General features: G+C 37.9%; 3 protein-coding genes and 1 long non-coding RNA gene across 4 annotated transcripts; 3 read left to right on the plus strand and 1 right to left on the minus strand.

Annotated features, from left to right (window-relative positions):
• Positions 1-29,733: 29,733 nt before the first annotated feature.
• Positions 29,734-38,918, plus strand: LOC107770976 (pentatricopeptide repeat-containing protein At1g26460, mitochondrial-like). Its single transcript, XM_016590302.2, has 6 exons — positions 29,734-30,404; positions 36,441-36,672; positions 36,769-37,248; positions 37,583-37,789; positions 38,011-38,148; positions 38,249-38,918. The coding sequence occupies exons 1-6, from the start codon at positions 29,800-29,802 to the stop codon at positions 38,435-38,437; spliced, it is 1,851 nt and encodes a 616-aa protein (XP_016445788.1). The 5' UTR covers positions 29,734-29,799; the 3' UTR covers positions 38,438-38,918.
• A 1,836-nt stretch (positions 38,919-40,754) lies between these two features.
• On the plus strand, positions 40,755-44,750 carry LOC107770978 (uncharacterized). The gene is made up of 5 exons (XM_075248299.1): positions 40,755-41,102; positions 41,405-41,477; positions 43,333-43,384; positions 43,635-43,704; positions 44,447-44,750. The coding sequence occupies exons 1-5, from the start codon at positions 40,926-40,928 to the stop codon at positions 44,531-44,533; spliced, it is 459 nt and encodes a 152-aa protein (XP_075104400.1). The 5' UTR covers positions 40,755-40,925; the 3' UTR covers positions 44,534-44,750.
• A 1,202-nt stretch (positions 44,751-45,952) lies between these two features.
• On the minus strand, positions 45,953-50,118 carry LOC107770977 (14-3-3-like protein GF14 iota). The gene is made up of 7 exons (XM_016590303.2): positions 49,926-50,118; positions 48,897-49,203; positions 48,023-48,110; positions 47,804-47,913; positions 47,384-47,532; positions 46,429-46,505; positions 45,953-46,337 (listed from the first exon to the last, which is right to left on the minus strand). The coding sequence occupies exons 1-7, from the start codon at positions 49,996-49,998 to the stop codon at positions 46,314-46,316; spliced, it is 828 nt and encodes a 275-aa protein (XP_016445789.1). The 5' UTR covers positions 49,999-50,118; the 3' UTR covers positions 45,953-46,313.
• Positions 50,119-56,832: 6,714 nt separating this feature from the next.
• LOC107770980 (uncharacterized) lies at positions 56,833-59,510 on the plus strand. Its single transcript, XR_012706876.1, has 2 exons — positions 56,833-56,954; positions 59,150-59,510. It is a non-coding gene; the product is annotated as an uncharacterized LOC107770980 (long non-coding RNA).
• The last annotated feature ends 12,579 nt before the right edge of the window (positions 59,511-72,089 follow it).

Raw genomic sequence — 72,089 nt, forward strand, 5'->3', positions numbered from 1 at the left:
GCCACACATTGATGACCTATTTGATCAGCTTCAGGGTGCCAGAGTGTTTTCTAAGATTGATTTGCGTTCATGCTATCATCAGTTGAAGATTCGGGAGCCAGATATCCCGAAGACTGCTTTTAGGACTCGGTATGGTCATTATGAGTTCCTTGTAATGTCATTTGGGCTAACCAACGCCCCAGCATCATTTATGCACTTAATGAATAATGTATTTCAACCCTATCTTGATTCTTTCGTCATTGTATTTATTGACAACATTCTGGTGTATTCTCGGAGTCGGGAAGATCATGAACAGTACCTGAGGACTCTACTTCAGACTTTGAGAGAAAAGAAGTTATATGCAAAATTTTCAAAGTGTGAATTCTGGCTTGATTCAGTGGGATTTTTGGGTCATGTAGTTTCGTGCGAGGGAATCAAGGTAGATCCGAAGAAGATTGAAGCAGTACAGAGTTGGTCCAGACCGTCCTCAGTTATGGAAATCCGGAGTTTCCTTGGTTTGACAGGGTATTATCATCGATTTGTAAAGGATTTCTCTTCTATTGCTGCACATATGACCAAATTGACCAGAAGGGTGTTCCATTCAGGTGGACCAAGGAATGTGAGGAGAGCTTCCAAAAGCTCAAGACAACTTTGACTACAGCCCCAGTATTGGTATTACCTATAGGTTTAGGGTCTTATACTGTGTATTATGATGCATCGCGTATTGGTCTCGGTGTAGTGTTGATGCAAGACGGTAGGGTGATTGCCTACGCATCCAGGCAGTTAAAGGTGCACGAGAAAAATTATCCTGTACATGACCTAGAGTTAGCCGCTATTGTTCATGCCTTAAAAATTTGGCGGCATTATTTGTACGGTGTCCATTATGAGATCTACATTGATCACCGGAGTCTACAGCATCTGTTTAAACAGAAGGATCTTAATTTGCGGCAGCGGAGATGGTTGGAGTTGCTTAAGGATTATGATATCACCATTCTCTATCATCCTGGGAAGGCCAATGTAGTGGCCGATGCCTTGAGTCATAAGGCGAAGAGTTTGGGCAGCTTAGCATATTTACCGGTAGCAGAAAGGCCTTTAGCCTTGGATGTTCAGGCCTTGGCTAACCAGTATGTTAGATTGGATATTTCCAAGCCGAGCCGAGTTTTGGCTTGTGTGGTTTCTCAGTCTTCTCTTTATGATCGTATCAAGGAGCGTCAGTACGATGACCCTCATCTGCTTGTCCTTAAGGATACAGTTCAGCACGGTGACACCAAGGAAGTCATTATTGGAGATGACGGTGTATTATGGATGCATGGCAGGCTATGTATGCCCAATGTAGATGGCTTGCGTGAGTTGATTCTCCAGGAGGCTTATAGTTCGCGATACTCCATTCATCCGGGTTATGCGAAGATGTATCAGGACGTAAGACATCACTATTGGTGTAGGTGAATGAAGAAAGACATAGTGGAATATGTAGCTCGGTGTCTAAATTTCCAACAAGTGAAATATGGGCATCAGCGACCGGGTGGATTGCTTCAGAAGTTAGATATTCTAGAATAGAAATGGGAGCGGATCACTATGGATTTCGTTGTTGGACTTCCACGAACTCAGCGGATGTTCGATGCAGTTTGGGTGATTGTGGATAGGTTGACCAAGTCAACTCATTTCATTCCTGTGATGACTACCTATTCTTCCGAGCAGTTGGCTCAAGTCTATATTCGCGAGATTGTCAGACTTCACGGCATACCGGTATCTATCATCTCTGACCGGGGTACACAGTTTACCTCACCATTTTGGAGGGGTGTACAGCGAGAGTTGGGTACTTGTGTGGAGTTGAGTACAACATTTCACCCTCAGACAGATGGGCAGTCCGAATGCACTATTCAGATACTGGAGGATATGCTTCATGCGTGTGCGATAGATTTTGGGGGTGCTTGGGACCAGTTCTTACCACTTGCTGAGTTTTATTAGAATAACAGTTATTAATCGATCATTCATATGGCTCCGTATGAGGCCTTGTATCGAGCCCAGGATCGACGGCCGGGGTCGAAGCCAGAGATGAGGCTCAGGATCAATGCCATGATCGAGGTCATTATTGAAGGCTCGGGCTTGATGCCATGATCGAGGCCATGATCGAAGGCCCAGGCTTGATGCCAGGATCGAGGCCATGGTCGAAGGACCAGGCTCGATGCCATAATTGAGGCCATGACCGAGGTCCAGGCTCGAGCCTATGATCGAAGCCACGATCGAGGCCCAGTTCCGAAGGCTGCCTGGGTAAATTTTAAAAAGAGGGCATTCGTCCCATTCGCCATTTTTAACAAATTGGAGCTTGAGAAGAGGCGATTATTTATAGATTTTCAAGGAAAGACATTGGGGTAAGTGATTCTAACTCGGATTTGGTATATATACACAAATATATCATTGTTTTCACCATTTAATTAGTGTTTTGAAATTGAAATTTGGAAAATTTTTGAAATCTCATAGAAATGAATTTTCGAGATTTCGGTATCGATTCGGAGTCGGATTTGATTCATTTGCATTGTCATTTTATTTTATTATATTATTAAACATTTTACCATGCAATTATTATTTTTCAGTAGGGCCTGACCTGACCTCGTCACTACTTTACCGAGGTTAGGCTTGGCACTTACTGGGTACCGCTGTGGTGTACTCATATTACGCTTCTGCACATCTTTTTGTGCTGATCCAGGTACTCCTTACCAACCCCGACATCAGTGAGTTACCTGTACACGGAGACTTCGAGGTATATGTGCCAGCGTCCGCAGACTCCGGAGTCCCCTTCTATCATTATTATGTTGCTTCCTTATTTTCTTTAGACCTTGATATATATAGAGACATTGAGGATAAAATTCTTAGAAGCTTGTGACTTATTTCTACCAGATTTTGGGAGTTCCAATTATTTAAAGTTTCAGATTTCTATTTTAATTTCGCATTGATAGGCTTACCTAGTCTTAGAGACTTGGTGCCATCACGACATCCTACGGAGGAAATTTGGGGTTGTGACAAGTATCAATATCTAGATCCGCACGGATAACTCACGTGTTATAATAAGCCAATCTGGCCTGCTGCGGCGTGCATCCTGATCCCATAATAATAAAGTATATGAAGCCAATATAGTCTGCTACGGCGTGCAGCCCGATCCCATAAGTATCCTCACAATCAGGCCCTCGACCTCACTCAATCATCAATCTCTCCAGTCTCTTGGGCTCACAATGTCATGAAACTAGTCCAAAATGATGATATGAAGAATCTATAAATAGCAACAGAGACTGAGAGATGATATGAAATGAATGAACATGACTAAATATGAAATTCCATTTTAAACAAATATTTCACAGCTATATGACCTCCGTGGGTCTCAATAATAGTGGCACATAGCCTCAACATGATTTTTAATATGATTCTCAGCTCAATTTCTTTAACACATAAAATTACATAAAAAATGCCAAGATTATTTGACTACAAAATTTCACGAAACTAATTACATCACAATTTCTATAGTGCACGCACACACGCCCGTCACCTAGTATGTGCGTCACCTCCAAACAATTCACATAATACGTATATTCAGGATTCATACCCTCACCTCCAAGATTAGAAAAGTTACTTACCTTAAGCCGTGTAATTATTTATTCTGCAATATCTTTTCCTCGTGAATTGGCCTCCAAATGCCTCGAATCTAGCCACAAATAATTCGATTCAGTCAATAAAATTTATTGAAATTAATTCTATAAGAAAATACTAATTTTTCAACAAAATCCTAAATTTAGCTCAAAAATTCTCCGTGGGGCCCACATCTCGGAACCCGACAAAAGTTATAAAACCCAAAAACCCATTCACTCACGAGTCTAACCATACTAATTTTATTCAAATCCGATTACAAAATCCCATTCAAAACCTCAAAATTCTAGTCCAAGAACTCTTTCTCATTTTCCCCAAATTTACATCTCAAAATACTAATTAAATGATGAAAACAATGATATATTCGTGTATATTGACCAAATCCGAGTTAAAATCACTTACCTCGATGTTTTTCCTTAAGAATCTCTCAAAAATCGCCTCTCTCCAAGTTCCAATTTGTCAAAAATGAAAAAATGGGACGAAATCTCCTATTTTATAACTTAAAGTTTCTGCCCATTTTAATGACCTCGATTTTTCTCCAGCCTCGATTTTTATGACCTCAATTTTCTCCAGCCTCGATTTTTATGACCTCGATTTTCTCCAGCCTCGATTTTTCTGACCTCGATTTTCTCCAGCCTCGATTTTTATGACCTCTATTTTTCATGACCTTGATTTTAATGAATTCGATTTTCTCCAACCTTGATTTTTATGACCTCGATTTTCTCCAGTCTCGATTTTTATGACCTCGATTTTCATGACCTCGATTTTCTCCAGCCTCGATTTTTATGAACTAGATTTTTCATGACCTCGATTTTCTCCAGCCTCGATTTTTTATGACCTCGATTTTTATGACCCCGATTTTCATGACCCCGTTTTTCATGACCTCAATTTTTCCAGCAGCAAAAATTTCCAGCAGCTGTTTAAATCCAAATTTTGATCCGTTAATCATCCGAAACTCACCCGAAACCTCCCGAACACAAACCATATATGAATTTCAATCATAAAACTCGCTACGGACCTGCTCGCGCACTCAAAACACTGAAAAGAGGTCGTCTTTACACGATATTGACCATGGTCAAACTCCCAAATTTCTTAACTTTACTAGTCTCTCAACCAATAATCCAAAAATACACCCAAGCTCCTCGGGACCCGTCAAATCATACCAACAAGTCCTAAAACATCATACGAACTTAGTCGAAACTTCAAATCACGCCAAATAACGCTAGAACCACGAATCATACATCAATTCAAGCCTAATAAACTTTGAAATTTTAAGTTTTCCACAAATGACGTCGGAACCTATCAAATCAAGTCCGATTGACCTCAAATTTTACACACAATTCATAAATGACATAACGGACCTATTAAAATTTTCAGAATCAGATTTCGAACCCGATATCAAAAGTCAACCCCCCGGTCAAACTTTTCAAAATTTTGACTTTCGTCATTTCAAGCCAAATTCCACTACGGACCTGCAAATAATTTTCCGGATACGCTCCTAAGTCCAAAATCACCATACAGAGCTATTGGAATCATCAAAACTCTATTCCGGGGTCGTTTACACATAATTCGCCATCCGGTCAAATATTTCAACTTAAGCCTTAATTCTTAGAACTAAGTATTCCAATTCATTCTGAAACCCTCCCGATAAGTCTCATAATTATACTTGAACATATAATAAGCAGTAAATGGGAAAACGGGATTGTAATACTCAAAACGACCGGTCGGATTGTTACATTCTCCCCCACTTATACATACGTTCGTCCTCGAACGTGCTAAGAGTTGTTTCCAAGCCATCACATCACTATTCCATCTTACCACGCATATACCCGGGGGTGATCCCATGCCACCCTATTCCATGGACCTGATAACACAACACAATTGAAGATCATTACGTTAACCTTAGTACGTAAACTTAGAACACAATTTCCAACATCCAGAATTTCTTACAAAACTCGAGTCTGACATCTACACATTGTATATGTTTGAACAACCTGTATCAAGCCATAACCATAACCCCAGATATAATCACATAACATACTACACAATTTGCATACTTGCAGCACTATTCTTGATCACCGTACCTACTCAAAACCAACCCGGTAATGATATTAAAACCCGTATCAAACAAAACCTCATTCCAAAACCTCCGTACACTGCTGATAATGAAAGAAACATGCGAAAATCTCATGACCCCTTATCAGATCAACAAGTCATGGAGCTCTCTCGCCCCAACTATAACCATAATCACTCCCTAAGCCGACTTTCAATATTATACTCTCGAATATACCGTAATCAAACCTGATATTATCCAGTCTAGGTCCAATGACCTTATATTATTAAACACAACTATCCTACAGACACGCCAAATCAATATAACTCCAGCCACCACTGCGCAATCCGTGTACCCAATATGGGAGATGTCTCAAGGAAGAGAACCATATTGCAAGTTCAACAAGCACCCCTACAACTACAATGTTACAACCAACTCCTCAAATTTCGTGAAGAGGATAACCGTAGGCGCATGTGCACAATTGTAGATGAAGGAAATTAATGAATCAGATAAATTATCATAGAAATAAAATTCCCACATACGGCACTGACAACTCACGTGCTAATAATATGAATTGCCCGGCATGGTCACAAGCCTCTAGTCCCAGTATATCATACAGGAGAAATTAAACAAGTACACTTGTAAATGATAATGAAATAAGATTCTCATGCTCCTGGACTGGTATAAATAACACGTTTCCCACACTAGTAGAAAATATCGAGTTCAAACCATGGTAGAAACTATCAAGAACACTTTGAAATCCATCTGCACATAACTAAGTTATTAGAACTAAATTCCTCTAACTCGACCAAACCACGTAGGTCATCAAAACCCAAGAATATTGCCACCAAAACATCTGTAGAGTCTCACCACATCATAATTACCCTTATAAATACCGTAACCGAAACACCCACTCTGAAAATACCTTATTTGAGTCTAAGGCCATTTCATTCACCTTCCTGATACTGAAATATAAAATCCATAATGATATACAAAAAATGCCACAAGTCTCGACACCATCCAACTTAAATCTCAGATTTTAGCCATAAACAAATCCGCCAAAAATTCTCAGTTGTTACATATTAATCTCGAATCCATTAGAACTTTCTCGAAAGTCATCCCCTTTGTTCAAATCCACATTACACTGCCCAAATGGGCCAAAAGACACGTGCCCCATTAGCACAACAACACTCAAAGAAGTAACTCTACTTTAATACCACCAATCAAATTCATATTCTGTGCGCACTACATCATTCACAAATAACAACTCACTCATCCCACGATTTTCTTATACTCATAAAGTGCAATATAACCCGTATCCAGAAATTTCCTTACTCGAGTCATTCTCGAACTCCACCTCTGCAAGTCATCATTGATTCCCAAGTATACTTCAGACCAAAACAAAAAATAATTGACGCATAACCATGAATTGAATTGTCAATAGCATGCTCCCCCACTTGGCTCAAAGCCATCAATTAAAACACTCGATAATTCGTAGTACCCATACTCTATTACTGCCTTAATACCGCAGTCAGTTCAACGAAAATTCTTCTAAGGCCCATGCAATACCAACCATAAAATACCTAAATCATCCGCTAATCTCACATTCATTCTCTTAACACTCAAGTCAACTTTCTCAACCAGCTTCAAATTCAAGTCTCAACACATATGCCCCGCTGGCAGAAAAGAAACTCTCTACTCACATCATAACGAACACACCTACGTAGATTACTCCGCAGGAGATAACCCACTTGCTTAGTCTCAAATTGGCATCTTGTTATACCCTTTCGCAGCCACAATTACTATGAAATCACTTAATCTTTCTGAGTCCAAACTCATTAACCAGACACGAGAATTTAATTTGTCCCAAAATTTAACAACATGAAAGATCTTTCAAACATTCATACTCAAGACTGTACGTCACATCAAAACAAAAATCAAGCACCCAATGGCCTTCTTTTACATTTTAAGGAAACACTTCTCGCCACATTCACATCATCTTAACACATCCCGCAGTTACATCATACTCATCACAAAGCCATTTCACCGCTCATCGAGCCACAAATTCCACTCGTAGGGACATTACCGAACATATGAGTCCAAATGTATAGGTTACAACTGAAGCTACCAAGCTTAAGCTGCGGGTCAACCATGGCCTCAAGTCCTCCAAACTGGCCCATCACCAAAACACAGAATACATATCTCGCACATCATCCCCGAAATCACAAACCGGCGATACACAACTGATACCGAGCGCTCACATGCGCACACAAATACGTGGAAGGAATTCAAAGAGTTTTGTTTCAAGCTGAATCAATTCCGCATGATAAAGAAAGAAAGGTGGGAAATTATCCTAAATGCCTTGTAGCCTCTCGAAGATAAGTATGGACGTCATCATACTGATCCGCAAGACTCTACTAGACACTTGCTCATGACTCGTAGAACCTATGAACCTAGGGTACTGATACGACCTTGTCACGACTCGAAATCTGACTAGTCGTGATGGCACCTAACCCAACCCGCTAGGTAAGCCAATTATCAACTATTCAATTATAATGAATTTAATAAGGCAATTAATTAAAATAAAATATATGAAACCAATACATTTTCCCAAGAACTGGTAGTACAAATCATGAGCTTCTAAGAATAGAGTTTACAAAGCTGGTATGAAATAAATACATCACTGTTTGAAAAGTTCATAAACAGAGTTTTATGAATCTAAGGCAACCATGAATAAGAGGCAGCTACAACCGGAACGCAGGTACACTTTGAGATCCAGCTCCCGACGAACGCAGCAACATCAGCAGCCAACATGTGCACGGAAGGTGCAGAAGTGTAGTATGAGTACAACCGACCCCATGTACTCAATAAGTAGCAAACCTAACCTTAGGTTGAAAGTGGTGACGAGATTTTACCAAGGTCGGGTCCCATCTTCAATAACCACAATAGTTCATAACAACATAAAATAAGTAATACCAGAAGTAACTCAACAATCAAATGCTCAACAAAAACATGATTTCTGAAAATAGTTCTGCCTTTCAAGTACATCAACGAAAACCCAAATCGTTTACCGGAGTTGCCAAAAAAATGAATAAGTTTGAAAACAATAATTTTTCCCCAAAATCCTTTCAACAATGATAAGATATTTTATTTTCTTTCTAGATAACCAGTGGAAAAATGCATCACTATGCCCGTAGGCCAATATGTGTGAGAAGTCATGAATGACATGATGTCGTACAACATGAGAAAAATGCATCTCTATGCCTGTATATCAAATGTGCATGTCAATGCGATGCAACTCAATGATAAGATTATATGCATACTCTTAGAGTATCATTCCACTCAGTCCTCACAATTACTCAGTCTTCACAGTCACTTAGTCCTCCCAATTGCTCGGCACTCGCACTCAGTAGGTACATGCACTCACTAGGGGTGTGTACAGACTCCGGAGGGGCTCCTTCAGCCCAAGCGCTATAATCTGCACGGACAACTCACGTGCTGCAAGGACAACTCACGTGTTGCATGGACAGCTCACGTGCTGCACGGATAACTCACGTGCTATAGTATCAATATTTGGATCCGCACGGATAACTCACGTGTTATAATAAGCCAATCTGGCTTGCTGTGGCGTGCAACCCGATCCCATAATAATAAAGTATATAAAGCCAATATGTCTTGCTGCGGCGTACAACCCGATCCCATAAGTATCCTCAAAATCAAGCCCTCGGCCTCACTCAGTCATCAATCTCTCCAATCTCTCGGACTCACAATGTCATGAAACTAGCCCAAAATGATGATATGATGAATCAATAAATAGCAACAGAGACTAAGAGATGATATGAAATGAATGAACATGACTGAGTATGAAATTTCATTTTAAACAAATAATTCACAGTAATATGACCTCCGTGGGACTCAATAATACTGGCGCATAGCCTCAACATGATTTTTAATATGATTCTCAGCTCAATTTATTTAACACATAAAACTACATAGAAAATGCCAAGTTTATTTGATTACAAAATTTCACGGAACCAATTACGTCACAATTTCTATAGTGCATGGTCGCTCGCCCGTAATCTAGCATGTGCGTCACCTCCAAACAATTAACATAATACGTATATTCAGGATTCATACCCTCAGCTCCAAGATTAGAAGAGTTACTTACCTTAAGTTGTGTAATTCTTTATTCTGCAATGTCTTTTCCTCGTGAATTGGCCTCCAAACGCCTTAAATCTACCCACATATAATTCGATTTAGTCAATAAAATTTATTAGAATTAATTCCATAAGAAAATACTAATTTCCCAACAAAATCTGAAATTTAGCTCAAAAATCGTCCGTGGGGCCCACATCTCGGAACCCGACAAAATTTACAAAACTCGAAAGCCCATTCACTCACGAGTCTAACCATACTAATTTTACTCAAATCCGATTACAAAATCCCATTCAAAACCTCAAAATTTTAGTCCAAGAACTCTTTCTCATTTTCCCCAAATTTATATCTCAAAACACTCATTAAATGATGAAAACAATGATATATTCGTGTATATTGATCAAATCCGAGTTAAAATCACGTACCCTGATATTTTTCCTTAAGAATCTCTCAAAAATCGCCTCTCCCCAAGTTCCAATTTGTCAAAAGTGGAAAAATGGGACGAAATCCCCTATTTTATAACTTAAAGTTTCTGCCCATTTTAATGACCTTGATTTTCATGACCTCGATTTTTCTCCAGCCTCAATTTTTTTTCAGCCTCGATTTTTATGACCTCGATTTTCTCCAGCCTTGATTTTCATGACCTCAATTTTCTCCAGCCTCGATTTTCATGACCTCGACTTTCTCCATCCTCGATTTTTATGACCTCGATTTTCATAGCCTCGATTTTCTCCAGCCTCGAATTTTATGACCTCGATTTTCACAACCTCGAATTTCTCAGCCTCAATTTTTTTGACCTCGATTTTTCATGACCTCAATTTTCTCCAGCCTCGATTTTTTATGACCTCGATTTTCATGACCTCGATTTTTATGACCCCGATTTTCATGACCTCAATTTTTCCAGCAACAGAAGTTTTCAGCAGCTATTTAACTCCAAATTTTGATCTGTTAACCATCCGAAACTCACCCGAAACCTCCCGGACACAAACTATATATGAATTTCAATCATAAAATACGCTAAGGACCTGGTGAATTTCCGGTTGTAATGGGGTTACACCAAGGTTCTGCGCTCAGTCCGTTCTTATTCGCCCTGGTGATGGACGCGTTAACACACCATATTCAAGGGGATGTGCCGTGGTGCTTGCTATTCGTCGATGACATAGTTCTGATTGATGAGTCGCGAGCCGGTGTTAACGAGAGGCTGGAGGTTTGGAGACAGGCTCTTGAGTCTAAGGGTTTCAAGCTGAGCAGGACGAAGACGAAATACCCGGAGTGTAAGTTCAGCGCTGAACCAGGGGAAGTGGGCATGGATGTGAGGCTTGATTCGCAGGTCATCCCGAGTAGAGGCAGCTTCAAGTACCTTGGTTCGGTTATCCAGGGGGGAGGGGAGATCGACGAGGATGTCACCCACCGTATTGGGGTAGGATGGATAAAGTGGAGGTTAGCATCTGGAGTCCTGTGTGACAAGAGAGTGCCACCGATACTCAAAGGTAAGTTCTATAAAGCGGTGGTTAGACCAACCATGATGTATGGGGCTCAGTCTTGGCCCGTTAAAAACTCACATATCCAGAAGATGAAAGTAGCAGAAATGAGGATGTTGTGGTGGATGTGCGGGCATACCATGATAGATAAGATTAGGAATGATGATATTCGGGAGAAGGTACACGTGGCTCCCATTGATGACAAGATGTGGGAAGCGAGGCTTAGATGGTTCGGACATGTTCAGAGGAGAAGCCCAGATGCTCCGGTACGGAGGTGTGAGCGGCTGATTGTAGAGGGCACGAGAAGAGGTAGAGGGCCGCCTAAGAAGTATTTGGGGAGAGGTGATCAAGCAGGATATGGCGAGGCTCCAGATTTTCGAGGACATGACACTTGATAGGAAGATGTAGAGGTCTAGTATTAGGGCTATAGGTTAGGAGATAGTTGAGTCGTGCCTTACTTCATACTATTGTGGGACTAGCCATGTAGGGTTTTTGTCTAAGATAACTAGTGGCAATGTTGTGTCTTACTATTTCGCTTTTCAGTGCAGGTCCTATTTACTAGCTATCGCTTTTTCTTTGCATCTTTCTTCTAGATTTTATGGTGTTCTTATTTTTCTTATGATTGTTGTGGTGATACTAATATTGTCTTCCTTTGCTTTGCATCTTTCTTCTGGATTTCATGGTGTTCCTATTTTTCATATGATTGCTGTTGTGATACTAATATTGTCTCCTTTTTGTCCTTTTGTCTTTTTGTTTTTTTAGCCAAGGGTCTTTCGAAAATAGCCTCTCTACTCCTTCAGGGTAGGGGTAAGGTCTGCGTATACACTACCCTCCCTAGACCCCATTAATGGGATTTTACTAGGTTGTTGTTGTTGTAATCATAAAATATGCTAAGGACCTACTCGCGCACTCAAAACACTGAAAAGAGGTCGTCTTGACCCGATATTGACCATGTTCAAACTCCTAAATTCTTAACTTTACTAGTCTCTCAACCAATGATCCAAAAATACACCCAAGCCCCTTGGGATCTGTCAAATCATACCAACAAGTCCTAAAATATCATACGAACTTAGTCGAAACTTCAAATCACGCCAAACAACGCTAGAACCACGAATCATACGTCTATTCAAGCCTAATGAACTTTGAAATTTCAAGTTTTCCACAAATGACGCCGGAACCTATCAAATCAAGTCTGATTAACCTCAAATTTTGCACACAAGTCATAAATAATATAACAGACCTATTAAAATTTTTAGAATCGGATTTCGACCCCGATATAAAAAAGTCAACCCCCCCGGTCATACTTTCCAAAAATTTGACTTTCGCCATTTCAAGCCAAATTCTACTACGGACCTCCAAATAATTTTTCGGACATACTCCTAAGTCCAAAATCACCATACAGAGCTATTGGAATCATCAAAACTCTATTCCAGGGTCGTTTACACATAACTCGCCATCCGGTCAAATATTTCAACTTAAGCCTTAATTCTTGGAACTAAGTGTTCCAATTCATTCTGAAACCTCACCGATAAGTCTCATAATTATACTTGAACATATAATAAGAAGTAAATGGGAAAATGGGGTTGTAATACTCAAAACAACTAGTCGGGTTGTTACACGTTAGTGCCATGGTATTCACACCATAAATTGGGATCCCTCTGGTTGGGATCAGATCTCAGAGATCTCGAGAATCATGCCTCTTTGATATTTCTCATGGTTGACACCAACTCCACTATACTGACGTTGAAGTTATACTCTGATAACTTTGGGTAAGAAGAATCTCGTGACCCCGAGATTTCTTTATCCTACAGCGATCTGTTGTTCCGGTCATGATCGATCCTTCTATTAACGGTGAACTTGTCTGTTGTCCGGAAGCTCCTGCCACGACCTTCTATCCGCTCGTAGGGCAAAAACCCGCCCTTTGAAGTCCGTCTATCCGTGTCAATATCATCTTTCATTTTTTCTCTATTTTTTTCCGTCTTTTGGTCAACGATGGAAAGCCAACCTAATCATCTTCGATCCTTATTTTCGACTCGTACTGGTTGTGGACATCTGCCCAAGTCGTCGCTTGAAACTCGAGCAGACTTTTCTTCAACTTTCGGGAAGCGTTCGATCTTCTCAGATTTAAATATTTGGCGAACGCTTCAGCTGCCCTTTCATCCGGGACTGCCGGTAGTAACATCCTTTCCTTCTGGAATCGGGTAACGAACTCTCGTAATAACTCAGATTCTCCCTGCGCGATCCTGAATATGTCGGCCTTTCGGGCTTGTACCTTTCTGGCACCAGCATAGGTGTCACGACCCAAATCTCCCTCCGTAGGATGTCGTGATGGCACCTAGTCTTAGGGACTAGGTAAGCCTAACATTTACTGAAATAATAACAATATTAATTAACGACTGACAAATGCGAAGTAGAAATCTCTATACAATACTTACAATCCCAAAATCGGTAGTACAAGTCATAAGCTCTACTAAGTTACTAGAAAGCCTATAAGTACAACTGTTTTGAAGTAGAGATAAAACAGTGCAAGTACAATATCACAAGGTAACTCCGAAGCCTGTGAACGCAATAATATGTTTTCCTTGAGTCTCCACAGCAAGATCCGTATAGCTAGCTAACAGTCAACCGACTCCAAATTTACCTGGCTCTACACAAAAATGTGCAGAAGTGTAGTATGAGTACACCACAGTCAGTACCCAGTAAGTATCAAGACTAACCTCGGTGGAGTAGTGACGAGGTACAGTCAAGATACTTACTAGTCAAATAGCCTATGCAATATAGCATACAAAAATAATCGAAAATAAATAGTAGTGATAGCAACAATAATCAACTAGTGATATAAACAGTAAGGCAGCAAAAATACCATAATCATTAATCAGACGAATAAGAAACACAATTACAACCAATCAAACAAGTCTTTCAAATATAAATCTTTCACATATAATTCTTTCGAATAAACACCCTCCAAATATATTTCTTCAAATAAGTATCCTTTGAATATAAAACTCTTTCAAATAAATAAATCATATCATAATCATAAAATAAGGTTCTCAACTCCCTTTCATATTTTCACGGCACCTCGTGCCCATATCTCTATCACAACTGTATGGACAACTCTCGTGCCAAATATGTCAATACATAAAATTCGCACGATTAATTTATTTTCAATAAAGTAAGGTTTCAATTTTTAAATCAAGTAAGAATTTAACAAAGAAATGAGTTTATTTTAGAATTAGTATGAGTGAAAAAAATGATATTTCAATTTAAATAAAACATCAGATAAGCTACTGATTTGGATGTAAAACTTATCATATTAAAACATAATAGTAATTTCTTTTATTAAAATCAAATCAATCATCAAGAATAAGTACAAACCAGAAATATAATCCTCAAAAGTCTCGTACGAAAAAGTCAAAGCCAGCACAACACTACAAGCAATGCAAAACACTTAATATTAAGTTAAATAATACATCAAGGAAAACACATGAAATTACATATTACGGAAAAATAAAATAACTAAAGACAAGTGCAACCATAGAGAAATATCAACAAAAAGGGCACTCCCGAGGTACCGCCTCGTAGTCCCAAATGATAAATAAATTTCAACAAACAACAAATGTCCCCAGGCCATCACAAGTCATCACAAATATATCCCCGACATAGCCCACCTTATCTCGCCACGTGCGCAATAATAAAGTAAATGCCCGCCTTGTCTCGCCGCATGCATAATAATATTCCCACCTTGTCTCGCCACATGCGCAAACCCACATATATAGCCTGCCTTATCATGTCGCATGTGCATATATCAACAGTAACAATAGCACGGTAGAAACCTGTAAAGCCCCGTAAAAATAATTTCTAATGATTTAAGGATTTAAAGTGCGCCAACGGTATTTGAGTATTAAAAGAGACCTATGGGATAGAGTCACATCATGTTGAATTTATAATGTATGTTTAAGGTGTGTTGGAACATACTAAGAAGTTTTGGGAATGGCAAGAACTTGTGTGGAACAAGTTGGACACATTAAGTGGAAAGGATGTTTTAATTGGCACAAGACCCAATTTCAAATGAATATAACTCCCTAAATATAATGACTTAGGTGGTTGTCTACCTATCAAATTAAAGCTCTTTGAATCTAGTTTCCAACGCATCTAACCGTTTGTCATTTGAATATGGATACAGAAAGGTATGACCATTTTACTAGACATGTGTCATATGCGCGCCCAGATGCGCGGCCGCGCATATTTGAGAGTTTCTACCTCATGTGCACGGCCAGATACGCGGCCACTTGCCCAGGTGCACGGCCGCGCACATAGGAACTCATTAAATAACCCCAAGGCCGGTATAGAGAGGGGTTATTTTACATGAGAGTTTGGGCATGAGAGTTGTTTATTTTACATGCATGTGTTATCAAAGGGTGTCAGAAGATTGTTGAGCTAAAATTAAAAAGATTGAGTTATGGGATGATGGAATCCTCCATAAAAGGACCTTGAAACCTTAATGCACATCTAGTGTTTGATAAAATATTCAAATGAGCTAAAACCATGTTCATCTTCCTAATCTTGGTCCAACTTGTTATATTTCTAAATTAGGTCGAAGTTGCTAAGAATTCCGAAATATTTTAGAGATTAAGGAAGCTCAATTGAGGTATGTATGGCTAAACCCCCTTTTTCTTATAATCGAATTCCACGGTGTTCATATAATTGAAGTAAGACCTTGATCATTATTGAATTGGCTATTCCTAATGTGGTTGTGTCGAAGGATATATGTTAAATACTTATTCTAAATGTTTTATCATGTCATTTTGCCATTTGAGGATATGTTCAAAATGTGGAATATGTGTTAGAAATGTTAAGACTTCATGTCAAGATCGAAATAAGGGTTGTTATGCAAAATTGTATGAAAAGCCTCTATCTGCCTAAGATTCCCAAATTGTTGTGTTATGTGAACTTAATGTCTTGAACGGGAAGCCTTATTGTTGTTGATAGTGATTATAATAATGATATTTGAATGTGGAAAAAGGGGACTGGAATTATGAAATACGGCCAAGTGCCAAGAATGATTTTGTAATTGTGATCACTAGTGCCAATGAATCAAAAGAATATGAAAGAATTATGATGTGAGATAATTGAAATTGTGGTTATGGTTGATGTCTCAAGTGAGATGGCCTAGCCGATCGGGCCGTGATCGGATGCCATGCCGCACACATGGTGGTAACTGTGCTGGAAATGATAATTGAAAATTAGACATGGTTGATGTCTCAAATGAGATGACCTAGCCGATCGGGTCAAGATCGGACTCCGTGTAAGAACACGATGGTATTGTGGATTGTGGCATATGACACTAAAGATTACCTAACCTAATAAGATGTAAATTGACTTGAGAACTTATGTGATCCTTACTTGATGTTTTAGTATTGTTTTGAAGCTCTTATTGAACTCATGACAGTTTCCCCCTTGTATTATTGTCCATTCTATTGAGATGGGATTTTAGCTTTACATACTAGTACTATTCGACGGTACTAACGTCCCTTTTGCCGGGGGCGCTGCATCTTTAAATGGATGCAGGTAGTTACATAACAGACAATGTTGATCGCAGTTAGTGGTACATCATCATCTTCTCAGCAGACTCGGTGAGCCCCATTTCATTCCTGGGTCATGTATTGTACTTTTTGTTTATATTGTGGTCACTTTTTTAGGTATAGCCGGGGCCTTATTGCTGGCACCATCTTTACTCTCTTTTGTATCTTTAGAGGCTTCGTAGACACTATGTGGGTTGTATATGGGTGTTGGAAATGTTAAATCAGTTATGTTGTGTTTGATCACTTGTTCCATTCGAACTATAAAAAATATGTATTTTGAGACTTAAAGGCGCAATGGCTAATCAAATGATTTAGCATTGTATGTATGAACTTCCGGCTGTAAATTTATGTAATCATGTCTTTTCTTGATCATGGGTGAATTGGATTGAAAGAATCTAATAGGTTTGCTCGGTCGGGTTTACTCGGCTGAGCGCCAGTCGCGCTCCTCAATTTTGGGGCGTGACAAAACCTCGTGCAAACATCCAAACAAACCTCTCAACAATATCACGCACCAATATCATAACATCTCATGAATTGCACCTCAAGTGCTCAATTATCACAATATATCAAAAGTTGCACATCAAGTGCTTAAATATTACAACTTGCCACATAAATCAACAATACATTAATTTCCACAATAAGGAGTCCATGGCTCGACCATAATGTGCACAAATCTTAACAAGTCATAAATGACATAACAGACCTTCCAGAATCGGATTCCGACCCTAATATCAAAAAGTCAACTCCCTGGTCAAACTTCCAAACCTTAAATTTCTTATTTTCGCCATTTAGAGCCAAATTCAACTACCGACTTCAAAATAAGTACCCAGACACACTCCTAAGTCTGAAATCACCATACGAAGCTATTGGAATCATCGAAATTCCATTCCGTAGTCGTTTGCTCAAAAGTCAAACTACGGTCAACTCTTTTCATTTAGGCTTCAAAAATGAGAATTATTCTCTTAATTTAATTCCGAATCTTTCGAAAATCAAACTCGACCGTACACACAAGTCATAATACGTATTATGAAGTTGCTCAGAATCTTAAGTCACTGAATGGGGCGTTAATTCTTAAAACGACAAGTCGGGTCGTTACATTCTCCCCCTCTTAAAACATACGTTCGTCCTCGAACGTGCCAAGAATCTTTCTGCAGACATTAAATTACAGAGTGTATCATTACACACATACCCGCGGGTGATTCTACTTCACCGCAAATGTAACATGTATCCCACAATGCCATCTCAGTTGAGATTATTTCTTTAATCCTCATTTATAATCTTTGAAGCCAATTTCTAACACTCCAATAAATTTCAAAAAGACCTGATTTTTATATTAACACTTTGTGTTAATCTCAACCGGTTGTAGTAATTTCATGCCTACACATATATTATACGTATGCCCATAACCACATCTCTAGTCATAATAGTTGTTCATAATTAATTACAACATCGTCAATTAACCTCGTGTTAACAAAAATCTCATTTCAAACCTTCACCTTACTAACAATGAGACACGAGGCATGAAGACCTCATAATTATTTACCCGAGTTAACGAGTCACATTTAGCGCCACTTGGGCACTCACCTCGTAGGCTAAAACTCAATATTCACAGCACGAATATGGCTAAATATGCACAGAAAATACATACAAGAATTCATCAAATAAGCCTCACAGGCATGACTCCCTATAAGTACTACAGTACAAATTTAATTTCACAAAGGGAGAATTTAAACTCATAAATTTTTCACCACAAGGACCTCGTCATTATATAACTTCCACCGCGGCTTGTAGCCTAGTTTAAATATTTCACATCATATAAAAATGTGAGGATTTCGTCCTCAACTCCGAATCGCAAGTATTTTGCACATTGTGCCAACTGAAATTTTCAATTTTCTTTCTTTATTCTTTTCAATAAATGTCGTAGACAATTTTCTCAACACATAATGAACCCCTCATTCTAATAGGGCATAAAATTCATAAAATTGAAATCAATTATTCCGAAATCACATCAAAAACCCACTGTAGTGAGTAATATAAAGTCATTTTTGGACTTATAGCCCTCAGTAGTGTACAAAATAAAAATGATAGACACGGGCTAACATCTTCAAATCTCCCAACAGGGATAAGCATATAAATAGGTCAAAAAATTACGAAGCTCACCCATAAGCGGAACATAATAGAAGGACTCGCCTCAATATTCATAACCGAATCAAATTAAGAAAAAATATCATTTTATAAAAAATCGGGATCGTACCTGTAACGACAGCATATGTTTAGTGGCCTGAGCCACACTATAGCAAATATCAACGGGCTAACCCTCCCCCTTTAGGGCGCCCTCTACCCGCCTGTCCTGCACCTCTAACTGGCTGTGCATGTGAAATATTAATTGGAATAAAGCATGTAGCCTGAGCATTTTGATAAAATTCGCCTCTCCCAAGTATGGGACAATCTCTCATGATGTGCATAGTATCACTACCCACATAATAACCTATTTGAGGTCGCGACTGCTCGTGCTGAGTCCATGCCGGATAACTGAAATAACCACTTTAAGAACCTCGTGTCGGTGGTGCAATAAAAGCATTAACTGGAGCACTACTAGTACTCTGAATTGCGGAATAGGCTGACCGACTGCCCGATCCTCCGCCATGATGAGTCATAGCTGCAGAGTAAAATTCACTGAATCCTCTAGAGTTCCGAGACCCTTTTGACCTCCTTAGACCCCCTTTTCCTCACTTCGAACACGTTCTAACATTCTGGAAATCTCTACTACTTGCTGAAATGGAATGTCGGTCTACAACTCTCAAGCCATATATATTTTAAAATCATAATCGAGCCCTTCATTGAATCTGGGGACTCGCTCTCTAACTGAAGGAACCAAGATAGGTGCATGGCGGGCTAACTCACTGAACTTGATAGCATAGTCTGACACCGTCATGGTGCCGTGACACAACCATTCAAACTTTGTGTGCCACGCATCCCGGAGAGTACGGGGAACAAACTCTTTCAAAAACATCCCTGAAAACTAAGCCCAAGTGGGTGGTACTGCACCAGCCGGTCTACCTCATTTATAAACTTGCCACTACTAATACGCTGCTCCCGACAGCTAAAACATAGTAAAGGAAACTCCACCCACTTTTACAATACCCATGGTGTGGAGAATACAGTGACATTTTTCTAAAATCAGTGGGCATCCTCAGCAGTTGTGCCACTAAAATAGGTGCACTATATCTCTTAAACCTCTCAAGTCTCTTTTGTTCTTATTCTGATGCCTCTGGCCTGACCTCAAGCTGAACCAGAATAACATGTTGTACCAGTACTATACCTGGAACCTGACCAATGTGAACCTGCTACTCTGGAGTATGGGTGGTAGGAGTCTGAACCCCTCCCCCAATCTGTGAAATATTTGGCAAAACGAAGATCGATCCCGCCTGAGTTAATATACTAAACATGTTTAGGGACTGTGTTAAAGTCTCCTGAAGTTCGGGGGTAACAACAGGTGCTTCCGGTACCTGTCCCCCAACCGGAGCTACTGGCGGCTCCTCAATTGTTACTCTGACAGGTGCTCTAGCTGCGACACGTGCCCTTCCTCGGTCTCTATCTCGGCTTCTACCTCGGCCCCGGCCTCTTGCGGACCGAGCAGTATGCGCGGGTGTTTGCTCGGCTGAACCGGTAGCACGTGTCCTCACCATTTGTGAGAGAATAGAGATACAAAGGCTCATATTCCAAAATCAATAAATTTCGCACGACAGGAATGAAAGAAGTGAAAATTTTCTAACAGTTTTGTAGCCTCTCGAAGATAAGTACCGACGTCTCCGTACCGATCCGCAAGACTCTACTAAACTCGCTTATGACTCGTAGCACCTATGAACCTAGAGCTCTGATACCAACTTGTCACTACCCAAATCTCTCTCCGTAGGATGTCGTGATGACACCTAGTCGTAGGCACTAGGTAAGCCTAACATTTATTGAAACAATAATAATATTAATTAACGATAGACAAATACGAAATAGAAATCTTTATACAATACTTACAATCCCCAAAACCGGCAGTACAAGTCATAAGCTCTACTAAGTTACTAGAAAGCCTATAAGTACAATTGTTTTGAAGTAGAGATAAAACAGTGAAAGTACAATATCAGAAGGTGACTCCGAAGCCTGCGAACGCAACAACAGCTTTCCCTTGAGTCTCCACAGCAAGATCCGTACAGCTAGCTAGCAGTCAACCGACTCCAAATTTACCTGGATCTGCACAAAAATATGCAGAAGTGTAGTATGAGTACAGCACAGTCGGTACCCAGTAAGTATCAAGACTAACCTCGGTGGAGTAGTGATGAGGTACAGTCAAGACACTTACTAGTCAAATAGCCTGTGCAATATAGCATACAAAAATAATCAAAAATAAATAGTAGTGATAGCAACAATAATCAACTAGTGATATAAATAGTAAGGCAGCAAAAATACCATAATCATTACTCAGACGAATAAGAAACACAAATATAACCAATTAAACAAGTCCTTCAAATATAAATCTTTCACATATAATTCTTTCGAATAAACACCCTCCAAATATATTTCTTCAAATAAGTATCCTTCGAATATAAAACTCTTTCAAAAAAATATCTCATATCAACTCCCTTTCATATTCTCACGGCACCTCATGCCCATATCTCTATCACAACTGCACGGACAACTCTCGTGCCAAATATGTCAATACATAAAATCCGCACGATTAATTTATTTTCAATAAAGTAAGGTTTCAAATTTTAAACCAAGTAAGAATTCAACAAAGAAATGAGTTTATTTTAGAATTAGTTTGAGTGAACAAAAATGACATCTCAATTTAAATAAAACATCAGATAAGCTACTGATTTGGATGTAAAACTTATCATATTAAAATATAATAGTAATTTCTTTTATCAAAATCAAATCAATCATCAAGAATAAGTACAAACCAGAAATACAAATCCTCAAAAGTCTCGTACGAAAAAGCCAAAACCAACACAAAACTATAAGCAATACAAAATACTTAATATTAAGTCAAATAATACATCACGGAAAACACATAAAATTACATATTATAGAAAAGTAAAATAACTAAAGGCAAGTGCAACCATAGAGAAATATCAACAAAAAGGGCACTCTCGAAGTACCGCCTCGTAGTCTCAAATGATAAATAAATTTCAACAAACAACAAATGCCCCTAGGCCATCACAAGTCATCACAAATATATCCCCGACATAGCCCACCTTATCTTGCCACATGCGCAATAATAAAGTAAATGCCCGTCTTGTCTCGCCGCACGCGCATAATAATATTCTCACCCTGTCTCGCCACATGTGTAAACCCACATATATAGCCTGCCTTGTCACGCCGCATGTGCATATATCAATAGTAATAATAGCACGGCAGAAACCTCGTGCAAACATCCGAACAAACCTCTCAACAATATCACGCACCAATATCACAACATCTCATGAATTGCACCTCAAGTGCTCAGTTATCACAATATATCACAAATTGCACATCAAGTGCTCAAATATTATAACTTGCCATAGAAATCAACAATACATTAATTTCCACAATAAGGAGCCCATGGCTCGACCATAATGTGCACAAATCTTTACAAAAATGTTAGAGAGTGAACGACTCAACAGAATAATATTTCGTAATTTAATACTTCACCTCAATATGATTTTACGGCCTTTATAACTCAGTACCAATTTCCACAACATGAATTGGAAAATAATTCATCAAGGAACAATGCCTTTTTTAATCTAAATTTTTGGCAAATAGATTAATACCTCCTTTTAAACTTACATAATAAGTTATTTGCAAATGAATAATCTATAATAAAATTATCTCCAGGAAATATCAACTCAACAAAAATACGGGATTCACATAATAAATCAAGGTGGCAATCACACCAAATCATCATATAAAAACAAATTCAACAATCAAAGATTTAGGCATGACAAATAGAGGATTTAATAAGTGTCAATAATTTCCAATTTAGTACATAAGGGCGTCTAAGAATTTTAGCCGATATAATTTGCACATATAAACTAAGTACGTACTCGTCACTTCGCGTATATGATTTTCAATTACACAGTTTGCCACATAAGACTTAATGCCTAAGGGGTAATCCCCCCACACAAGGTTAGGCAAGATACTTACCTGAAACCGTGAAATTCTTTACTCCGCTGTGCCTTTGCCTCGCGGATTGGCCTCCGAAAGTCTCTTATCCAGTCACAATTAATTCGATATACTCAATACAAATCGATAGGAGTTAATTCCATATGAATTTACTAATTTTCCGTATTAAAATCCGAAATTCATCTAAAAAATCAATAGTGTGGCCCACGTCTCGAATCTCGAAAAAACTTACAAAATCCAAACACCCGTTCTAAGACGAGTCCAACCATACAAAAACTATCAAATTTTGATGACAAATGGACCTTCAAATCTCAAATTTTCGTTTTTAGAAAGTTTTACAAAAATTCCAATTTCTTCCATCTAAATCCGAAATAAATGATGAATATAACCATAGGATCATGAAGTATAATCACTTTCGGATATAGAACACTTACCCCAATCCATATGGTGAAAATCACCTCAAAAATCGCTTCAATTTGAGCTCCATAGGTCCAAATATGTTAAAAATGGCCGAAACCTCAAAATATAACTAAGAACAAGTGCCCACCTCTTCCAGATAGCCTCTAGTATAATTGTCATAACTTTTCTGACAAAACTCCAAATTGTAGATGGTTTAACTTTCTTAAAACTAGACACCAAGGGCTACAACTTTTATTTTTAGATCATCTCCAAATTCCTTATAGATTATGAGATATAAGCTTCCAAAGTCGGGTCAGTACAGGAGAAAGTTTCCTCTACACGATCGCGAATCACTGGCCAATTTTTCCTATTTTACTCATCGCGATCGCGGCCAATTCCACGCGATCGCATAGCACACTGCTGTAGCCAAAAACCAGCAGCTACAAATGGCCTAGAAATGGTCCGTAACCACTCCGAAACTCACCTGAACCCCTCGGGACTCCATCCGAACACACCAACAAGTCTCAAAATATATTATGGACTTAGTTGAGGCCTCAAATCACATCAAGCAATGCTAAAAATACGAATCATACCTTAATTCAAACTTAATGAAACTAAAAAATTCCAACTTCTATATTCGATACCGAAACCTATCAAATCAAGTCTGATTGACTTCAAATTTTGCACACAAGTCATAAATGACATAACAAACCTATTTTAATTTCCAGAATCGGATTCCGACCCCGATATCAAAAAGTCAATTCTCCGGTGAAACATCCAAATCTTAAATTTCTTATTTTTGCCATTTCAAGCTAAATTCAACTACGGACTTCAAAATAAGTACCCCGACACACTCCTAAATCCGAAATCACCATACAAAGCTATTGGAATCATTGAAATTCTATTCCGGAGTAGTTTGCTCAAAAGTCAAACCCCGGTCAACTCTTTTTATTTAAGCTTCAAAAATGAGAATTGTTCTCTCAATTTAATTCTGAATCTTTCGAAAATCAAACTCGACCGCACACGCAAGTCATAATACATATTACGAAGTCGCTCGGGATCTTAAGTCGCTGAATGGGGCGTTAATTCTTAAAACGACAAGTTAGGTCGTTACATTGGTCCTTAATTAAAGAATCCGTGAGCATCTCTAAGAAATCTATGGAATGCTCGGGCAATAACGAATACCACATTAAAGCTCCCCCCGTGAGAGTCTCACCAAATTTCTTTAGCAACACAGACTCAATTTCGTGAGGAGCCAAATCATTTCCTTTCACCGCTGTTGTGTAGGTGATAATGTGCTTCTGTGGATCTGAAGTTCCGTCATACTTCGGCACTTCGAGCATTTTGAACCGCTTCGGGATTAATTCTGGGGCCGCACTTAGCTTGTACGGTAATTGAATATATTTCTTCGAGTTCGGACCTTTCAATACTGGCAGCGCGCCCGGGATTTAATCCATGCGGGAGTTTATTTCCTTCATGAATCGAAAATGTTCATCCTTGAACAGATTATTACCGTTGTTGAGGCCGGCTCTACTCCCCCCGGCCCCGTCGGAGCCAACTTCGCCCCTAGGAGTGCTATTATTAACTCTTTGCATCGTTTGGTTCGAGAGAACATCAGGAGGAACTGGATCTCACATGTTGCATTATTTAAGGCACCCGATAACACCTACTTCAGCTCCATCATAACCTGATCCTGCCGCGTGAGATGGCCTAGAATGATTGCTTGTTGCTCTTGCAGGACCCTTACTGCATCCGCTACATGCTCCTCATCAGCATCATCAGGAGTTGCCTCCCGAACCTGTCGAGGGTACCGCTTGCCATGTACCGGTGTGGCTTCGTTCCCCTCATTGCGAGTGTCACTGATTGAATCCTCAAAATGAGGCTGTTCCCCTTGGATTTCAGGGCCACGTGTGCCATTAAAAGTGTTATCTGCCTTTTTTTGTGATTTTTTGCTAAGACAAAGTAATCAAAACACATTAGTAAAAACGACAAGGATCAATTTAATTGCACGGCTGTCTAGGCCCCATGGTGGGCGCCAAACTGTTTATCTATAAAACGGTACAGTTAAATTTGCTCGTGCTTTCTAGACAAGTGAATTAATTTGATCCAAAAAGTAATGAAATAACTGGTGAAATATAAAATACTCAGCCTTAAAATGTAGATAAAATGACAGAGCTTACGAGTCCAGGAACAGGGTTTCTGGGCACGATAATGATGAGATCAAAGAGCGAGAAAGCAAAATTGTATTAAAATTCTGAATTGAATGTAGTATAAGTTAGCCAGAAAATTCCTGTCCATTACAATTATCATTGAGCTTATTATTTATAGCAATGAAGAAGGTACTAGGGTCGTGCCCTTCTTTAATGTCAATTATGAGGAGCATTGATGAAGACGTAACGGTGAACATAATGTCACAACCCAAACCACAGGGCCGCGACGGGTACCCGGTGCCTTACTCAACCGAGTACCAACGTAACATATCTTTCTTATCATACCATTATGGGTAAATGGGCCAGAAAGGGCGTCATAAGATAACCAGAACAAAACAAAAGGGAATACTCGACATAGGACGACCCAACATGTAATACAAACTTATACATGTGATATACGGGCCTATAAGGCTAACATGATCATTTGTAAACTCAAAACATAGGCCGACAAGGCCATAAAAGTATCCATATACCTGACATCTATCTACAAGCCTCTAAGAGTATATAAACATCATAAAGATCGGGACAGAGCCCCGCCATACCAGTCAATACATGTCCAAATCATACTGACTAAATAGGCAACTCCGGAGCAACTGGAGTGCACTAACACCTTCTGCTGAGTTGATAGCCTACTAGGAGGACTGTCAACCTGTCTATCGGGCCATGCGAGCATGAAACGCAGCATTCTAAGGCAAAAAGAGACGTCAGTACAAATAAAGTACCGAGTATAAAAGGCATGAAAAGTAGTATATAATAGACATGAAAGAAACATGGAGTGAAAGACTCAACCTATAAGTCTGAATAGCTCTGTGAATCATGAGATATTTATAATGTCATTCACATGTGTATAAATGGCATACCATGCATAGATATATGCGTACATAACATCATCAAGTCTCTGAGGGCATCCCATCATATCATCTCGGCCACTGTGGGCGAAATCATCAACGTATACTAGCTGATCAAGTGGTGGTGCGTATATAACACCATAACCTTTCCCCATATCCCATATACATATAATATACGCATATATAACGCGATCTGCTCATGTGTTAATGTACATATATAAATAAATGCAATGCATAATGAAATAAGTCAATAAGATCTCTCAGAATGTCATGAGACCCATGAATAAACGATATGATATTAGGACACATGGGGAATCAAGAACATAAGCATCCCTAGTACTTCTAAGAATAGAATCATTTGTGAAAATTGCGTGCTTGCTTGTTTCGTTGTATCATATGGATCATGCCAAAAGAAAGAAGGAATAGCCTTAACATACCTTATCACAATCTGTCTAATAACCACGTTGAACTCGCCACGTTGCACCTTAATCTATAACAATGATAATAATACTATCATTACATTACGGAAGGTTCAGCTATCGCATAACGAACGACAAGCTTATTTTATAATAAAACGGACAACATCTCCCCTATAATCTTTACTTCCCCCTAATTCGACATAACACCAACAACAACAAGAACACAATAATAACAACATGTATACATTATTTTACAACCTTATCTCCATCACAATATACCACAAAATAACCTACACACCCTAATCACTTCATACATGAAACGACAACCGTAGTAGTGTCAAACAACCTAAAAATATAACGACGAACGACCAACCCACCATCCCGTAATTATGTGGTGTTTCTCCACACATTTTCTCCTCCAAAGCTCCATAATACAGCAGCAAATCATACAACCCAACAGAAACACAAAACAACCCACAAAACAGTCTACTACAAGTTGAACAACTCAAACTCACGGCTTCTGATCACTATCCCGTAAGTTCTTACAATTAGGAAATAAAATTATCAACCTTCCTTGAGATTTAAAAAGCTTAAATACAGAAAGTAATTATTTTTTTAACCATGAAGTACCTTCCAAAACTCAAACTACAAAGAAAACGAGAGACGGTATAATGATACTTACGTCGTAGGGATCGTTCTAATGTTATCGCTTCTTGATTTCGTGAAAGGGATGTTGATCTTGCTTGGGATTTCTTGGACCAGTTCTTGGAGAGCTTGAGAGTGTTTTGATAAGTATTCTCTGTATTTTTGACAAGATATAAGGGGATAAGACCACTTATAAGTCCACTGCCTCAATTCTCCAAGCAGGTGGGTAAGCTGCCTGCTTGGCAGCTTGAGCAGTGCAACTTCGGACACTTGTATCTCTCTACTCCGATATCGTATTGACAAACGGTTTTCAGCGTTAGAAACTAGACACATATGGATTTAATTTCATATAAAGATCTCCCTGTAACTCTCAATATATTGGGAGAAAACGGCCTCACAACCTGGCCTATAAACTTGCCAGTTTCTCCGAAGTGCGACGACGTGACTTGGCGACTCTACTTTAAATATCCATAGTTCTCTACCCCGATGTCGTATGAATAAATGGTTTGGACCGTTGGAAAATAGGTTCTAAGACCTTCATTTTGGTATGATGCTATATCCCAAAATGACATCATAAAACTTACGAATTTAATTTCTCAAAACGGCTCGTTACAAGGCAATTCTTAACTCAAATTTTCCATAATTTAAATTTAATTTTCCCCAAACTTTATATTTTATATCCAAACATCATATATAGTTATATTATCACTTTATACTCATTTAAATCATGATTAACAAGTCTCATTCATCCTAACTTACTTAACACTTCGATATACTTTCCTCAGCCCTGTAGAAGGATTTCATCCTTTTTGAGCTTATATCAATTGACTTACAACGTACTTTCACGTACATAAATATGGGGTGTAACACATAAATGCTAAATTCTCTGTAACAGACCGTTGCTCTTTAATATTGTGGAATATTCCTCATTGAATATTACCGGGCGCAGAGTATTCAATGCCTTCACGAACATTATCTTTTTCGGTGACACACGGGATATCTGCGTCCGATTTTTCGTCCTCCCGGCTTAGGTTCAACGTGTCCCCTTCTTGGGTGGCCACATGGCATAACATATTTTACATAATACAATAGGGTAAGAAGATTGGATCATGGGAGGGTCATTGGATTTGAACTTTCTACACTGCAAAAGCATGAAGATAAAAGGATTAACCACTAAGAAGTAATAATTTTTGCTGAAATAATATATTTGTGTTAAGAAATTATTAAATTTATGCACATATTAAATTTAGAATTCAATTATTAGCACTTGAAGTTAGAATAAATAAAGATAGTCACTCAACTTTTATTTTATTGGTTTATGATCATTAAACTACTTTATATAATGAAAAAGTTACTCAACTTTGTCGAAGTATCACAAAAAATCATTAAACAATTCTTTGTAAGTAAGAATTCAAACTTTCCCTAAGTATCATAGAAAATCTCTTTTGTTTTCTCCTAGCGGCTTCATGTAATACTTATGCAAAATTGAATGACTTTGGTTGTTTTTGGTATGAAAAAAAAATATTTGAAAAATATTTGTTTAATTTTCTCATGTTTAATTAGTTGGCTTAAAGGTTCTGAAAAATATTTTCTTTATGAACTTATTTTTCTCTAATTGGAGGAAAATAATTTCCCTACCAAGAGGAGGTTACACCTTCCCCATTCCCACCCGTACCCCCGCCCACACCCCCTACACCCCCTACACCCCCTATACCCTACCCTTACCCTAACCCTTCCCTTGCCCTCGCCTTAGCCTCACCACCGCCACCCCGGCCTCTAGACCCCAACTCCTCCTCCCTACTTATCTATTTCGTCTCTATCGTGTTTGTCTAAATTTTATATTTTTTAAAAATATTTTCTTCTACCTAATCAAACACTAAAAAATAAGTAGAAAACCACTTATTTTCAAATATTTTCCTTCACACCACTCACATCCTTTACATAACTTTATTCTCCAATCTCTTCATTCAGTTGCATATGCCTTTTTGAAGCCCATAAGTCATTTCATATCTTATCGGTCCAATAGTTTGAAACCCAGACACGCCCAATTTGCAACAAAACCAGCCCAAAACAATTCGAATATGCAATAAACCCATAGATCTATGTTACACAAAATTACCCCTCAACTTTTAGATAATAACAACAACACCCCTTATAACCTTTCTCTCTTCCTCAACAACATTTCCCAGTAACATCCTTAAACCCTAGCAAATATTCCCCAAAACTAACACTTACAATGACACTCCTCACTCGATCACGACCGTTGATCAGAACTTTAACAAACTACAGATCAATCACCACCGTTCCTTTCCTCTCACAAGAACCTCAACTCGCCGGAACTCCGCCGGAAGTCAACACTACCCCATTACCCCCAAACCCATCCTCCGGCAGCCCACTTTACAATGAAAACTGGCGGTCCCCATTTGCATCCACCACACCCTCCTCCTCCTCAGTCGTCCCACTACCATTCCTTCGCCAATCACCAGCTGCACGCATTCAGGCAATTTCACAAACACTTGATGTGCAAGGTTTAATGAACCTTTTTGCTGATTGGATGACGACACAACGGTGGGAGGATATGAAGCAGCTGTTTGAGCTTTGGATTAGATCTTTGGATCGAAATGGGAAGCCCAATAAGCCTGATGCTAATCTATTTAATCATTATTTGAGGGCTAACTTGATGATGGGTGCTACTGCTGATGATTTGTTGGGATTAGCTAGTCAAATGGAGGAATATGGGCTTGTTGCTAATACCGCATCGCATAATTTGATCTTGAAAGCTATGTATCAATCTGGGGAACCATTGTCTTGGGTTGATAAAGCTGTCAAATTGCTCGAAAGGTTCGTATTTAATAGAATTTTTTATCTTTGAATTGTTGAAAATGATTCAACATAACCATTTACAATTTGAATAGATGAAAAAGAAAAAAAGACCGGTAAAGATATGATGTGTTTCATTTTAAAATCTATTACATGTAAAAATAAAGATCTTTTGGGAGATTTGACATAAACCTAAAATGAAGTTATAATGAGCCACAAAACCAATTGACCCATATTTAAGCTGCATGTACTAAAGTGTAGTTTTTTACTAATGTTATTGGCATTTGAAGTAGTTGACTTTTGTTGTAGCAGGTTACTTCCCTCATTTTCTGAGTTTATTATTTACCTTTTAAAAAATTATCTAATTTTACAATCCACGCATATAATAACCTGAGTTTATAAAGATTAAACCTTTGTTGTAATTGTGGAGATCCCTTTTTCTTTTTTTAGTGTTCATTTATTTTAAATTGCAATCTCAGCCTTTGTTATATTTTTCAAAGGCGGGGATTAGGAAGTTGAAACTTTTGGTACCTGTATATTCACAGATGGAAAAGATGTGGAATTTATGAGTCGTAAATATTTTGCAGAGAACAACTTCTTTTATAAGTATATTTTGCAGAGAAGAGTTGTGACCCTTTTAGCTCAGTGATAGGCACTGTTATCAAAGGCGAAAAACGCAAAAAAACTCTAAGGTTCGTTGGGGCTTTAAGCATAAAGCGCAAATAAAGCACGAGCTTTAATGAAAAAAGGTGCAAATGGAGAAAAAAATACAAATATGTTTGTGTAGTCCAAGACTAATATTATAAGCAGTGTTTTAAAAAGCGTGGGCGTAAAGCGAGGCGTTTTACATATGCCTCAGCGAGACGTAAGCCCCGAGGCACGAAGCGTAAGCCCCATGGTATTTAATTTTTAATATTTTATAAAATAATATAATTATAGTAAATATTTATAAATAGGTAAAATTGCATAAAAATTGATAAAAACTATAAATATGTGAAAAATATATATAGATGTGCTCCATCCCCACAAAACATTAGTCAAAATAATCTATTATACGCTACTTACAAGCACAAGTAACTTGAGTCGAAAAGAATAAAGTTTTCTACATGGAGGAATAGAAAGGATGACTAACCTGCAATTTGAACTTTGAACTTGCTGCCATGAAGGAGAATGGAGTTCACTTTGTATTTGTAATTGTTTTTTACTATTTGTTGCTTTTGGGAAATAGAAGCAGACTAGCGGACAAGATAAAGAATTGGGAAAGACCATAAATTAGGGCTTCAATCAATAAAAAAGGTCTTGACTTTTAAATTTAATACATTTCAGTTTCTTTTTTAAACTTTTGAGTAATTACAAGCTGACTTTTGAGAATTTAGGTATTATATGAAGAACTTATTCAACAAAATTTGTTTTAATTTGAAAAAGTCTCTGGGGGCTTATGCCTCACTACAAAAAATGCGCCTCAAACGCCCGAGCGTACATCCCGAATTGCTGGGCGTACGCCTCTTGAGCCTTTCGCCCCACACCATTGCCTCGGGGCATTTTTGGTGCGCCTCGCCTCAAGGATCGCCCTGGGGCTCGCCTTGAAAACGCCTTTTAAAACACTGATTAGAAGCATGAAACCAAATATATGGACAAAGAAATTAAAAAAAATTATGATAAAGTGAAATATCAAGTGTTTAGTGTTGCATCTTCAGGATTATGCTCATTGACAAGGAAAAGTATGCCTTAGCGACTTAATGAAGACAATGAAGTGTCCGCCAATCAAGGCGAAGTGCTCAACATGTTTTGCGCTTCGTTTCTAGGCTTAAGCGATGAAGACAGTTGTGACCATATCACTTGAGCCAAGACTGTTATGGTAATTTGCTTTTAGGTTTTCATAGTAAAGGTATTTGCCTATGGGATTAGCTTTTGTGATCGTAATTTTTGTTCATTGGATGAAGGATAGAGACGTAAGTTAGTCTAGTGCAAAATAATATCTTTATGCAATTGATAGGAGTCATGACGGTACTCGAAAGGGTCTCACACAACAATAAGTTGAGATAAGATACATGTTAACTCTTTTGGTCGATATTTTCACACATGGTGTGAAACATGTGCTACAACATTCTCTCCGTTTTCCCATGGAGCGTATGTCTTTATCTCATAGGATAATGTTGTACGAATGATATTCAGACACCATAGGCATTTGAATTGAGTCCCTTGATCTACGTAATAAAAAGTGTACAAAAGTATGTACAAAAATTGCACAAAACTCGAATTATTGAATTTTTAGGATTAAATTTGTGATAATAAAACCTCAAAACTTTAAAATTCAATTACTTACAAAATAATCTCGACAAACTCCACAAAATTCCTAAGGTTTCATGCAAAAATCATGCAAATTCAAACGTGAGATAATGCAATAAGTTTTAGTATTAACACATAAATAAAAGCTCTAAACATTACATATTGCACAAAACTCATGTAAAGGACTAAAGAAACAAGCTTATGAATCTTATACCAATGAAGGAATTATGTAAAAAACTTGTTTAGGAGACTTACAAGTTTTTTTCTGGAGGAAGGATGATCTCTTGCAACCATGACTAGAAGTACCTGTCGTTGGGAATCCTCAACAAAGCGAATGAGCTTTCTATTTCCATAGCCTAAATGCCCTCTAGATGAGAATAGTATTTTTTTCTCTTCAAAAGCTTAGTCGCCTATCTCTTAATGTACAGAGCATGTTTTCTCAACACCCATAGTGGTGTATTTATAGGCAATTAATTAGGGTTTAGGTGGAAGATTACCTAATGGCCCAATAAGCTAATTAGCACCCTTTATGGATGTACTAGGCCTAATAGTATTTTTCAATATTAGAATCAAAATGCCTTTTTACTAAGGTTTAGGATTTGTTAATCCAGCCAATTTCTTGCTATTAATTCATGTGATATTTTTAGCAATTTTGGTTTGAAACCTTTAGGGCTTTTGTTTGTTCCTCTTGTTGGTGTTAGAAAATATTATTGGGCCTAGTTCACCTATAAGGGGTGTTGATTAGCTTATTGGTTATTAGCTAATCCTTCACCTAAATCATAACTTGCCTATAAATATACCACTATGGATGTTGGAAAATAGGTTTCTTCCATTAAGAGATAGACTAGGGTTTATGATGAAATACTCTTTGCATCTAAGGGGGTAATTAGGTTGTGAAAACCAAGGGATTCATCTGTTTTGTGTTGATCCCTAATAATTAGTATTTCAAGTTATATTTGCTAAGGATTTGCATCTGCCACGAAAAACTTGTAAATCTTTTGACTAGTTTTTTACTTGAAATCCTTCGTTTGTATCATAACCATAGCTTGCCTTTCGGTTGTTTACATGATTTATATGCAATACATGAATTTTAGGATTTTTATGTGCTAATCTCGAAACTACATTGCATTATTTCATGTCTTCATTTGCTTAGTTTTGTCATGAAATCTTAGGGTTATCGTAGAGCTCATCGAGATCTTTACAACGATATACAGATCATAGTTTTCGGCCATGTGTTTGTGAGTTATTGAATTTTAAAGATTGGATTTGATTGGATTTTAAGGAAGCCAATAAATCTAAAATTGATTCTTTCTGGGTCGATGCCAGAGCGGTTAATTAGGACTGACGGTATATTCGTTGGCAATATGTCTACGCTTGTTCAAATCGGGCTAAGCCCAATATTTTGCCAATCCTCCATGAGATGATATAACCCTCTTTGTACTTCAAAAATACCCGATCTGGAGATAAAAAAAGAATCAAATTTCTGCTACATCTCGTATTTCCCTGGGATTGAAGTTCAATTGGTCAAACCACCGCCAAAAGAATCTATTCGGGTTGGTTAAGAAAAATATAATCATTTACTTTATCTTATGGATCACTATTTGAACGGTTTTGCTTGAATTTGATGATCCAAATGAATCCTAAAATAAGTTTAGTACATAAATTCGATGTTTTAATTGGAGAGATTTGGTCAAAACTTGTGGGTTTTGGCCAAAAAATCAGCCCTACCTGTCTTGAGAAATATTTGATGATTTTGTGAGCAATTAATGCTTGAAATTAATCCTAAAATATGTTTGAGAAAAAAATTTGTGTTTTAACTGGATCAAAGTGGCAAAAAATGGAGAAAAATATAAATTGGGTCACGATGGACCCATTTCTAAGCAAATGGGTCGTGTTTGAGCTGCTTGGCGAAGACGATGACAAGGCTGGTTGCTCGGTGATGCCCACTCGTGGTTGATATTTCATTATTTTAGAATTATTTTTGGATATTGAAAATAATTTTCTTGTAACTAATACTATTATGAAATAATTAATTCCGTCTTGATTATTTTCAGCGATATTTATCCAAAATAAAAAATGAGGAACCTTTCCTAGTTGACAAGAGAAAGAAAGAAAATGAGCCTATTGATTCTGAAATATTCCGTTGTTAGCGATTCAGATTTCTATCTTAAGGAAGATAACGAAATTTTGAAGAAGCTCTTTTGAGAATATGTTGCATCTTACTCTTTAACTGCAAGCTTAGCAACAAAAAGTTTTCCTCTGTCGGAAAGCATTCCTTCATGGATATGGGAGCTTACTCTGCTGTTGCTAGTTTAGTAAGCTAAGTAAGTCGTGTCCACCGAAAGTTGGTAACCTTCGTCACTGCCAGCATTTTGTAATCTCTCGATAGCTTCAATAAAGCCGAAAATTACATATGATGCAGAGAACATATCTGTTTGTCTCTGTCACTCTCTCTCTATATATATACAAAAAATAAATATCTTATTTTTAAAGTGAAATTAGGTATGTATGATGATTTTCTCCTTGATTTGTTCTTAAAAAGATGAAAATTATGTTTTAAGATCTCAACAAGATATCCTATTCATATATATAAGTATATCTAAAAAGAGATTTGAAGTTTTTCCATTTATGTATATATTTGTGTATATACTGTCTATTTAATTGTGAAACAAAAATATTTGTTGAATACTTCTATTTGGTAACTTGTTTTCAAATCTAATGAGATATTCTATTGATTTACGAAAGGCAAGGTTGGGCCGGACAAGAAACCTAAAATGATAACCAACAAGGCGATAGAAAGTGAAAGAAATAAAACTATGACTAAACTGAAATGTTTCAATTGTGATAAAAAGGGTCGCTATGCGATCAAAAAGGGTCATTATGCTAGTGATTGTACTAAGCCTAAGAAAGCACCTCACAATGAGTCGAATAAGATACTTTCTGTTCCTTTAATCTGAATGTTAGCTATCCACGTTAGCTTTCTCACGTAATCATAAGGATGATTTGAGAATTTGACATGCTAGACTTGGTCATATGGGTCCACGGCGTATGCAAAGGCTAGCAAAAAAAGGTTTACCAGCTAAATTTAACATGTGGATGAGTCCACTTGTGAACATTGTCTAGGTGGAAAAGCTACAGGAAAACCATTTGGAAAAGGCATCAAGAGCGAATTTTCATTGCAATTAATTGATTTGGACATTTGCGGTCCTATGAATGTGAAAGCAAAGCAGGGAGCTTCAAATCAAATTGTTTCTTGTTCTTGCCCGTGATGTCTCAGGGATATGTTTCCGGATTTAACTGGTCTTGCGAATTGCAACACATTCGGGCGCCATTGCAAAATCTCTCTCCTATATTTTGCCCTCCAAAATAATGAAACATTTAAAGTTGCCAGAAGAAGAGATGTTACTGCCTCTAAAATGAATTGAGTTAGCTGGTTTCAATATTTTTTTTTGTAGCCAAGCTTCTGATCAGGTTTGTTATTTGGGTTTTTCTCCCCTTTAATTTCTTGCTTAGAAGTAATGTCTGCCATGTCTTTGCTCCGCTTTGTCGCTTTTAAGCTTCCTTTCTCTCAGTTTGGTTATTCCTCCATTCTATTGCTTCTGTCGTTTGTGTTGGATAGTATGTTTACTAAGTGTTAAGGGCAACCTAATGGTGTTTATTGAGCGTGGTCTGATTGCCACAGCTCACTGTGTATTTTCACCATGCATGTAAGTACTCTGTCATGCATTAATGCTATTTGATAGATTTCTTGTGTCATACTTATGCCAGGATGATTCAGACTGGAAAAGAGTATAAAGAAGCTTTGCCTGATGATGAGTCATATGACTTGGTTATGGGCTTACTGTTTAAAGCAGACCTTATTGATGCTGCCTTGAAATATGTTGATTCAGCCTTGAAATCTGGGTATAAGCTGTCCATGAATGTATTTAATGAGTGTGTGCGAAGCTGTGTCTTCAACAACAGGCTGGATATATTGGTGTCGATAATAGAGAAATGCAAGGTATGTATGCCTTTGTTGAGATAATTCTTACCATGAAGCTTCACCTTTTTTAAAATATATTTTAGTCTCTGATGCCGCTTTTGTGGATTTTGCCAGAAAACAGACCAGAACAAAGGCCTATTGCCGCCTTGGAACATGTGCACACACCTTGCTGATGTTGCACTACAGGCAGATAATAATGAACTAGCTTTTTCTTCCTTGGAGTTCTTTGTGAAATGGGTTGTTAGAGGTGAGAGTGTGAGGCCCCCTGTTTCGCTCTCTGTTGATGAAGGACTGCTTGTGGCTGCACTTGGAACTGCTGGTAGAACCTACAATGCTAAACTCCTTAATGGTGCTTGGGAAGTCCTTAAGCGCTCACTACGGCAAATGAGGGCCCCTAACCCTGAATCTTTCCTTGCGAAGATATATGCCCACGCTTCTTTGGGGCAATTGCAGAATGCTTTTGCTACCCTGCATGAGTTTGAGAAAGCTTATGGTAGTTCTAAAGAAGAGAGTGCAGAACTATTTTCTCCGTTTACCACCTTGAATCCACTGGCTGTTGCTTGTTGCAGGAATGGTTTTGTCACTTTGGACTCTGTATGTTCTTTCTCTTCAAGTATACCCTGCCTAATATTGGTTTGCGTCAAGTTTTATTAATCAAGTATCTCAACACGTGTGAAGTAGGTCTGAAAATTTCTGCTACTGATGTTTAAATGTTCATCCTGCTGCATTCTTCATATTTTTTCAGCACTCTCCCCTTTTTCTTAGCTTCTTCTAAGACATGCTGAAATTAGGGAATAAATTGATCGTCTAATTCCCAACTTTGCATATCTCACAGCTTAGCATTTTGCTGCACCTACTTAAGTCAGTCAGATGTTCTCTATATGGTGGCCTTGCACTTTGTATCGCTGCTGACCTCTACAGATTTCAGGTTTACTATCAGCTGGAGAATTTGAGCCGAGCAGACCCCCCTTACAAGTCTGTTGCTGCCCTCAATTGTGTAATTCTAGGTTGTGCCAATATATGGGATATTGATCGTGCTTATCAGACATTTGCTGCAATTGAATCCTCTTTTGGATTAGTCCCAGATATCCATTCATACAATGCTCTGATATATGCATTTGCGAAACTTGGCAAGGTAAATAGAAATGAATGTGAGATCTGAAGGTCATTATAATAATCTGTGAAGGTCATTATCCCAAGTTCTGTTATTAATAAAACGTCGGAACTACATTCTTTCATTTGTATGGTGATAGAATCCTCTGCTAGCAGTCTTAAGATGTACAAATAATGGGAGTGCACATTTGCATGCGATGCACGATTATATGATTATTGACAAAGTATCTTTTCTTGTTGCAGAGAGATGAAGCAACAAAAGTCTATGAGCACTTCATGGATTTAGGCGTGAAGCCAAATGAAATGACATATTCTCTACTTGTTGATGCTCATCTTATTAAGCGAGAACCGAAAGCTGCAATTTCAGTAGTTGATGAGATGGTAAAAGCTTTCACTCTCCCAGACCCCTGCAATCGTCAGTGAAGAAAATGAGCCCGCTTTTCATTTTAGCTAACGAATTATGCTATTGTTTCATGTGCAGGTGCATGCGCAGTATAAACCTTCCAAGGAGATGCTGAAAAAGATCCGAAGGCGATGTACTCGAGAGATGGATTATGAGTCTGATGATCGAGTCGAGGACTTGGCCAAAAAGTTTAACATCCGACTGGGCACAGAGAATCGACGGAACATGCTTTTTGATCTTCAATACAGCACGGAATACGCTGGTTAGATGGTGCTGAGGTGAATCAGAGATTGCATGCATAGTCGACACGGTTTCTCGGCTCTTTGCTGAAGAAACTTGCTGGGATTAGAATGTTGGACTCTTTTTCCTCTTCTTCTAGCTTGCCTCTGCTAGTGGAACACCTGAGTGCTGATGTAGGTGTTCACAAAGTTTAGTAGTGTTGCATCTCATATGCCTCGGGCGATCCTTTAAGCAGTGGCTGTAAATTATTTAGTTCTGGTTAGTATTAAGCTGTGGAGGATGGTGTCTGGTTAGAAGGTTCTTGTTTTAACATATTTATGTATTCTTTTTTCACCCATTAGGAAGCGTAAAGACAGGCAATTTTGCTAATGCAATGAGATATTCAGCTCATTGTGAATAAACTGTAGGCACTTTTCATGCTGAAGCAGTTTGCATCAAATACAATTTTCTGCTTCATTCTTGTTTTCAATTCTCCATAATCGATACTCTTATCTGATTTTGGTTACCATTTTTGGTTCTTAACTTTTGTTGCTACTGCTTGTTACTTTATTTTCACTGTTCCTTGAGCCGAGGGTCTATCGGAAACAGCCTTGTCTTACCATTCTAGCCACAAAAAAAGGGGAAGTTTTTGTAATACCAGAAGACAGATTTCTCCATTCAATATCAGCTTTCTGTCAGTTGTGGCTGTGCTAATGTGCCTATTTTTCTGAACATATGTTTGCATATGATGTATTTGCACGGACAGCCAAGGCTAAGGGCCAAAGTTTCTTACACTTAACCAAGGTTGCCTAAACACTTTTGATTTTTTTCTTTTTTCCTTTTGAGCATACGTATTTTTGACTTTCAGAGTCTGATTCCTTTAACTGTCAAGTTCAAGGCCAATTTTTGGACTAAAACACTTTTGAAAGTGACCGAATTTCTTGCAGAAATGGACCTATTAGGCACTCTAGGTTTCTTCCTGAATCTGCAAAAGGTGCAAGCATCCTTGAGTGCATATTTTCTTAAATTAACTTAAGTACATGTTAAAACTATAATTTTTGTTTTTTTTAACCGTGATGTCTTAGCCAATCTATACATATCCCAACTATTCTAGTGGATACGTCCTACTTTTACCGGCATAGGCATCGAGTAACTCCGCCCACCATGGTACTTTTGAAAGTTATCTTGTTCACGTAGCTGAAGACACTCTACTTATGGCTTCCGAATGGGTGGCAGCAGAGGCAGATCCAAAATTTAACTTTATGGGTTCAGATTTGCAATTTTACTGTATCTCATCTAATTTAATGGACTCAAAATTTATTATTTATACATATTTGATAATTTTTTAGGTAAATATATAGGGTATAAACGAAAGCTATGAGTTAAGTTTAACCATAGCTTCTACATTGCATACGCCTATGGGTGGCAGGTTCTATGTGAAAACTTGAAATAACAGGGTATCCCCTCCGTGAAGAAAAGGGGGTGCAGGTCACATGGTTCGCACATGAGCTTTCTTTCTTTTAGAAATATTTTGAATAAAGGAAATTGGAATAAACTTACTATAATGAAGATTTATTAATTGGAGTTATAATTGGAACAAAAAAGTGCAAATACTTATTTAATTTTACAAAATAGATATATCTATATCCTCTTACGACTGATCAAATAATTCCTTTAATTTAGAAATATTAATTTTATTTGACGTTTAAATTTTCTGCATTCTGTAGCCCAAAACTTTTCCAATTCAAAACGGAAAAAGAAATAATCAAAAACTCGCACGATTTACAACTGTTAATTGAAAATTAGCTACAATTTCAAAAATAATCGAAATTTAATTACTTTTTTTTTATGTAAATATAAAATTTGAACAAAACACCTTTAAAAATCTGGAAAAATTTCTAGCATAATATGCTGGAATTCATAATTTTTACATTTGAGATTATAACATAATATGATGGAAGTTTATACGCATGAGCTCTATAATCCAGTATATTACGCTGGAACTTTTCATGTTTCAGCTAGGATATTTTTATCCAGATTTTATCTCGGCATAAAATAGTAAGTATTTTTCAATAACTTTACAAATATTGACTATTTTCTAATTACCAGTCTGAAAATGGCTAGCCCATATTATTTTGACATTCAAAAGAAATTTTTACACAAATAGCTGGCCATATTCATTATTTACTTTCTCTAACCATCTTGGTACATTATGTATTGATTATACACATATAATATATAAATTATACATATATTATACATTTATCGATTATTTTTAGTTTAAACCGATGCTGAGTTACTACTTGGGTTAATTTTACCATTCTCCACATTCAAAACCCCAAAAAAACCAGCCCAATAGAATCTTGATTCTAAAATCAAACTGAGAATACCGAGCTTTTCTCAACAAAAATTGATCAAAACCCCTTTCAAGAAACAAACGATTACATCAAAATCCAATCTTTCATGCATCATTCTGTGATAAATTCCCCACACCCATAAAACCCCAAGAGCGAAGAACCAAAAAAAAAAAAAAGTAATGGGGCAGAACACTGGGGCAAGTGGGAAAGGCAAGAAAGAAGAGGAAATGAAAAAGGAAACAGTAGAAGAAGAAGAAGAAGAAGAAGAGGAAGTAGAAGAAGGAGGAGAGCATGACGAACAAGATGGCATGTCCGTACATTCTCCTTGTAAACCTCCCTCTTCTGCTCTTCGTAAGGTATCCTTTTTCTTCATTGTTTTTTAATTATTTATTATTCTTTGCTGTGACATGGTTGTGTATGTATCATATGTATGTTATGTCTTAGATTATAGTATAATTTATTAATTGTAAACTAGTTGGGGTCAGCTATATGAAACTTTTTTTTAATGACGGTGGTGTCCGGACCCGCTTGCGCGCAACTCGATTATTACACCACGTATCTGCTACCTCTCCCTAGCACAGTTATCACGTAACTTTGTCTACCGTGGTTTATCAATTATTTTGTTTCTTTTCTGAGCATGTTTATTTTCGAGCTATAGGAGCAATCACAGGTGGAATTGGAGATAAGATTGCTGGAGGCTCTTGAAATCTATCCCCCTGCCAAATTGAGAGGTATAATTTGTCACTTTTTATCTGTCATTACACATTTTATATGTATCCTCTTCAATTAATTGCCTTATGTCTTGGTGTGTTTTTGTTATTAAAGCTGAAAGGTGGCAACTTTATCATAGTTTGTCTAGTTCAGAAGTAAAATGTGGTGGATAAGAACTTGTGGTATAATCTGGAACATATTGAAGGTCTATGGAAATTGAGGTGCTTTGATTACTATGGTTTGAAGAAATTTAATGCATTGCGCACCTTAGCGCACAATTTTTACCGTTATACTTAGAGCTCTGCTTATGTAGTAAATAATAATGTAGGTTGTTATGCCGTGGCAACATAGACCTTCTTTCTTTGATTTTAAAGCAAGATTTTTGGGAAGTAACAATTCCATTCAGGTTGCTCCCGGTCGTTGATTAGTTCGTTCTATGCCACCAGCAGCCTCAACTCAAAGGCGCATGTTGATCTCTCTAGTTGATATTGCATCCATTTAATCGTATTCAACTAGAATACGTGGGAAGGGCTTCCTCTACTAGTGGCTCGACTTGGTCTCACTCTCTTCCCGCACTACTCCTTCCCATTAAAAAGAGTGATTGAGAATCTCAAGAAGCTCGCCCAATGTCTGTCTATGTGAGGCGATTGGAAAAGAAAGGAGTATTTAATTCCTTTATTGCGTTCCATTCTACTATTCTGATCAAATTAATTGCTCTTCTGAACTATCAAGTCTTAATGAAATTAAAAATCGATGCTTCCAGCATTCGAAATATGCCGGGATTGAAGATGACACAATATTCTTCCCGTGAATAGCAATATACGAATTGTTATGCAGTGGATAACCGATGAACTACCTAGTTTTAAGGATATTTTTGTCTTTAAATAATTTTATCCACGTATTTCTATTTCACGTGTTCTTATTCTACATTATGGCCCGCATAAATAATAAATATATTCCCACATAAAGGCATATGGATACTAAACTTAATAGCAACAACTAAACCCTATATTACTTCATGCATTAGTTATACACATATTATTTTTTCTTATGTGCCCCAACCAAACTTCGTTATACTTTATGCAGAGATTAGTTTGCTAATTTGGCCAACCAAATGGTGCCTAAGTATATGTAGCGTGCTATTAAATAGAGTTGTAGTCACCCCCTTTTTTCGTAATAGTATAGCACTTTCTGGGTGCTATTCTGTTAATAAAATTTTACATTACTCAAAAAAAAGAAAGTATATGCAGCATGCCTGTGTATAAATGGAGCTAGGTATAACTGGAGATAGGTAGATTATAAACAAAGTAACATAAAATAATTGGAGCTAGGTAGGAAATTCCTCTACATGCTCGCATAAAGATGGAGCTGCATAGTTGTTTTCAAAGCTTAATTTGATTGAAGCGTTTGACTTTGTAGTATCATAGTTACCTTGCTTACATGATTCTTAACTTTGATCTAATATCTGGCTGGATCATATACTTGGATATCATCTCAGTGTTTCCTGATGTTGCAAGATTCTTAGTAATTATTGCTCTATACCTAGCCTGTACAGAATTAATTACTTTCATGCTATTTGGCTGCGAGATTACGCTATCTGTAACAGAGAGCGATTTAGCTAAGTAGGAATATCTTTTAATTTAATTATCACTGTCACAATAATTGATACTATATCTATTACAATATAACCGTTGAAATCGTAAAAATGCAGTGATAGAGAAGAAAAAGTAGCTGTAATCATAAGAATATTATTGGATGTTTTTTTTAAAAAAAGTTTCTGAAGGGCAAAAGAATGGAAGGTGTGGAAAGGGCAGAGTAGCTTGCATTAAATTTTGCTAGCTGCTTTTAACATGTTCACCTTGATTCTTATTGCAGGCATACATCGTCATTTTGTCCTTTACGGCTTAACAGAATATCTGCGTAGAAGGTTACTAGGCTACTTTTTGTCCTTTTCTTTTATTAACTCTCTTCATTTATGGTTGTTAATGAACTTAGGTCATGCCGCACTCTCAGAAAAGAAATAAGAAAAATGAGGCACGTGTGAAATTAACGTACTTACCCCCACACACACACATGCACACACACACACACACATGTAGATAGAGAGTGTGAGGCGTTTGATTTAAACTTTTTGTGACTGTATCTTTTGTCTTTCAACATTGAATTTACTGTCACAGCTTCAATAGGCAATTTGCTCCTGATGATGTTTTGAAGCTGCTGGATCGCTTCTACAACTTGGAAATGGTGGTATGTATTATTGGTTTGCTTTCTATTTGACTTCAATTGTCATAACTTTCCTGTTATTCAGTATTTGACTTTGAAAGGCTGCTCGTTGTAGCAGGAGAAGTTACATATAAATAAAGCCATTCTTCGTGCTCTATGATTAGCAGGGTCAAAGTGGACGCACTGAGCCACATATTTGCACACTGTTCTTTAAGTTGTAATTTGAGTTTCTTCTTAATATATCATAGTTGGTCCAGTTTTCTCCAAGAGACTAAGATTAGGACATTGAAAGCGACATCAAGGAGACAGATCTCTTCAGTTTGTTGCTAAATTCTGGCCCTATACGACAGACATCCTATTGATATTTAACCAGGAAGGAAAGAGATTGAAATACTTCAAAGAGAATTTGTTTGACTGCATAATTTACCTTAGGAGTTATGTAGTGCACATTTTGAATAAGCTGCTTATATTACTATATTTTTCAATTATATATCATAGGACCTTCAGAGTCTAACGGAAATAGCCTCTCTGCCTGCCCAGAGTAGGGGTAAGGTTTGTGTACGCCCTCCCCTCCCCATACCCCATACCCCACTTGTGGGAATCCACTGAGTTTGTTGTAGTTGTCGTCGTATATATTATAGGACCTTCAATGTAGGCATAGTTATCTCTATTTCGTAGGATAGAATCTTGATTTGTGGGGCAAATTCTTCTTGGAGTTACGAGGGATGAGTGTTCTTACTCTGATGTCCGTTTTAACTAATTTCAGAAACCAGATGACGAGGATGCAGAAATCCTAAATCAAGAGGAAGAATTTTCGTTGCCAGAGAGTTATTTCTCGAAGGAAGAATCTTGAACGAGTTTGAAATCGATATGGATTTTGGACTTCACCTCTGGCAATTCTTGTATAGTAGTATCAGAATGGTTAAATTCTTTTTGTTTTTGTTGCCATAATCAATCTGGTACTCTTTTCTTGAATCTTCTTAAATTGGCAAATTCTAAACCTTACTGAAATTTATGCATGCTGAGAATTGATTTCAGCTTTCCTAATACAGACAGTTGATCTTTTTACATATTTTCTCTTTGAGACTCCTCCCCCCCCCCTCTTTTCTGTACTTGGAGATGTTGTGAAGCATCAAAATTCCCTATGCTAAGAGATTTTCTGGATAAATGTGACCACTTAAGGAGTCTGACTGATCAAGATTACTGAATAAATCGGTATGTAATTAGTTTATTCTATTTGCATAATGCAAAAATGTACAATGGCTAGAGAGCTTATTTCTACTAGTATAAAGCATTGTTAGTTCAGCCATTGTTCCTTTCCCTAAGATGTTTAAATAGCTTCATGTTCATGTGGCACAATTTCTGAGTGCCCCAAAGGGATGACTTGGGGGTTGAAGAGCGTGGAATTACGAGGGAACCAAGGTCTGAGCAACTGACTTTCATGGTTTTCGTGTGATTATATGTATTATTTTCTCAATTATGTATTCACCAATATCTTGGCCATCTGACCAAGGAGCATCGTGTTCGCTTTGAAGCAACTGTATGGTACTGGCATTTTCAGTAGAGACGAAACTAGGTGCACTTTTCTCATTTTCCTAAGCTTTGGTTGGCATAGGTTCCAGTACTAATGGAGGTAATAAATATTTGGAAAATTAGTCAAAGTTACGCACAAACTAATCAGACACCACCATTATTATTTCAAAAAAAAAAGAAAAAGAAAGAGAATGAAGTTCAAGTAGCAAGGCTTGATCTGAAAGATCTACAAATGGTTGATCTCGAATATCTTAAGATCGTTGAACGCTTGAAGTCCTCAAGAAAGTACAGTGGGCAATTGGTCATCTCTAGTTTTCAGGAATTCAGGAAATGTAATAAAAACCCCAAAAATGGAATCTCAACCATGGAAATAGTCCTCCTCTAATTTCGTGGCTGAAGGCATTCATATTAACAGGTAGATAAAACTGGAAAACCAAAACGGTGAATCAAGAATGTTACAGAGGAAAACAACTGCTCTGATTTTTCAGTCAACAAAACCGGACTATCCTTTTTCGCTTTGGTTTTCTTGTTATCATGTTGATGTTATGGTCTGTTGCTACTGCTTTTTTTTGTATCTTTACTTATAAGGTCTATCAGAAATAGCCTCTCTACCTTCTTAAGATAAGGGTAAGCTATGCATACACACCCTCCACGTACCCCACCCCACCCCACGAGGATTTGTCAATGTTGTTTTATTCTAAAGAAACAGTCAACTAGTAAGAGAGTAAATGGAATGATAGGTATCAAAATATTTAGCATTCATTTCCGTTCGATATAGTGAAAGTAAGAATCCATATTTTCAAGTCATTATCTTGCTCCTTGACAAAAGCAAGGATATAACAAAGGCTCAAATATATTAAAAAAATATTAATTAATACAAAACATGCCCGCAGTTTAGATTCGTAACTCTTCCATAATTAACAACAAGAGTAGTTCAACAACAAAAAAAGCAAGGAATAAGTCTCAAAACTAGTTAAAAAGAGCAGCTGATGAATTGCATCTTCTTCTGATGAGGCCATTGCAAAATTATGCAAGCAGTTGTGTCTCGCAAAGATGAAAAAATAAAATTAAATTCTGTAGTAATTTGTTGCGCGTATCGACTATTGCTTAGCTTTTGATGCCTCCTGTAATGATGCCAAGAAAAATAGAATTTTTTGTTAGTAGAGTCAAATAATGTAAACTTTAAAACGGAAATAGGTCAAGTTAATAACTCACTTCAGTTTCAGCAGCTTTGGCATCTGCAGATTTTGGTTCAGCAACTTTTGGTTCATCAGCCTTCACATTCTCTTCACCTGTACAAAAAGTCATCTTGAGTATTGTTTCCAAAAGAGTTCTATGTACTGACGGCGTAAAGAATATTTACTAAATCAGGTCATTTCTGAGGTAATTACAAGTAAATCTCTATAATACGCATTAATAAGTAAGTAGCTTAATGAAAATGGTACTTACCCTGCATTAAAGAGGCTAAACTACCCTGATAGTGTGAAGGATATTTACACTGTCAGTGTATATAACTTATATCAGTGGCGAAGCCAGGAATTTTCACAAGGGTGTTCAAATTTGAAAGAAGTGAAAAAATTTTCCGATAAAGTATGTTCAATATATGTTATATACCTCTAAAACTTAATATTTTACCTATATACGCAATGTAATTTTTCGACGAAGGGTGGTGAATTGATTACCCTTGATAGGCTGTAGTTTCGCCCCTGACTTATATCCTTCTTGCAATCAAAGGTGGTTTCTGAATTATAGGACAACAATTTCAAATCTAGTAATTGAGTTACGAATTTAATTTTTTTCTGTACATATTTAGTGAATTTCTTACTATATATTTAGGATTTGGCCCAAAGTTACTAGATTCTGCTTCAACCATATAGTAAAGCCTACATATTCCCCAGTTTGCATTACTATACTTTCATGGTTATAGTAGAAATAGTTCTATATCACATAGACCTCAAAGAATTTGAAGATGTATGACGTGTGAGTTGCCGAGAGTCTAGCGGAAGCAGCAACTCTGCCCTTTCAAGGTAGCGGAAAGGTTTGCATACACGCTACCCTTCCCAGACCCTACTTGTAGGATTTCACTTAGTTTGTTGTTGTATGATGTGTGAGTTATGCTTGATATGGTATGGACTACATTCTAAATCTCTTATTTGGATAATAGAACTACCTCCATCTTCAGGCAAATCAGAGGTCCATAGTGTGAGATTGTCTCTCAACAGCTGCATGATTAAGGTACTGTCCTTGTATGATTCTTCACTTAAAGTGTCTAACTCAGCTATTGCCTCATCAAAAGCTTGTTTAGCCAAGTGACAAGCCCTGCAAAATTGAATTGTCAATCTACATCATCTTATCGAAGGGGAGCCTTAGCGTAACTGATAAAGTTGATATGATCAGAAGGTCACGGGTACGAGCCGTTGAAACAACCTCTTGCAGAAATGCAGGGTGAGACTTCATACAATAGACTCTTATGGTCCAGCCCTTCCTCGGACCCCGCGCATAGCGGGAGCTTAGTGCACCGGGCTGCCCTAATCTACATCATCTTATCATATCATATGTTTTCAAGAATAAATTGGTTATGAAATGCTACCTTTCCGGGGAGTTCATGATCTCATAGTAGAAAACAGAGAAGTTCAAAGCAAGACCAAGCCGGATCGGATGTGTTGAAGAGAGATCAGTGTTTGCAGTTGCAGTAGCAGCCTGAAAAGGAGTAAAGGGATGCAAAATCAAGTGCTGCTCTAAATAATGTGCAGCGTTTAATCGACTAATCGTACAGTTTCAGTTAGAACAGAAGAAGAAATTAACTTGCCTCATAGCCCTTCAATGACTGTTCTGCAGCCTCTTTCCTTTCAGAATCAGTCTTGAACTCAGCAAGATAACGGTAATAGTCACCTTTCCTGCACCACAGAGAGAAATATAAGAACCTAAATCTATCAGAAATCTACTGAAAACTGAAAGAATTCGGTTTGGACCAGCTGCTAAGGACATGAAGAATCTCATATCCTTCTTATGGAGGGTTAGAATTCTAACCTTGTGTCAGAAACTAAAGGCCAAGGGGCAATCTCGGGTAGACAGTTACTATAAGGCGTAGAGATGGGGAGCTAGCACTGACAGGTTTGACCGAACCTAGTCACTTTAAATTATTATTTTAGAACTCAATAACTTAAAAGTGCTAGATTTTCGAACCCATAAACTTCAAATCCTGATTCCGCCTTCTTAGGCCTCTCAAAAGGTATCATAAGAGTGGGCAAAAGATTACGCAAGCCGAACAGAGATTGGCCCTCGAGTGCTAAAAGGGTCAAACTAAAAAGGATTGAACTACCTACTCATTATTCAGAGGTGAATCATAGAACACCAAAAGCTGTGGTATCTTATGGACCTAACATAGGTCATATACCTCACGACATAAATTGAAAGATCCAAACCTTCTTCTTCGGAGTGGAAAAAGACGTGGCCAAAACATATAAAGAGCGGCGTAGTCGTTCATAGGGACATATCTATCAGGATAGAAGATAGTCTAGGCCGATTCATGGATAGATCTCTTTCGGTATAGATAGGTATCTTACAAGAGGTTTACTCGGGCCAAAGGGAGATTGACCCTCGAGTGCAAAGGCAAAAGGGAGTTTAACTTCATGACTCACCCTTCGAGAAAGTTATCAAGGTTATAGGAAATTTTGACTTACATTTTGTAATAGAAGACAGTAGCTTCACCAGTACCAGCAGATGGAATAAGATGTTTGTCAATGATTTCAAGAATGTCAGAGCAAATCTTGGAGAGCTCTTCCTCTACCTTTTGACGGTAGCCTTTTATCAGCTTGACATTTTGTTCGTTCCCTTTCGATTCTTCTTTCTGTTCAATGGATGACATAATTCGCCATGAAGCTCTTCGAGCTCCAATGACATTCTTGTAACCAACAGAAAGCAAGTTCCTTTCCTCTACTGTCAATTCCACATCAAGTTTTGCAACTTTTTTCATACTCTCAACCATTTCTGTGAAATCAAACCAATGAAAAGTCAAGATTCATACATTCCATTTAAGAGATAAGATAAGATGAGGAGAAGCGCTCAACATGTTTTGAGCCTCGCTTTAGAGCTTAAGCACGCCTTTGATAACACTTAATGAGATATTTCAATCTTTAGCCAGAAGGATTATTCCAAATTGATGAGAATTTCAACCTTTAGCCAGAAGCATAATTCCAATGAAAAGGCAAGAAACTCTATTCCATTAAATGTTCACTGTGTTCCACATTTTATATTTGGATTATATAACCTCAAACAACCACTATTGATCAATGTGTACCAACAAAAAGAAGGTGCAGTACATTAATTAACCATGAAATAAGAAATTAATTTTATGTAAAAGACACATGTCATGTCATGCATTTATTGATTTGGTGCATGTACCACGAGTGAGTATATTTTTTTGCTCGCATGCACATGTACCCCTTATACCCCATTTCCCAAATCTTGTATCACAGAAATTACCAATACAAAGATGCAATTGAATCTAGCATACAAACAATAGGTGCACGTACAATATGTATATAAAAAACTTCAAAGAAAATATAAAGTCTTAAAATGCAAATATTAGCAATTGCACGTATTACGCTTTAAATCATGAATCCGTCTAAGGTACAAAAAATATTAATGCAAGTATAGATAACTAAGCAAACTGAATTAAAGAAAGAATTGAAGAGGGAAAGAAATGAAACCATCATAACGCTCAGCTTGTTCAGCGAGTTTGGCCATGTAAACATGAGTTTCTCTCTCTTTTTGGGATGCCATTTTCAATTCTAACAATCAAGAAAAAGCTAGGATGAAAAGGAATATGATAGAGATCTTCAAATGGTGAAATGCCAAATTAAAATAGAGTACAGTATTTCAAGTTTACAAATGAGAGAGAGATGAAAGTTTTTTGGGGAGTTAAGAAGGAAAGGAAGAGCGTGAGAAAAGGGAAGATTAATGAATAAGGAAGAAAATGAGGGAGTTTTGACTAAATCTCCATCTTTGGATCACTACTACTACTACTACACCATTGATGGTAAAATTGGTAGACCGTGAAAATAGTAACTTACAGTTTTAGGATTTAACTTATAGCATATATTAATGGCCTAAAAAATATTTACATTATCCTTACATTTTAATATGTTTGTAACGACTCGATCGGTCGTTTTGAGTATTATAACCCCGATCCCCATTTACTGCTCAATTTATGCTTTATAGTTATTTTATGACTTACCGGGTTAGTGGGTTCGGGTCCGGAAGGAATTCAGAGTGAAATGAGACACTTAGTCTCATAATTGAAAATTTAAGTTAGAAAAGTGGACTGGATATGGACCTATGTGTAAACGACATCGAATTTGAATTTTGATAATTTTAATAGCTCCGTATGGTAATTTTGGACTTAGAAACATGTCCGGAATATTATTTGGAGGTCCGTAGAGGAATTATGCTTGAAATGCCGAAAGTTGAATTTTTGGGAAGTTTGACCTGGGGTTGACTTTTTGATATCGGGGTCGGAATCCAATTCTGAAAATTTGAATACATCCGTTATGTCATTTATGACTTGTGTGCAAAATTTGAGGTCAATCGGACGTGAATTGATAGGTTCTGGAGTCGTTTGTAGAAACTAGAAATTTCAAAGTTCATTAGGCTTAAATTGGGGTGTAATTTATGGTTTTAGCATTGTTTGAGGTGATTTGAGGGTTCGACTAAGTCCGTATGATATTTTAGGACTTGTTGGTATATTTGGTTGAGGTCCCGAGGGGCTCGGGTGAGTTTTGTATGGTTAACGGATCATTTTTGGCCTTGGTGAGATTGCTGATATCTGCTGCTGCATTTTTCTGATTTTCTCTTTCGCGTTCGCGAGTGGGCCCTCGCGTTCGCGAATAGTGTTTTCTGAGTGTGAGGTTTTGTTCTTCGCGTCCGCAAAGGGGAGGACGCGAATGTGAAGGTATGGTCTGTGTGTGCATCGCGAACGCGTGAGAGGTGTCGCGTTCGCGAAGAGGAGTGAGGCTATTGGGGGACCCCGGGTCCTTGTTCTACGCGTTCGCGAGGTGGCGTTCGCATTCGCGAAGCTGTGGTCGCGTTTGCGAAGAGTAAGATTTGCAAAGCTTCGCGTTCGCGAAGCCACGATTGCGTTCGTGAAGGGTTAAATTTTTGGGCAGTCGAGTTGTGCTTCGCGAAAGCGAGGGTCCTGTCGCGTTCGCGAAGAAGAGAGGTCTGGACGGAGAGTCCTATTTCCAGTTTTTGACGGATTTGAGCTCGGGAAGAGGCGATTTTCGGCAGTTTTTTAAGAAAAACAATGGGGTAAGTGTTCTTAACTCAATATTGGTTAAATTACCCAAATCCATGGTTGTTTTTATCATTTAATTGGTGAATTAAGTTGGAAAAGTTTAAAAACCCTCTTAGTTTAAATTGAGGATTTGAAGGCCGAGTTGTGGTCGAATTTTGATAAAATTGGTATGGTTAGACTCGTGGTTGAATGGGCTTCCGAATTTTGTAACTTTTGTCGAGTTCCGAGACGTGAGTCCCACAGGCGATTTTTGAGCTAAAATTCGGATTTTTATGGAAAATTAGCATTTTCTTATGGAGTTAATTCCAATAAATTTTATTGACTGAAATGAATTATTTGTGACTAGATTCGAGGCATTCAGAGGCCGATTTGCGAGGCAAATGCATAACAGAGTAAAGAATTTCACGCTCTGAGGTAAGTAACAGTTATAAATCTGGTCTTGAGGGTATGAAACCCCGGATTTTAGTATCATGTGATTATTTTAAAGGTGACGCACATGCTAGGTGACGAGTGTGTGGGCGTGCACCGAGGTGATTGTGACTTGGTCTGTCCCTGAAACTGTAAAGTTAAATAATTTGTTGTTATCTATATACTCTCTATGTATTGATAAAATTTGACTGTAAATCATGTTAGAAATCATGCTTAGGCTATGTAATAGTACTGTTGGGACCCACAGAGGCCGCGTACTTGTTGAATTGCCTGCTAAATGCTATATGTACTCAGTCTCAGTTTTTACTTGCACATTTTATTTCAGTCTCTGTTATTATTATTGATACATCATATCATTATTGTTTGGGCTGATTCCATGATTATTGAGAGCCCGAGAGACTGGAAAAATTTATGACTGAGTGAGGCCGAGGGCCTGATTGTGAGATATTGATACTATAGCACGTGAGTTATCTGTGCAACACGTGAGTTGTCCGTGTAGATCCTTATATTATACTATAGTACGTGAGTTGGCCGTGCGGATCCTTATATTATACTATAGCACGTGAGTTGGCCGTGCGGATCCAGATATTTATATTATGGCACGTGAGTTGTCCGTGCAGATTATAGCGCTTGGGCTGTAGGAGCCCCTCCGGAGTCTGTACACCCCCAATGAGCTCGGGTACCCATTGAGTGTGAGTGATGAGGGCTGGGAGCCCAATGAGTGATGAGGGCTGGGAGCCCGTTGAGTGATTGTTGTCCTGAGAGGTTGTACTTGATTTCCATTTGTTGTTGCACCTAGTTGCTATCTATCATTGTTGTGAAATCTTTGAAAGATTTTATATAAGAATTACATGAACATGAACTGTATAAAAAATAATTTGACATTAAACAGCCAGATTTGAAAGTATGTCTATTCTTTGCTGGAACTACTGAATATGAACTGTAGCTGTGTAGCTCGTCACTATCTTCAGTTATTTATTTATTATTGTTACTTACTGAGTTGGTTGTACTCATACTACACCGTGCACTTCGTGTGCAGATCCAGGTATTCTCGGACATAGCGAGTGTTGATTCTTCCGTACAGCTGATTTTCAGGAGATTTTGAGGTAGTTGCCATGTTTCGCAGACCTTGTCTCTCCTTCTCTATCTCCTTGTTTACTGTATTTGGTCTCATACTATTATAGACCATATTTTCCAGACTTGTATTCATATTAGATGCTCATGTACTCAGTGACACCAGGTTTTGGGGAGTGTTCGTGTCAGTATTTATGGGATTTTGTATTGTATTAAATTATTGTATTTTCAAACTTAAGAAAAATTATGTTTTATCGAGATTATCGGCTTGCCTCCTATTGAGATAAGCGCCATTACAACATGTTGGAATTTTGGATCGTGACAGTGATAGCAATTAGCAAGTAAAGTAATGAATTATTTGCAAGGTATTAGTATGGCCTTTCTGAGTTCACTCTTTAAATTCTGTCCCCCGTCTAAATTTTGGCTTTATATGTACTTATGTAATCAGATGAATTTTACTTTTTGTAAACAAATTCAGCCAACTGGACTAGCGGGGATAAAATTTAAATAGTTGTCAAAGAAAAGGTATTTATGCACCTTATTTAGATTACTTATCCACCTTTTATGAATAGAACTGTAGTTAACTTTTAATTAAATAATATGATCATTAATTATAGGATAATATTCTTTCACCCCTAATATATAGAAGCTAAACTTTTTAAGTTTTTTTTTTTAATTAAAAATGAGTTTGCTTTTAGTTTTGGTGTTGGAAAATGTGATATCTTTGAATTTTATTTTATGTAGAAAAATATAGAGTGAATACTTCGAAACTTCCCTAAACTATTACGTTTTTGTCAGTTACCCGCCTAAACTATCCGGTATCTCTAAACCCCCCTTAACTATATACCCTTATATATTAAAAGTCCCTCTTCGATGTTTTAGTGGTGCATGTGGTACTCTTTTATTTACTCAGCCTAATATAAATATCAATTTAATTAAGAATTTTAACTAATAATAAAAAATAATTAAATGGGTAAATGTTTGGGGGTTTAAAAATCAAAGAAAGAGGGTGAAAGGATAAACACAAGGTCATTTGTTAAAAAATAAAACTCTTCCATCTCCTCCGATAATGGCTACATCATGTCTCAATTGATTTTCGCCATTAATCTTCGATTAAACATTGGATTTTTCTCGTTAACCTTCGATTTCACTAGGAATTTTAGCTTAATATGAGATTTGGGATTAAAAAAAAAAAAAGGGTTTGGCAAAATTTTCAGTTAGGGTTTGGGTAAAAATAACTATGGGCTTTTGGTGGACTAAATAGTGTTAAAAGAAGAAGACCTAAATGAATAAGAAATATAATTTAAGAAGAAACAAGAAAAGAATTTTTTTTCAAATGAAACCCATAAGATGAAAAGATGAAGAAGAAAGATAAAAAAAATGAAGAAGAAGGCTACAATATAAAGAAAATAGAGGAAAAATAGAAAAAATAATTTTTTAAAAAAAGAGTAACTATAATTAACCATTAGACATGGCCAATTGGGGTCATTTTTATGTATAATTTCATCTCCCACGCACCTTTTGGCGAGTTACCATATGTATTTTATTTAAAAATCGACAAGGGGTTTTTAAATATATAAAGAGTATAGTTAAGGGGGTTTTGGGGATACCGAATAGTTAAATATGTAACTGATTAAAATATAATAGTATAGGGGGTTTTAGGGTATTCACTCAAAAATATATCTTGAAAAAACTAAGTTTATTTTGAAACATTTCGTTAGATGTTTTCATATGGTTAAAGAAGTATATTGAAAATGATTAAATACTCCTACCTTTATGTTAGGATCGAGAAATCGGGTAGTGCAGAATTTAGCCAAATAATATTATAATGACAATAACAAAGACAATGCAAGTTGATAATAACGGCAATTAAAGAAGATAAATAAGACACAAATTTAACATGGTTCGGTCAAGGTGACCTACGTCCACAAGCGGAGAGCAGCAATTTTACTATACCAACAAGAGTACAAAAGAGAGTACAAAATTAGAGTAAATACTCTAATTCCCAAATACCCCAAGAGAATAACCTCGCAAGATCACTCCAAAGAAAGGGTTCACACAAGTGTTTCCCAACACTCATTCTCTTACAAAATACTCTATAATGAAATAAAGGAGGAGAAAGAAAGACAAAAGTGAAAAGCTCTTGAATTGGTGTGTTTACAAATGAGGAGAAGCTCCTCTATTTATAGCAAGAAATCATTGGCTTAATAATGGATATTATGTCATGGCAAATGTCATTATCCACGAATTTTGTTATAGTGGATATTATATCATGGCAAATGTCATGAAAATTTGGCCCCCACTTTAGAAGAAACTAAATTAATGGCCATATTACAAATCTCCACATTGGCCTAACTTCGACTTATATATAGTAAATTTGCTCTACCTTCTCCGCAAAAATCCCAATGGGCAAAATCATTCTTCATAAATGCCAATCAAGTTCAGGCAAATCTTGAACTTGGACACTGGAAGGAGTTTTGTGAACATGTCAGCAGGGTTGTCTCTAGTGTTGATCTTCTGAACAGAGACTTTTCCTTCAGCAATGGTTTTTCGGATGAAATGATACTTTATATCAATGTGCTTCGTCCTCTCATGATACATCTGATCTTTAGTTAAGTGAACGGCACTTTGACTATCACAGAAAATGGTAAGACCACCTTGGTGTGAAATGAGTTCCGCAAATAGACCCTTCAACCATAAGGCTTCTTTGATTGCCTCGGTCACTGCCATATATTCTGTTTCGGTAGTAGATAAAGCTACTACATGTTGTAATGCAGCTTTTCAACTAATAGCGCAACCACTAATGTAAAATACATAACCTATCAATGATCTTCTTTTGTCAAGATCACCTACATAATATGAGTTTACAAAACCAACCAAAGTGTAAGTATTTCTCCCAAACTCCAAACGTGTGTTTGAAGTACCTCGCAAGTATCTGAGAATCCATTTCACAGCCTGCCAATATGCTTTACCAGGGCAAGCCATATACCGGCTTACCACACTCACTGCTTGTGAAATGTCTGGACGTGTACAAACCATTGCATACATAATATTGCCGACTGCTCTGAAATAAGGAACTTGTGCCATGTACCTCTCTTCTTCCTCTAACTGCGGGGATTGAGCAACTGATAACTTAAAATGAGCAGCAAGAGGGGTACTAACTGGTTTAGCATCTTTCATGCCAAACCTCTCTAAGACTTTCTCCAAGTACTTCTTCTAGGTCAGAAATAGCCTGTTGGCTTTTCGATCTCTTTTGATCTCCATGCCAAATATTTTCTTAGCTGCTCCTAAATCTTTCATCTCAAATTCACTTTTCAGCCGACCTTTCAAATTATGAATTTCTGTTAAATCCTTAGCAACAATGAGCATGTCATCAACATATAAAAATAGGTACACAAATGAACCATCATTTAACTTCCGGAAGTAAAAATAACTATCATATATGCTTCTCGAATAACCATGACCCAACATAAAGGAATCAAACCTGGAGGTCCGTAGTCAAATTAGTCTTGAAATGGTGAAAGTTAAATTTTTGGAAAATTTGACCGGGAGTTGACTTTTTGATATCGGGATCGAATTTCGATTCCGGAAGTTGGAGTAGGTCCGTAATGTCAAACATGACATGATTCAATATTTAACGATAAAGATATTTTTGGTACAAAAATCAAACGAAAAACATAATTGTTCTATATCCAATAGTTTAGGGGTAACTTTGGCCCCTTTCCGTAAAATAACTGAGATAAATAAATAATGGTAAAAAAATGGGCTGGACCCATATATTTTCCTTATTGGCCCATGAACGACCTAAGGTGTAGGAAAAGGAGTGATTTAGGTCTTATAATAAATAAATAGAAGGAAAAAAAAATAGAAAAACTGGAACGAGAGGAAACAGAGGCGGCGGTCACAATTGGAGAAGAAAAGTTGGGGAGGAAATTAGAATCAGGTATTTATTCTTCATCAGTAGTACATGACATTAACTTTATACATGATTTAGTTTGTAGTTATTATACCCATCGTTAGGAGACGAGAAAATAATATGACAATGATTACTTGGAATTAAATGGAGGTTTCTGTGTACAATGTTAGGAAAAGAATACACTGTACCCATTTTGGTTTCTGCTATAGTGCTATTACACACTTTCGAAGTCTTGCTATTACACGATTTTGATGTCTTTAATTTGAAATAATGATTACCTAATGATTACATAATGATTGTAGTAATAATGATTTAAGTTTTGGGATTTTAGACGGCTGTAACTTTGCATCAGAAAGTCACGTTCTGCAGTTGCACTGCTTTGGCATTCACGTTCTGCGTCTGATTTTAGAAATTGAATAAAAATCACAACTTTATTAATTGAAATTATTTTCTGTGTGATGTATTCAATTCATCTTTGGCTAGATTGAGTCAAGCGAAGGTAAATTTGTAAAGGAAAAAGTTAAATTGAGTATTGAGTTAGCCGAATTGAGGTAAGTATTTTGCCTAACTTTGTTGAGGGAATTTTTCCTACTATTTGACATTATTTGCTACATGCGGAGGTGATACATATATTAGGTGACGAGCATATATGCATGTGCCAGGGTAACCAAGCTCGGGGGTAAAATATGTTATAAATTGTGTCTTGTAGAATCACGTGATCTTCTTGCCTCATGCCTTACTTGGCTCCTAGATACTAAGACCATAGTATTAAATGTTAGAAACTAAGACTTAGCTTATTATAACTTGATTAAATTTGATGGAAATTCTGAGAATACATTGGTGTGTTTAATTCGGTCATCAATATGCCTAATCATTAATACATTGCTACGGCCGATATTCTTGAGATACTAGATTCTGTACTTGTGTTGTAGATCATTTGTGAAATTTGTTGGAATACTTGAATAAAAAGGTTCTTGTGGGTTTATTGAACTATTGTTGGCTTGGAAAGTTGTGATTGGGATTCATTTGAAATATTCGTTTAAACACTCCCCTTGACGTTATTTATGCTTCCTGCCTTGTTTGTCATTGATATACATATGCTTGGTAAGGAAGAGCATAAAACATGAAGGGTGATGCCGTGCCTTTGTTTATGCATTATCATGTGAGGGAGAGTGTAAAGCACGAAAGATGATGCTGTGCCATATTATTTGAGAGTTAAAGCGCGAAGGGTGATGCCGTACTATATTATTTGAGAGTTAAAGCACGAAGTGTGATGCCGTGCCATATTATTGAGAGTAAAAGCACGAAGGGTGATGCCGTGCCATGTTATGTGAGTAAAAGGACGAAGGGTGATATCGTGCCATTGTATTTATATTATTACGCTTTCATGTTATGGTGAATTCATGGCACGAAGGGTGTTTCCGTGCAAGTGAGGACGAGAGACATGCATTATGTTGTGATATTTCTTTCTTGCAGATACCTTCATGTCTTTACCTGGAGTTGTTATTGTCGTGTTCATGGTTCTTATGTGATATGTCGTTATTGTTCTGTCTTTATCCTGTATCACCTTGTTGTCGTTCTATCATGCCTTCTATTTGCTTAAACTTGCTAATATCATGCCTATTTCCTGCTGTTAGGATTTCATCCATGCCATCTCTTTTGTTGCACTTAAGTGTAGGTCTTCTTCCATACTAGTCGTTCAAGTCCCTACTTGCTAACTTATAAAGATCATATGTCAGCTTCCTTATTTGTCATATTTGTCTTCATGCCTTCACCTTGCTAGTTAGTAGAAACTACATTCCTTTTTCTTAATCATTATCATTACCTATATGCTTTCTGTTCAGTCTGTTACTGATGTTCTCATGTACACTCTCGTCCTCCATAGTTATTTGCGTAATTTCCACTCTGTCATTTCTGTTATCGGTATTTCTGTAATTTGGATGGTATTGCTTTACGCATAATTAGTGCGGATGAGATAAATGCACGAAGGGTGTTGTCGTGCTGTTGACTTTGATGTCTTGGGTATATTTTTTTCACATTATGAAAGTTTTGATGTGATTATTGTGATTTATTGGCTTTCGCTCTTAGGAAAGGATTGGGTGAGATTTTGATACCTGTTTAATTGTGTTTTCCTTTAGTACTCCGTTATTGCTTTGTATAATCGTTTCGTGTGCTCTACTCTATTGTACTGTAGTATAGTTTTATTGTTAGTTACATTACAGGTTTTATCAATGAGCATCTTTTAACCAAAGCCTCGTCACTACTTCGACGAGGTTAGACAAGATACTTACTCAGTACATGGGGTCGGTTGTACTGATACTACACTTCTGCACATTACGTGTAGATATTGGTTGTTGTTGTTGTTGTGTTCTTTGGTTGCCGGGATTGAAGATGTACTTGTGTTCCTATTGTAGCTGCCCTTTGTTCATGAGAGCCCTAGATTTATAAAAACTCTGTTTATATACTTTTCAAACAGAAGATGTATTTACTTCATATCAGCTTGTAAATTCTATTCTTAGAAACTCATGATCTGTACTACTAGTCCTTGGGGATGTATAAGACTTAGATAAATCCTTTGTTAAATTGTGTTATTAAATTAATTGAAAATGAAAAATCGTTAATTAGCTTACCTAGCGGGATGGGTTAGGTGCCATCACGACTAGTAAATAACGGGTCGTGACAATGCAGGGCAACCAAATATCTTTAAATCATAATAATTAGCAGGAGTACCTGACCACATTTCCTCTGGAGTCTTAAAGTTCAAAGGTACAGAAGGAGCTCGGTTGACAATATAACAAGCTGTTGAGATAGCTTCTGCCCAAAAGGCGTTTGTCAACCCAGCATTTGAAATCATGCAACGAGCCCTTTCCAAAAAAGTTCTATTCATCCTTTCTGCCACACCATTTTGCTGAGGTGTCATTCTCACAGTACGATGTCGAGCAATTCTTTCATTCTTGCAAAATTCGTTGAATTCATCATTACAAAATTCCAAGCCATTATCTGTTCTAAGTCGCTTAACCTGTTTTCCTGTTTGCTTTTCAATCAAAACTTTCCATTGTTTGAAATTTAAGAAAACATCATTTTTATTTTTCAGAAAATAAACCCAAACTTTTCTTGAATAATCATCAATGAAAGTTAACATATACCTGACACCACCTTTTGATGGGGTACATGAAGGACCCCAAAGATCTGAATGAATGTAATCCAAAGTACATTTTGTTCTATGAATCGTTGGAGATTTGAAGCTGACTCTTTTCTGCTTTCCGAACATATAATATTCACAGAACTCCATATTTCTGGTACTTTGGCCACATAAGATACCTCTTTTACTAAGGATGGAAAGACCCTTTTCACTCATATGCCCCAATCGCATATGCCACAATTTGGTGATGTCAGAATTTGATTTATCTGATATTGAAATTGCAGCAACTCCTGTAACAGTAGATCCCAAAAGAGTATACAACGTACCAGATCTGCGTGCTTTAATGATCACAAGAGCACCATGAGAAATTTTCAGAATTCCACATTTACCTGTGTACTTGCACCCAAGAGATTCTAGAGTGCCCAAAGAGATGTGATTTTTCTTCAAGTCAGGAACATGTCTAACATCGGTGAACGTTCTGACCATACCATCGTGCATTTTGATTCGGACTGTACCTTTTTCAATAACTTTGCACGCAATATTGTTGCCCATCAAGACAATTCCACCTTCAATAGATTCATATGTGGTAAATAAATCCCGATTGGGACACATATGATAAGAACAACCCGAATCTAAAATTCACTCATTGTTATATTTGAAATTATTATTAGTTGCTAAAAAAATAGTTCCCCCAGTCTCATCAGCAGCTACACTTGCTTCGACAGTATCAGTATTTTTGTGCCCATATTTCTTTTATGTATGCTTTTCTTTATTTTTTAATTTAAAGCATTCAAAAATAATGTGACATTTCTTATGACAATATTTGCACATGGCATTTCTGTATCTGGATTTTGACCTTGATTTAGGTTTCTCACAACTTGAGTCTTTCTTATTGGATCTACCTCTTATGAATAAGCCTCCCCCTTGGTTCCCACTAGTTTCCCCACTAATATCTCTATCTATTTGTTCTTTTGATTTCAAAATAGATTTGATATCTTTATAAGAGATATTATCCTTTCCATAAAGCATAATATCTCTTATATGTTTAAATGACTGGAGTAACGAAACAAGCAATAACACAACTTGATTCTCATCTTTGATTTCAGCATCTATATTACTTAAATCCATAAGAAGAAAATCAAAAGTATCAAGATGTGTAAGTATATAGGTACCTTCAGCCATACGAAAAGTGTAGAGTTTTTGCTTTAGGTAAAACCTATTTTCTAATGTTCTTTTCATATATAGGGTTTTAAACTTTTCCCATATACCTTTGGCTGAGCTTTCTGCTGCAACTTCACGCAAAACCTCATTTGAAAGATTTAAAATAATACATGCTTTTGCCTTTTTGTCTATGACGACAAACTCCTGGTCCATCATTTTATCCGACATCTTCTCCTTTTCTTGCAGTGCCAATTCTAAGCCACCCTGAATTAGGATAGCTTCCATCTTTAATTGTGAAGAAGAACTCCTCGATAAAGGGTTTATTCGGCCTAGTGTGTCACCTTAGGGTGCACCGGTTCTATTTGTGAAGAAGAAGGATGGTTCCATGAGAATGTGTATTGATTACAGGCAGTTGAACAAGGTCACAGTCAAGAACAAATATCCTTTACCTCGCATTGATGATTTATTCGACCAACTTCAGGGAGCGAGGGTGTTCTCAAAGATTGATTTGAGCTCCGGTTATCACCAGCTGAAGATTCGGGATTCAGATATTCTCAAAACAGCTTTCAGAACCCGATATGGCCATTATGAGTTCTTGGTGATGTCTTTTGGGCTGACCAATGCCCCAGCAACGTTCATGCATTTGATGAACAGTGTATTCAAGCTCTATTTGGACTCATTCATCGTTGTATTCATTGATGACATCCTGGTGTACTCTTGTAGCCAGGAGGAGCACGCTTATCATTTGAAGATTGCATTACAGAGATTGAGGGATGAGAAGCTTTATGCAAAGTTCTCCAAATGTGAGTTTTGGCTCAGTTCAGTAGCATTCTTGGGGCACGTGGTGTCCATCGAGGGTATTCAAGTGGATCCGAAGAAGATAGAGGCCGTGCAGAGTTTGCCTAGACCATCCTCAGCCACGGAGATTAGGAGCTTTCTTGATTTGGCAGGTTATTACCGTCGCTTTGTGGAGGGGTTTATCTATTGCATCGCCTTTGACCAAATTGACCCAAAAGGGTGCTCCATTCAGGTGGTCGGATGAATGTGAGGAGAGCTTTTAGTAGCTTAAGACTGCTTTGACCACAACTCCAGTGTTAGTTCTGCCATCAGCTTCAGGTTCTTACATCGTGTATTGTGATGCCTCGAGGATAGGCATTGGTTCTATTTTGATGCAGGAGGGTAGGGTGATTGCCTATGTCTCGTGCCAGTTGAAGACCCATGAGAAGAACTATCCTGTCCATGATCTTGAGTTAGCAGCCATTGTTCACGCCTTGAAGATTTGGCGTCATTATTTGTATGGGGTTCATTATGAGATATATACTGATCACCGGAGTCTGCAGTATCTGTTAAAGCAGAAGGATCTTAATTTGCGTTAGCGGAGATGGTTGGAGCTTCTTAAGGACTATGATATCACTATTTTGTACCATCCGGGGAAGGCCAATATGGTGGCCAATGCTTTGAGTCGCCAGGCAGAGAGTTTGGGGAGTTTAGCATATCTTCCAGCAATAGAGAGACCTTTGGCATTGGATGTTCAGACCTTAGCGGGCCAGCTTGTCAGATTAGATATTTCGGAGCCTAGCCGGGTATTGGCTTGTGTGGTCTCCAGGTCTTCTCTTTATGACTGTATCAGAGAGCGTCAATATGATGACCCCCACTTGCTCGTTCTTCAGGACAGGGTTCAGAGAGGTGATGCTAGGGATGTGACTATTGGTGATGACGGCGTGCTGAGAATGCAGGGCCGGATATATGTGCCTAATGTAGATGGGCTTCGAGAGTTGATTCTTGAGGAGGCCCACAGCTCGCGGTATTCCATCCATCCGGGTGCCGCGAAGATGTACCAGGATTTGAGGCAGCACTATTGGTGGAGGCGGATGAAGAAGGATATAGTTGGATTTGTGGCTCGGTGTCTTAACTATCAGCAGGTTAAGTATGAGCATCAGAGACCGGGTGGCTTGCTTCAGAGATTAGAGATCCCAGAGTGGAAGTGGGAGCGGATCACTATGGACTTTGTAGTTAGGCTTCCACGGACTTCGAGAAAGTTCGACGCTATTTGGGTTATTGTGGATCGGCTGACCAAGTTCGCGCACTTCATTTCAGTTGGTACTACTTACTCTTCAGAGCGGTTGGCTGAGGTTTACATCCGAGAGATCGTTCGCCTGCATGATGTCCCAGTTTCCATCATTTCAGATAGGGGTACTCAGTTCACATCTCAGTTTTGGAGAGCCGTGCAACAAGAGTTGGGTACTCAGGTTGAGTTAAGCACAATTTTTCACCCTCAGATGGACGGGCAGTCCGAGCGCACTATTCAGATATTGGAGGACATGTTGCGTGCTTGTGTCATTGACTTTGGGGGTTCATGGGACCAGTTTCTGCCACTCGCGGAGTTTGCATATAACAACAGTTATCAATCGAGCATTCAGATGGCTCCCTACGAGGCTTTGTATGAGAGGAGATGTAGATCTCCGGTTGGATGGTTTGAGCCGGGTGAGGCTAGGCTCTTAGGTACAGACTTGGTTCAGGACGCATTAGATAAGGCAAAATTGATTCAGGAGCGGCTTCGCACGGCGCAGTCTAAGCAAAAGAGCTACGCGGATAGGAAGGTCCGTGATGTGTCTTTTATGGTTGGGGAGAAGGTTTTGCTGAAGGTATCACCCATGGAGGGTGTTATGAGGTTTGGGAAGAGGGGTAAGTTGAGCCTCCGGTTCATTGGGCCTTTTGAGGTGCTTCAGAGAATAGGGGAGATGGCTTATAAGCTTGCCTTGCCACCAGCTTGTCGAGTGTGCACCCAGTGTTTCATGTTTCCATGCTCCGGAAGTATATTGGAGATCTGTCCCTTGTTTTGGATTTTAGCACGGTTCAGTTGGAGGGTGATATGACTTATGATGTGGAGCCGGTGGCTATTCTGGATCGGCAGGTTCGAAGGTTGAGGTCAAAGGATATAGCTTCAGTGAAGGTGCAATGGAGAGGTCAGCCTGTGGAGGAGGCCACCTGGGAGACCGAGCAGGATATGTGGAGCATATATCCATGCCTATTCGAGACTCCAGGTATGTCTCTAGACCCGTTCGAGGATGAACGAATATTTAAGAGGGGGAGGATGTAACGACCCGGCCGGTCGTTTCGAGAGTTATAGCCTCGTTTTCCCTATTTCTACTTCTTTTTGTGTTATTCAGCTATATTATGTTACATCGGGTTAGTTAGTTCTGGTCCGGAAGGAACTCTGAGTGAATCGAGACACTTAGTCTCTTAAGTAGAAACTTAAGTTAGAAAAGTCAACTGGATGTTGACCTATCTGTAAACAATCTTGGATTTGAATTCTGATGGTTCCGTTAGCTCCGTTAGGTGATTTTGGACTTAGGAGTGCGTCCGAAATGTGATTTGGAGGTCCGTGGTAGAATTAGCCTTGAATTGGCGAAATTGGAAATTTGACGATTTCAGTCAGCTGTGGAAAATTTTGATATCGGGGTCGAAATAGAATTACAGAAGTTGGAGTAGGTTCGTAGTGTCATTTGTGACGTGTGTGCAAAATTTGAGGTCATTCGGACGTGGTTTGGTCGGTTTTGGCATCGGTTGCCGAATTTAGAAATTTAGAAGTTCTTAGGCTTAAATCCGACGGTAATTTGATGATTTGATGTTGTTTTGAGTGACTCGAAGGTTCGACTAAGTTGGTATGTTGATATATGACTTGTTGGTATTTTTGGTTAAGGTCCTGAGAGCCCCGGGGTGATTCCGAGTGGTTAACGGATTTGATGAAGTTGGAAATTGCAGCTGGAGCTGCTGCTTCTGCTATTTCCGCACCTGCGGAAGAAAAGGTCGCAAGTGCGAGGCCGCTGGTGCGCGTGGGGAGTGTGCAGGTGCGGGAAACACTGGGCCAAGGCTGGGAACGCAGGTGCGAAGAATTGGCCGCATCTGCGAGCCCGCAGGTGCGAGGCCTTGAGCGCAGATGCGGAGATGAGAAGTTTGGACTGGTTTCGCAGATGCGCACCTGGGACCGCAGATGCGAGTCCGCAGGTACGAGGAAGGGGTATGCAGGTGCGGAATCTGGGAGATTAAGTGAGTTGCGCAGGTGCGGCTTCTTGGACCGCAGGTGCGAAAAACCTGGGCAAAAACCATAAATCGAACCCTTCGCGAATTTTGGTCATTCTTCACAATTTCAACTCGGTTTTTGGAGCTTTTGGGAGAGGTTTGAAGAGGGAATCAAAGGGATTTCGTTGAGGTAAGTTACTTGAGCCCTAATACTTATATATATGGTGATTTCCCGTTGTTTTAATCATGGTAATTTGTGAAAATGAGGGGTTAGGGCTTGGAATATTTGGAGAGTAATTTAAGGATTTGAAGGACCAAACGATGTCGGATTTTGATGAATTTGGTATGGTTAGACTCATGAGTGAATGCGCTTTCTAGTTTTGTAAATTTTGTCTGATTTTGAGATATGGGCCCGGGGGTCGGGTTTTAGCCAATTTCGGGGTTTGGTCTAATTTTGTAGTTTTTCTTGTGGAATTCATTTCATTAGCACGTATTGATGGTATTGTACTGATTGTGAATAGATTCGGAGCATTTGGAGGCCGAGTCCAATGGCAAGATCATTGCGGGTTAGAGATTTGACCGGTTTGAGGTAAGTAACGATTGTAAATCTGGTCCTGAGGGTATGAAACCCCAGATTTCGTATCATTCTATTATTTTGAAGTGACGCACATGCTAGGTGATGGGTGTGTGAGCGTGCACTGTTGGGGATTTGTGACTTTGTCCATCCCATAGCAACTGTAAAGTTGCATAATTTGTTGAAACCATTTGATACTTATATGTTTTAGAAAGAATTTCTGTAAATTGGGCTGAATGCCATGTTTGGGCCTTGCGCCAATGCTGTTTGGACCCTTAGGGGCTATTTCTTACCATCCTCTCATTGTTTTTGATTGAAAATCTATACTCAATCATGTTTATACTTGTTTACCGCATAACTCAATTTTATGACTCTATTTTGATGCATACAAATATTTTGGGGCGAATGCCCTGTTTTACTGAAATGCCCGAGAGGCTTGAGTTACTTATGACTGAGTGAGGCCGAGGGCCTGATTTGTGAGGATGAGTGTGGATCGGGGCTGCCCGCCTGCAACATACTTTATTATTATCGCGCGTGAGTTGTCCGTACAGATTATAGCCCCTCCGGAGTCTGTACACACCCCCAGTGAGCGCAGGTACCTACCGAGTGCGAGTGCCGAGTGCTGAGTGACTGGGAGGTATGAGTGATTGTGAGGTATGCCCGAGTGGCAAGAGTGATTATGAGGTATGCCCGAGTGGCACGAGTGACTGTGAGGTTTGCCCGAGGGGCTGTTTATGATTTCATCATTTTTGTTCACTTTTGCATTGAGCCTTCGTTTGAAAAACTGTTGGAAAAATATCTTTAAATAATTTTTACTGGAACTGGGTTTAAACGAGATTTTTGATTCAAATCCTAATTTTAAAAGCATGTGGTATTTTACTGAGATTTCCTGATATGAACGTTATATGCTTTATTGCTCGTCGCTACTGCTCAGTCTTTATTTATTGTTGTTACTTACTGAGTTGGCGTACTCATGTTACTCCCTGCACCTTGTGTGCAGATTCAGGTATAGCTGGACACGGTAGCGGTTATTGAGTGTTCTGGTTGCAAATTTTCTTGGGAATAGCAAGGTAGCTGTTTGGCGATCGCAGCCCCTGCTCTTCTCCCTCTTATCTTTCTCTAGTTGTATTTAGCTATTTTCCAGGCTGAGTTAGCCTTGATATTGTTAGACAGATTATAGCATATGCTCATGACTAGTGATACCTCGATGTCAGGCTTTTCTTTTCCGCACTTCTGTTTTTCTTTGATTTGAGCTCTTTTAATGGAGGTTTTATGTCAAATAACCTTGAAATTATCTTTAAAATGAAAATATCAGTTTGTTTTTGAAATGAGTCGACTTGCCTAGTTCCACGATAGGCGCCATCACGACATGGGTTAGTTTTGGGTCGTGACACCTTATAATGGATATTATGTCATGGTAAATGTTATGAACCACAAATTTATTATAATGGATATTATGTCATGGAAAATGTCATGAAAATTTGTCCATATTATAAATCTCCACCTTGGCCTAATTTCGGCTTATATATAGTAAATTTGCTCCACCTTCTCCGCAAAAACCCCAATGGGCAAAAATCATTCTTTATAAATGTCAATCAAGTTTAGGCAAAGCTTGAACTTGGACACTGGAAGAGGTTTTGTGAACATGTCAGCAGGATTGTCTCTAGTGTTGATCTTCTGAACAGAGACTTTTCTTTCAGCAATGGTTTCTCGGATGAAATAATACTTTATATCAACGTGCTTCGTCTTCTCATGATACATTTGATCTTTAGTCAAGTGAATGGCACTTTGACTATCATAAAAAATGGTAATACCATTTTGGTGTAAACTGAGTTCTGCAAATAGACCCGTCAACCATAAAGCTTCTTTGGTTGCCTCGGTCACTGCCATATATTCTGCTTCGGTAGTAGATAAAGCTACTACATGTTATAATGTAGCTTTTCAACTAATAGCGCAACCACCGATGCAAAATACATAGCATGTCAGTGATCTTCTTTTGTCAAGATCACCTGCATAATCTGAGTCTACAAAACCAACCAAAGTGTTAGTATTCCTCCCAAACTCCAAACATGTGTTTGAAGTACTTCGCAAGTATCTGAGAATCCATTTCACAGCATGCCAATGTGCTTTACCAGGACAAGCCATATACCGTCTTACCACGCTCACTGCTTGTGAAATGTCTGGACGTGTACAAACCATTGCATACATAATACTGCCGACTGCACTGGAATAAGGAACATGTGCCATGTACCTCTCTTCTTCTTCTGACTGCGGGGACTGAGCAGCTGATAACTTAAAATGAGCAGCAAGAGGGGTACTAACTGGTTTAGCATCTTTCATGCCAAACCTCTCCAAGACTTTCTCCAAGTACGTCTTCTGGGTCAGAAATAGCTTGTTGGCTTTTCGATCTCTTTTGATCTCCATGCCAAGGATTTTCTTAGCTGCTCCCAAATCTTTCATCTCAAATTCACTTTGCAGCTGACTTTTCAAGTTGTGAATTTCTGTTAAATCCTTAGCAGCAATGAGCATGTCATCAACATATAATAATAGGTACACAAATAAACCATCATTTAACTTCCGAAAGTAAACACAACTATCATACATGCTCCTCGAATAACCATGACCCAACATAAAGGAATCAAACCTTTTATACCATTGTCTTGGAGACTGCTTTAATCCGTACAAGGATTTCTTCAACAAGCAAACATGATCTTCTTTTCCTTCAATTTCAAATCCTTCGGGTTGATGCATGTATATTTGTTCCTCAAGTTCGCCATGTAAGAAAGCTGTCTTAACATCAAGTTGTTCTAATTCCAAATCATACATGGCAACGAAGGCAAGCAAGACACGAATAGAGCTATGTTTAACAATATGTGAGAAAATATCATTAAAATCAACTCCTTGTACCTGACTATAGCCCTTTGCAACTAATCGTGCCTTATACCTCGCATCTTCAACCCCTGGAATGCCATCCTTTTTCTTGAAGACCCATTTGCAACCAACAATTCTTTTTCCTGATGGCGGCTTCACAAGAGACCAAGTACCATTCCTGTGGAGAGACTCAATTTCTTCATTCATTGCAATCAGCCACTTGGCTGAGTCAGCACCAGAAACTGCTTTTAAATATTTTGATGGTTCTCCAATTTCTTCAGTTTCCTATGCAACTGAAAAAGCAAATACAACATAATCTCCAAACCTTAATGGTTGTTTAACTTCTCTTCTTGGTCTATGTTTGGCTATAGAATACTCCTCTTCTTCTGGTTCAACTTCAGGAGTCTCAACTTCAGGAATTTCAGCTTCTGTCTCAACTTCAGGAGTTTCAACTGTATTTTGCTCTAAAGTTAATGAGCTTGGCTTAGAAGGAATGCCAATCTCCACCTGGTTCTGTGTACTCTTTCCTTTATCTATATTACAAGAACTGAAAGACTCTTTTCTAAAATGTAACATAGAGGATTCATCAAAGGTTACATCTCTGCTAATTATAAATTTTGGTGCCGTGGGATCAGGATACCATAGTCGGTATCCTTTCACCCCAGATGCATACCCAAAGAAAATGCACTTTTTAGCCCTTGGCTCTAATTTTCCATGATTTATATGCATGTATGCAGGGCAACCAAATATCTTTAAATCAGAATAATTAGCAGGAGTACCTGACCACATTTTCTCTGGAGTCTGAAAGTTCAAAGGTGAAGAAGGAGCTCGGTTGACAATATAACAAGCTGTAGAGATAGCTTCTGCCCAAAAGGCGTTTGTCAACCCAGCATTTGAAATCATGCAACGAGCCCTTTCCAAAAGAGTTCTATTCATCCTTTCTACCATACCATTTTGCCGAGGTGTCATTCTCACAATACGATGTCGAGCAATTCCTTTATTCTTGCAAAATTTGTTGAATTCATCAATACAAAATTTCAAGCCATTATCTGTTCTAAGCCGCTTAACCTGTTTTTCTATTTGCTTCTCAATCAAAACTTTCCATTGTTTGAAATTTAAGAAAACATCACTTTTATTTTTCAGGAAATAAACCCAAACTTTTCTTGAATAATTATCAATGAAAGTTAATATATACCTGACACCACCTTTTGATGGGGTACATGAAGGACCCCAAAGATCTGAATGAATGTAATCCAAAGTACCTTTTGTTCTATGAATCGTTGGAGATTTGAAGCTGACTCTTTTCTGCTTTCCGAACATATAATGTTCACAGAACTCCATATTTCTGGTACTTTGGCCACATAAGATACCTCTTTTACTAAGGATGGAAAGACCCTTTTCACTCATATGCCCCAATCGCATATGCCACAATTTGGTGATGTCAGAATTTGATTTATCTGATATTGAAATTGCAGCAACACCTGTAACAGTAGATCCCAAAAGAGTATACAACGTACCAGATCTGCGTGCTTTCATGATCACAAGAGCACCATGAGAAATTTTCAGAACTCTACCTTCACCTGTGTACTTGCACCCAAGAGATTCTAGAGTGCCCAAAGCGATGTGATTTTTCTTCAAGTCAGGAACATGTCTAACATCGGTGAGAGTTCTCACCACACCATCATGCATTTTGATTCGAACTGTACCTTTTCCAATAACTTTGCAGGCAGCATTGTTGCCCATCAAGACAACTCCACCTCCAATAGATTCATATGTGGTAAATAAATCCCGACTGGGACACATATAATAAGAACAACCCGAATCTAAAATCCACTCATTGTTAGATTTGAAACTATTATTAGTTGCTAAAAAAATAGTTCCCTCAATCTCATCAGCAGCTACACTTGCTTCGACAGTGTTAGTATTTTTGTGCTCATTTTTGTTTTCTGTATGTTTTTCTTTGTTTTTCAATTTAAAGCATTCAGAAATAATGTGACCTTTCTTATGACAATATTTGCACATGACATTTCTGTATCTGAATTTTGACCTTGATTTAGGTTTCTCACTACTTGAATCTTTCTTATTGGATCTACCTCTTATGAATAAGCCTTCCCCTTGGTTCCCACTAGTTTTCCCAGTAATATCTCTATCTATTTGTTCTTTTGATTTCAAAATAGATTTGATATCTTTATAAGAGATATTATTCTTTCCATAAAATACAGTATCTCTTATATGTTTAAACGACTGGGGTAAGGAAACAAGCAATAACACAGCTTGATCCTCATCTTTGATTTCAACATCTATGTTACTTAAATCCATAAGAAGAGAATCAAAAGTATCAAGATGAGTAAGTATAGAGGTACCTTCAGCCATACGAAAAGTGTAGAGTTTTTACTTTAGGTAAAGCCTGTTTTCTGCTGTTCTTTTCATATATAAGGTTTTAAGCTTTTCCCATATGCCTTTGGCTGAGCTTTCTGCTGCAACTTCATATAAAACCTCATTTGAAAGATTTAAAATAATATCTACTTTTGCCTTTTTGTCTATGACGGCAAACTCCTCGTCCGTCATTTTATCTGACATTTTCTCCTTTCCTTGCAGTGCCAAATCTAAGCCATCCTGAATTAGGATAACTTCCATCTTTAATTGTCACATTTTGAAGTTTGCACTTCGGTCAAATTTCTCAACATAAGACTTTATTAGAGTCATTTTGGCTATTTAAACTAACCCGATTAGATCTGGCTCTGATACCAATTTGTTAGGATCGGGAACTCGGGTAGTGCGGAATTTAGCCAAACAACGGTATAATGACAATAACAAAGACAATGGAAGTTGATAATAACGGCAATTAAAGAATATAAAAAAGACAAAAATTTAACGTGGTTCGGTCAAGGTGACCTACGTCCACAAGCGGAGAGGAGCAATTTCACTATACCAATAAGAGTACAAAAGAGAGTACAAAATTAGAGTAAATACTCTAATTAATCCTAAATACCCCAAGAGAATAATCTCACAAGATCACTCCAAAGAAAGGGTTCACACAAGTGTTTCCCAACACTCACTCTCTTACAAAATACTCTATAATAAAATAAAGGATGAGAAAGAAAGACAAAAGTGAAAAACTCTTGAATTGGTGTGTTTACAAATGAGGAGATACTCCTCTATTTATAGCAAGAAATCCTTGGCCTTATAATAAATATTATGTCATGGCAAATGTCATGAACCACAAATTTGTTATAATGGATATTATGTCATGGCAAATGTCATGAAAATTTGGCCATATTACACTATTTAACAAACGTTTTCTTGTTTCAGCAAGATTCATATTTCCTTTATGTTTCATCTGTTGCTTAAACTTTTACATGTACGATAATATTGTCTGTGCATATAACCA

The sequence above is a fragment of the Nicotiana tabacum genome, chromosome 24 (assembly GCF_000715075.1).
Source record: "Nicotiana tabacum cultivar K326 chromosome 24, ASM71507v2, whole genome shotgun sequence".
NCBI classification, from domain to species: Eukaryota; Viridiplantae; Streptophyta; class Magnoliopsida; order Solanales; family Solanaceae; genus Nicotiana; species Nicotiana tabacum.

Coding starts and splice junctions, on each gene's coding strand:
- LOC107770976 (XM_016590302.2), top strand. CDS start 29,800: ATGACACTCCTCACTCGATCACGACCGTTGATCAGAACTTTAACAAAC. Junction 30,405..36,440: donor GCTGTCAAATTGCTCGAAAG/GTTCGTATTTAA, acceptor TACTTATGCCAG/GATGATTCAGACTGGAAAAG. Junction 37,790..38,010: donor CATTTGCGAAACTTGGCAAG/GTAAATAGAAAT, acceptor TTCTTGTTGCAG/AGAGATGAAGCAACAAAAGT.
- LOC107770978 (XM_075248299.1), top strand. CDS start 40,926: ATGGGGCAGAACACTGGGGCAAGTGGGAAAGGCAAGAAAGAAGAGGAA. Junction 41,103..41,404: donor CCTCTTCTGCTCTTCGTAAG/GTATCCTTTTTC, acceptor TTCGAGCTATAG/GAGCAATCACAGGTGGAATT. Junction 43,385..43,634: donor ACAGAATATCTGCGTAGAAG/GTTACTAGGCTA, acceptor TTACTGTCACAG/CTTCAATAGGCAATTTGCTC.
- LOC107770977 (XM_016590303.2), bottom strand. CDS start 49,998: ATGGCATCCCAAAAAGAGAGAGAAACTCATGTTTACATGGCCAAACTC. Junction 49,204..49,925: donor ACAAGCTGAGCGTTATGATG/GTTTCATTTCTT, acceptor TTGATTTCACAG/AAATGGTTGAGAGTATGAAA. Junction 46,506..47,383: donor TGATTTGCCTGAAGATGGAG/GTAGTTCTATTA, acceptor CTTTTTGTACAG/GTGAAGAGAATGTGAAGGCT.